At 31.0% G+C, this 72089-nt stretch overlaps 1 protein-coding gene and 1 pseudogene across 1 annotated transcript; both read left to right on the top strand.

Annotated features, from left to right (window-relative positions):
- Window positions 1-14486: 14486 nt before the first annotated feature.
- Window positions 14487-28192, top strand: LOC114754792 (60S ribosomal protein L9). Its single transcript, XM_028943622.1, has 3 exons — window positions 14487-14490; window positions 26740-27136; window positions 27664-28192. The coding sequence occupies exons 2-3, from the start codon at window positions 26765-26767 to the stop codon at window positions 27871-27873; spliced, it is 582 nt and encodes a 193-aa protein (XP_028799455.1). The 5' UTR covers window positions 14487-14490; window positions 26740-26764; the 3' UTR covers window positions 27874-28192.
- Window positions 28193-39620: 11428 nt separating this feature from the next.
- Window positions 39621-41620, top strand: LOC114754752 (60S ribosomal protein L9-like; annotated as a pseudogene).
- Window positions 41621-72089: the final 30469 nt, after the last annotated feature.

Below are 72089 nucleotides of genomic sequence, written 5' to 3'. Positions count from 1 at the left end.
CATTAAATATCATCTACAAATAGGAGACCCTTTTCACTAACCCCTATACCAAAAAAGTTAAAAAGGGTTCAAAAGTCATTCCATTTACACTAAAAAATTACCATATCTATTGACATCTAACTTCAACTTAGGTTTAGATTCTTGCATGTTCTTCTTGTGTGCCTAACTTGTTGGCATGTGCTACAATGGTATATCTTCCTATTTTGGAACTGTGACTCTCGTCTTTTTATTTTAGGCCTTCCCGGTGGTCGACTAGTCAAAGGTAGTGCTAAAAACACTTGACTTACTATATTTTCCACCCAATAGTTGTTAGGATTTGGCATATCTATTGTCACCACTGGAATCATAGTCCTCCCATAAATCTTTTGTTGTGATGTAATCTTGTAGCATTTGTCAACATTCATACACATTGCAATTGACAGCCTTAATAGCTGCACAAGTATGGGGACATGGAATGCTTGACATTTGCCAAGCTGCACAGGTGCATTCGCATGAACCAAGATCAACATGTACAACTTATTTTGCTGTATGGCCACATACCCTACCTCCTCCATAAGGTACACTCAACATGTGTGATGATCTAAAGACATTGTCTACTAATTTTACATCCATGTTTAGGCCTACACCATTTTTCTAATTACTCATTGCTATGCTTGTTGCATACATCTTCTTTGCCACTTTCTCATGATGCTCATGTATAAGTTGGGCAATATTATATCGTCTCTCTTTTAACATCCAAGCATTGAATGACTCAGTAAGGTTTGTTGTGATTTATCCCATCATTTAAACAGGAATTTACTTAAGGCCCACCTTTTAACATCATCATGATTAAGAAGCCACTCAAATAATTGTGGATTGAACTTTCTTATGTTATCCATTACACCATCAAACTCTGTGTCAAGCCTTGCATATGTAATGGTATCTAGGTATTGCAGTCCCTCCTTTCTTGCTTTCCTACTAGTCTTCCTCTTTTCTCTATTTAATTTAGTCATTTGTGCACTGAAGTTTTCCTTAACATGTCTGTAACAGTATGCATGTCTCTCACTACTAAATATTGCTTGCACAACACCTATTATTGTATTGTGTCAATCTGACACAATTGTCAATTCCATTGACCCAACTATCTCCTTAATCATATATAACAACCATGTCTAATCCTCAAGTGTCTCTCCTTTTACAATCGCAATTGCAAAAGGTAACAATTCATTGTCAGCATCATAAGTAGAGGCTAATGATAACGTCCCCTTATATAGTCCACTTAAATGACTTTCATTAATGTACAGTACATATCTAGCACCAACTATAAAGCTTTCTATGCAACACCCATATGCTATGAATACACGCTCAAATGTGTTATTAGCATTACCCACCTATTTGGCCACATTTTTGTTATTTGTTTTCTTCAACCGTTCACATATCCATGGAATAAGCATATAAGACTGGTCAGGCCCGCCATATAAGTCCTCTAACACTATTTGCTTTGCCCTATATGCTTGTTTATATGTCAACTTCATACTATAATCTCTTTCCAAACTCTTCCTTATATCATTTGGATTCCTATCTATGTGATCATTTACCTCATCAATTATGATTAATGATGTCAAGCTAGCTAAACCACCATGTTTCACACGAAGATTGTCTTGAGCATTATGAACATGCTTATTTATGAATGTTGACACATGTAAAAAGGGAGTGCTCTTTCTACCTATTCTTATACTTATCCTTCATGGACAACCTTTACCCTTACATTTCATATAAATATTTTTCCTACAATTTTTCACATACTTGTACTCAAACTTGTTTGCAATACTGAACTTATGTACTTTCTTCTTTAAATCTTCTGTATTTACAAAAGTCTGGTTCCATCCTAACAACAATTCCCTCCATTTCAAAGAATTCATCTCCGGCAAAGGTGTTAGTGCACTCACTACTCCATATGGCAAGCTTACATTAGGTCTTTCACTACCTCCATAATTGTATTTTCCAAAGCATTTTCCTCTAATGTAGGCTCATCATTCTGTTGTGATAGTCCCAACATTTTTGAGATCCTGCATGTATAATTGTCAGTGTTGTTAAGAGATTTACTATAATATTATAACAATTATCAAGATTTACTACAATATTATAATAATTATCAACTTTCATAACCACAAAAAAATTATCACTTACATATCTGGATGACCCATTTCTTCCTCCACATTGTCATTACCGTTATGTGCTATATAAACATGTGCATTACGGTCATTATATTCAAATAGATTATCAACTTCACCATCATCTATAAGATCTACTAATATCCTGTCATCAAAACTTAAAGTGCACTTAATATCACAGCCATGAGAATCAATGCTAGACCATTCTCCTATCATTGCCCTCAAATCTTCAAGTTTTGTACCCTCATTTATTACTATTGCTCTAACAATCCCACCACAGTATTTAACTTCACCATCACCATTTTCTACAAACTTCCCACCTACATGAAAATAACAAGCAAGTCTTTTTGAAGATGTTGATCCAATGTTGGAAGACATCACAACTTGCTAACTTGCAGCAAATAACATTAAATAAAAAAAAATTAAGTTCTCCACGAATCAGTTTCCATCAACGTACGTGACACCCAAAACACACACACAGAGAGAGAAACTTTCCTTTTATTTGCAACTTTATCATAGGGTTTCACAACTCCATTATTGATTTTAACAACATTCACCACCTAGACGCAAACTTAACGCCTACGTAATTTCCTGCCACCTTTTTTTATTTCCGCTACGTTGTTCCAAATACTCAATATAAAGTATAAACCCTAATCTCCAACATACCCGTCCCCACCACTGCACCATAAAGCAGCCACAAAAAAGACAACCGAAACCCCATCATCACGTAACACGACATGTTCACTCCTTCTCTTGCTACAAACCCTCTTGCCCATAATCAAAATCTACTAAATCAACAATCCCAACAAAATGGTGATGCAGAGTAAGATAATACCATTTCCAAAGACTAGCAACTTAAACTTACCTCTTTTCAACTTCAATGTGTTGCTCTAGCATTCCTCCTTCCTTCTTCACGTATTGCTCAACAACTTGTTTTGTTTATTTTCTTATCAGTTTCAGCTTCTTTGTACTTCACTCATCAGGGCAATTCAGTTTTTTGGCCAAATATCAAAATTCTAGATTGGTACCTGATACCTTGTTTGTCATTTTGCTTATTTGGATGCCTTCTTTATTTTTTTGAAATTCATATTGTATTTTATGGTCATTTTCCCTTAAAACTTTGCAATAATCATTTTATTTTATTTGTGTACTCTCATGTAGAACTTCGTTGTTGTTTAATAATATTTTTTGAAAATTTGTTTTTACTCAACCGCTTTGTTTTTATTCTCTCAACTTTTTTTTCTAATTTCAAAACTTTTATAATGTTATAAAAATGAGTATAATGCTGACAAAAATATAAAAATGAGTACAATACTCAATAAGATTTAAATTGTTATGGCACTTACGTATTATAGGATATGGAAAAATTATAACAGACTAACATAGCAATTATTTAAGATACGGTTGTTGGGTCCATGTTTATCTATTCTATTATCTAGAAAATAAATATATTTATTCATATATGCTTTCAAAGTTTCGATAACAAACAATACCAATATAAAATATAAAGTTTATAAAATTCTCAAATATTAAATTTGCAACTCACGAAAATCTATTTTTTTTAATTTTTTAATTCTGTTTTTGGATTTCTACCCATTTAATTTTTTTAATTTTCTCGACATTTCTCTATATATTTCCATAAGTGCAATTGTGTGAATATTAATGACATTAACAAATAATTTGTAGATATTAATAACGTTAGTTAATTCATTTATATAAGGAAAGCCAGGCTGTTTCATATTTATATAAGTGATATTATTTTAAGATTTCTTAAGATTTCAATTCTAATTAAGAAATTTGATAATTCAAATATTTTTTAGGAATATCATATTCTTTTAGTATTTAAACCAATCAATCACTTTAGGCTTAGTTTAGATTCACAATTGTAGGGCTTTTAAATAGTTTTTGAGGAACAAAACTGATTTTCATTTTATCTAACTTTTAAACAGTGTATTTAGAGAAGTCTATAAATAAATTGGTACAAAAGAAGTCACATCAGACCTAAAGCATAGAGAGAAGATTTATGGTGTGTTTAGATTAGTGATAGCAAAACTGACTTTTGCAAACTCAAGTTAGAATAAAAATCAATTACTATAATATGATTTATATTTGAATTTGTTTTTATAAAAAGTTAGTTGTAAAAACTGAAACTTATTTGGATTATTAATATAAAGTAAGTTTATATGTAAAATAATTAAAAAAGACATGAATTTTATTGAATATTAGTGTTTTATATTATATAATATTAAGATGATAACAGTTAAATTATAATTAAAATTAAAATTATAAAATAAAAATATTTGTTGGTGAGAAAAATTTTGAAAATACATTGTAGATAATTAAATATATATAACAGATAAACATGGATATGAATTAAGTAATTTATTTAACTTCCTTAATCTCTTAAAATTAGTAGATTACTACCTTATATTAAAAGGCAAACATAGCATATCATATGCATACAATTTGAAAAATTCAAGAAAAATAATAAATTAAAATAATTAGATTTTACTAGGTAATTTTTTTTCTTCTTAGGAAAAAAATCCAATTATTAGGTCAAGATATGACCCACTTAAATATCCTTATCTTTCTTCTCATTCTTGTTGTTTTCTCTCTCCACGTTGCTAATAGAAAAAGCTCAAATTTTAGGCTTTGTTTATAACTAACTTTTTCTCTAAAAGCTCATTTGAGGGGAGGAAATCCAAACAAGCATCATTGTAAAAATAATCTTGCAAAGTTGGTTACATACTATCCCATGCACGTTTGGAGTTGCAAAAAATATTCCAAACACACGGTTAGAGTTTAGACTTAGTGCGACTTTTGGTAATTTTTTTTCTGAAATGTATTATACAGTTCAACAACCCATAATTATAAACTATTTGAACCAACTAAACATATATACATATGGTCCATAAGATTGTTTGAAGTATTCATCACACCTGTAAGTTGTCCACCACCACTATTACTATTCCCAAACAAGGCATAACACTGCTTTTCCCAATTAATTCTATTGATCACTAATAGAGGATCTGCTGAGCTATCTTCATGCAGTTTCTTATTATGAACAAACCATATATATAGTACAAAGTCCAGCAAATAAGACGATCGATCTCTAGTGGTTCGGTATGCAAAACCCTGAAAAGCCATCCTTGGGTATCATCCTATAGAAGAGACTCTATTCTAAAACCAAGGCACTAAGATCCAAACCATATAGCTTGAGGCCATTGACAGTGGGGAAAAAAAAGAAGAGGAGCAATTGTTTCCTCCTCCTCATGATAGAACAAACAAGTTGCATCAATCTGCATGGGGTACCCAACAAGGATTGATTTATTTGGAAAAGCATCGGTCAACATTTTCCACATACAAGAACAATTGGATTGGAGTTGTAGTTTACTTATGTATTCCCAGAATTTCATGTCATTTCATTGCTATCTTCTAGGTTTTAAAAGCATTTGATGTCCAAATTTGGCTATAGAGGCTGACCTTTAAGCCATTCCCCAATTTCCATTATAAATGATCTTTTTACCTTAGGCAATACTAGACCATATAGTGGCTTGTAAATCCCTCTTGAGAATAACTCCCCCTTCTTGATTAGATAAATATTCACTGCCCAACAGCTATTGCAATAAAAAGTTAGTTGGGCTATTTACTAGTGTCTAAATATTCCTCATTCTTCCACTTTCTTAATTATTAACCCACCTACATGTTTTGGTAAGCAAATTTCGTCCCCGGATGCATACATTTGTGCTTGATCAAAACCTTAAAAGAAGTACACAAACTTCATATTAATTGTATATGCTATAAAAGATGAGATTTTGATGCATGAGAGAGAATATACCAAAATTGAAGACAAAACCGATTTGATCGATGTCAATCTTCCTGTTTGTGAAGAGACTTGAGCTTTTGCAATGTTACAATTTCCTATTAATCTTCTTAAGAAGCTCATTATACAATATGGATTTGTCTCTCCCCAAGTCCACGTAAGTACCCAAATACTTCCCGAGCTTACTCGTAAACAAAGCCTAACAACCTTGATAATTGTAATTTCCTTACATACCTTACATTCGAGCTAAATATCATCGTGGATTTTTTTTTATTAATTCTCTATCCTGTTGAGAAGCTATATTTATTCAAAATATCATTAACAATGGTAAGAGAAAATTCATCTGCAAGCACAAATAACATCATATCATCAGCCAAAAATATATGTATCAAAAGTAAAGCTTCTATTGAGACTTCAACCCCTTCCAAATTCCCACATCTAGTGTCTATAAAATCCAAGCAGATAGGACATTAGCACATAAAATATATAGATAAGGAATAATAGGGCCACCTTGTCTGATGCCATAACTTGGTTTTAAACCAACAAAGGGTGTTCCATTCATTTGATAGGAAGAGCGTAGCAAATTAAAACTTCCTAATAATGAGATCATATAAAGTCAATATAAGTAGAATATAAATAAGCAATAAAAATAATAAATATAGACATAACAATTTAAAATAGAAAAATCTTCCCCTCAATGTGAGTCATAGCAAACAACTTTGGCCTAAAACAAAAAAATTCCGCTACTATCAAAATGAATGCAACATTCATGTGCTCTAATATCAAGAACAACTATAGGATGACACCAAATCACCTCATCAACATGAACTTTTCCAAGGCATAATAGCTTATCTTCCAACACATCACATACCTAGTAGTAACATGTATTAATCTGCTTAGACCTTAAATGAAAAGAAGAATTTTTAGTAAGGTGAATTGCACCTTGGTTATCAGACAATTTTAATCCACAGTAATTCCTTACAAGCTTTAGTAGATGCAATAAATTTTTCCTCAATTGCTAAAAGAGCAATACACTTTTGTAATCTAGAGTGCCAAGACACAACTCCTCCTATAAAGTCAATCAAATATCCATATGTAAACTTTAAAAAAAAATCAACATCTCCAACTATGTCAATATCTGTATAGCCTTCTAAAGAAGGTTTATGATTAGTAAAAGATAATCTCAAGTCATATGTACCACACAAATATCCCATAATTCATTTCACAACTTTCTAATTCTCTTTACCAGGATTAGAGAGATAGTCAATTACTATACTAACTGCATGAGCAATATCAGGTCTAATACATACCATAGCACACATCAAATTCCCTATAATTGAAGCATAAGAGACTCTCCTCATTTCGTCCTCTTCATTAATAGTAGCACATTTTTTGTTACTTAAATTAAAGTGAAGAGCAAGAGGGCTACTTACTTTCTTGGCCTTATCCTTGTGAAATCTTTGAAGTACATTTTAGATGCACTTTTCCTATAACAAGTATAAGTCTCTTGCTTTTCTACCTTTGGGCAATTGAACCAACTCAAACGTGTGGTTATCATAGAGGGATTGCATTTCATCTCACATCACCTCAATCCACTTATCCTTGTGCTCACCTTCAACAGCTTTCTCATAATATTCTAGTTCCCTCGCATTAGTAAGTAAAACATACTCATGTAAAAAGTGCTTAGCAGAGCGTAAACAAGTCATACCAGACCTTCTTGATTTACCTTTTGGAGCCATTGCTTGAGCATTCTTAGGTTCTATTTGCTTAGTAGGAATATCAACACTAATATCACCTTGTTGATTGTTTTGGCCACCATCTGCATGTTGCTCCTATATTTCTATGAGTAATGATTTTTTTTCTTTATTAAGGTCTTGTATGAATTAATCTTCTAGGAAGACAACATCTTTGCTTCTAACAATCTTTTTATTAGCTGGATGATACAATTTATAACCAAATTCATCCACGCCATAACTAAGGAAGATGCATTTTTCAATCTTCATGTCAAGTTTTGTTCTCTTATCTTTAAGAACATGAACAAAAGCTTTACAACCAAACATACACAAGTGATTATATGTAACATCGTTATCATAGCAAATCTTATTCGGTACCTTAAGTTGCAAAGGAACACTTGGCCAAAGATTAACAATATGAGATATAATATTCAAAATTTTTGCTCAGAAAGATTTAGACAATCTAGCATATGAAAGTTAGAGCCGGGAAAACGGGCCGAGCCCGTCGGGCCGGCCCTTTTAGGCCCTGAAATTATGAGGGCCGAGCTTGATATTTTTCTTTTAAAATGAGAAATAAGCCCTGGAGGGCTGGCCCTGGAGGGCCGAGGGCTTAAAAGGGCCGGCCCTGGAGGGCCGCGGGCCGGCCCTTTTAAGCCCTTTTATAATTTTTTTTATTTTTTAAATTTTTTTATATAATATTAATGTTATTAATTTTTTACATTGTTAATAATATTTCAAATATTTAGTTATTATTATCATTTTAAAATTAAATTTAGTTTTAGACAATAATTTATCCAATTAAATTTTTAAAAAATGGGTTAATTTGGACTTTAATAATGATTTGATTTATATTATATGCGTTGATATTTTTAAACTATATATATATATTTGATAATAGAATATTTTTATACTTATATAACTTGTGATTCTATAATTTGAATTAGAAATTCATGAGTTTCAACAACAATGTTTCTCACATTAAAGTAAAATAATAGTTAGATTGCAAAATTTAAAAATAAAATTCTTATAAAGAAGAAAAACTTGATATTTTTGTTACGAAAGAAAAGCATACTTATGAAGAAAAATAATTAATTATAGTGATGATGAAGTTTCAAAAGATTAATGATAGTGTTTATTTATTGCATAATTGCATTATAGATAAAACTTTTAGATGTTGTTATCTTGTTAATGAATGTTTTAGATGTTCTTAGATGTTGATGAATATTTATATATGATAATATTTTATATTTGTGACTTAATTTTATTCATATTTATGTCTTTTATTAATAATTTCATTGGTTTATTTTTATATTTTTATAAAAAAATATGATAAATATAAGAAATAGTATTTTTTCTTAAACGGGCCAAAAGCACGCGGGCCGGCCCTGGCCCTGTAGCTTAAGGGCCGGGCTTAGCAAATTGGGGTATTTTTAAAATTTCAGCCCTGGAGGGCCGGCCCTTTTAAGCCCACTAGCCCTGAAGGGCCAGCCCTGGAGGGCCGGGCCGGCCCTGATTCCCGGCTCTAATGAAAGTATACATGTTCCTCTTTCAACCACTCTTCTCTTCATCCTCTTAGCTAAACCATTCAATTATGGTATTTTTGTAGGACTCTTTTTATGTCTAATTCCATATTCTTTATAATGGCCATTAAATAGACCTAGGTATTCTCCACCATTTTCAATCTGTATACATTTCAATTTCTTTCTAGTTTCTCTCAACTGAGGCTTGAAATTGCTTAAAAACATATAATACCTGATCTTTTAATTTCAAGGTATAGACCCATGCCTTTTTTAAATAATCACCAATAGGAGACATAGTCTTCATAGGACCGCAAAATGTCAGAGTGAACTAAATCTACTACTTCGTAGTTTCTTTTTGGGGAGTGACTCTCAAAAGACATTATTTTCTACTTCCCTGCTAAACAGTGATCGCGCTTCTTCAAATTTACTTCTTTCAAACCAAACAACAAATTCCTCTTAGCTAACACTACGACTCCCTTCTCACTCATATGACATAACCGGTTATGCCAAAGCTCAACGTCATTATCTAATTCAATTGTATTAACAGGCTCTCTACATATCTTAGCTTGAGTCAGATGTAAAGTAGAATACTTCTTGCCTCTAGCCTTAACCATGGAACCTTTAGAGAGATTCCAATTATCACGTGATAAAAGACTATCTAAATTATCATCACAGAGCTTGCCAATAGAAAGAAGGTTGAGTTGAATATTTGGGACATACTTAACACGCTTAAAAATTAACTTAGAACCGTTGGAAGTCTCCAAGCATACTTCTCCAATACTTGCACATCTAGTCCTACCTCCATCTATTGTTATGATGTCACTAAAGTCACCTTGTGTATAAGTAGAAAAGGTATCTCTTTTAGATGTAATATGAATTAAAGCACCCCTGTCAACCACCCAAGTAGTCATCTTGTGTAGAACTTATAGAATAATATTTTTGACCTATCAGGATATCTATTGAAGTTACATTTATCCTTTCCTCATTGATACTTGGATTTTTTTTGTATGCTTTTTCTTATTCTCTTCCTTCCATTTATAACAAAATTTCTTGATATGTCCTTTCTTTGCACAATAATGACACTCAATTTTTTATAATTTTTCCTTGATTTGCTCCTGTTTTTACCTCTATTTCTAGGGTCCTGACTTTTACTTCTCCCCCTAGATTCAATAATTAGAGCTTCTGATTGTAAAGAAGAGCCTTGAGATTTTCTTCTCATTTTCACATTTAAGATACCACTCTTAGTAATATCCATAGTTATACATCCATTAGGTCCAGCATTAATGAAAAACATTTTGAAAGTCTCCTAAGAGTCAAGTAAGGTGCCAAGAAAACATGAACCTTAAATTTCTTCATCAAACTTAATTCCCATGAAAAAAAGTTGATTAAGAATTCCCTGAAATATGTTATACGTTTAAGTGATTTCTCATTGAGTCTTGACATCATCTGCTTAATTAGAAATAATTTATTATTTCCTATCTTTCTAGCTAATTACTCTGGCATCTACCCATTGTCTAATGTAGCCACAAACTTATCAACATAATAAAGCCCATTCATCATCAAATTTATTTCCAAGCTTCTCCATTGCAAAGATAGAAAAATAATAATCCTTCACATAGGGCAAATCCTCTATCCTACTCTTCCACCTAGCATAATTAGCTCTATTCAAATTAACCATTCTACTTGTGCTGACTGTCACACCTCCTTTATTATCATATTATACATCAATTGGAACCATTAGGAACCATTATTCAAGTCTTAAGTGTGAGAAAATTTCAATTTCACAATTCCCATTTTCATATTTATGTACACTATTCAGAGCAATTTAGGCCAATTTTGAAAATTCATAACTAATTGTAGAAAAATCGAAATGGGATGGTTCCAAGTTCTATAAAAAGCTCCTGACATGCTCTTATAGAGGAAAAATACTCATTAATATCCAGATCTCATACATCATTCCCATATTTTGTTCAAAATGGTACTGTTCATTTAGTCATTTTTCAATTTTTCAAGATTTATGCCCAACTTTGGGAGGGCATAACTTTCTGTACAAAACTCTGAATTTAATAAATTACCACTTTTTTTAAAGTTAAAAATGAGATCTATAAGCATGCCAAGTTTTAGATTAAAATTCATCTAATTGCCCAAAATCATGTTGGTCAAACTTTACTCCCAAAAAGTCAACTTTTATCTCCTTTTCATACCATTCTTGCCTTTTCTTTTTCTTTTCCTTTCATCTAGCTTTTTCAATCATGCAACACATGCATAAACATAATTCATTAGTCAATTGTCCATAAATAGAGTATCCTTAATCATCGATACAATATTTCAACATTGTTTACAAGGATACATCACAAATCATAATAATTTACAAATCATAACTTTAATGACATTTAGCTTAAATTTCTTCCAATATGACGTCCAATCCTTTTCTCCTTGCCCTTAGCAACACTACTTGAGGTTTCTATTATTGTTTATACATTGAGGGGAGTGAAATTTCATAGAAATCTCAGTAGCGATCAATTACAATCGTCATGTAAATCAAGCAAATATAATGTGACATGTTATAAAACTTCAAGCATCCTCAAGTCACATAAAATCATATTTTGCATCATACCAAAAGAGGAACATCAACAATTTCACATTGGCATATTTCTATGCATTTGGCCAAAGCACAAACAAATATTATAAAGTCAACCATTATCACCACATAAATCCTTTAATTCAAGCAATCAACATAATCACATTAAACAAGCAAAATAAACAATCAAATTATAATTCAAAGCTACCTTTTATCACTTGATTAATTTGGCCTCATTAAGGGTTAATGATCCTCCTTAACTCCTCCTCACAAAGCCTATTAAATCAAGCATAAACATAGGCCACATCAATAACCAAACAACTTATACACAATTCTTAAATTTTAACTTAACAATTTCCCCCTTTTTCTTTGATTTTTAACAAAATGATTCCTCCTTTAGAATTAATAACCTCATGACTCATTCCTACACAATTTTTCATGAGGAATTCAAATATGGAATCATATTTTTGAAAATCAAACTTCTTCCCTATGAATTCACCTTGGCCGAATAGGGTATATAAACTTCCAAAAAATTTATTTTTAATTCCAATGATTTCAAACACTTTCTAACAACATATCTCTACATAAAAACATGTTTTAAACCCATTTGAATCATCAAATCAATGAAAAATAAATTCCTCCAGCAAAGACACCCCTTGGCCGAAATAAATATATAGAACCCTAGGTGTATTTTCTTCCAAAAAATCAATCCATACACCACTTATACATGCTTATTCCACTTGATATTTAAGGTTTTTATCCTTTTCTAACCATTACATACTTAAACCGAAAAGAGGCAGCATCACCACTTGAAATATTCAAGCCAAAACCCTTACTAAACAAGCTTGAAACTTAGAGATAACGAGGCTTAAGCATATCTTGATGTTTTTCTAGTAAAATTTGGATGATCCCTTGCTCAAAGTCCTCTAAATTTCGGTCTCCCTAGGTCTGGAATGAAAGTGGCAACACCTCCCCTCCTTTTTCCAATTTTTCCAACATTTTTTTGTATTTTAGGAGGGGGTATTTATAGAAAATTTAATCTGCTCTTCCTCCCCTTAGTTGGACATCCAAAATAGTAGAAAAGAGGGTCAGTTGGCAACCATCAAATGCCTTATACCTTTAGATTAACCCATGTGTCCCAACTCTAGAATTTTCCAACAATTATCTTTTAATTATGCATTTTATTTAATTAATTTTAGTGGGATCTGGAAGCTGCATGAATTTGGACCCTTATTTGGCTGAATGTGGGCCCCACAAATGGTCTAGGCTAACCCAAAAAGATGGGCCACAATTCAAATCAAAATCCCAGACCAATTTGAAACTTTATCAGTTACTATTCACTAGTAACATTCTATAATTTTTCCAGACCTCCAAAAATTCATTTATCTTCATGATAATTCACCTTTTAGTATGAGAACATGATCTGAAAATTTTCATAATTTTTTGTCACCTCTAGATATTTATTTTGAATTTTCTTTGATTAGGCATCTATCAGTAATTTTGAGGGAAAATAAATCCCCTAAAATTAATTTCTGAACTTTCAAGGCCTAAAACCAATTTTATAAATTTAAATAAATTTTTATATGATTTATCCATTATTTTTCCAAATTTATTGAGGCCTCTAACTAATTAAAATAATTATTCTCCTATGATTTTTTAATATTTTTCTGAAAAACCCCTGTTTACAGGAAATTCCGTAATAATTTATTTTCAAAGTAATTCCACCTTTTAGACCTCAACCAAGTTTCCAAAACTTCTAATTCACCAATTTTCTATTTTTAGGAAATTTTCTAGAATTTTTCTCAAAATTTTCCGTTTTGCCCTTCCTGGTCCGATAAATTTGAAAATGCCGGTGCAAACTTTTTTTGGGTTTCACACTATACTTAGTTTTCTTAGCCAATCTTCTTTCCGTAATGGCCCTCAACCAAAATTTTCACCCCTTCTATCAATGCTAAATTTGGCGGGATGTGACACTGACCTCCATTGAACCAAGTTCTAATACCACTTTAATAGGAAGAGCACAACAAAAATTAAAACTTCTTAATAAAAAAATCATATGGAGTCAATATAAGTAGAGTATAAATTAGCAAACATAATAATAAACATGGACACAATAATTTAACGTAGAAAAATCCCTCCCTCAATGTGAGTGAGAGCAAAAATCCACAGCCCAAAGTGAAAAATTCCATTTTCACGAAAATGAATACAATGTTCGAGTGTTCTAATGACAAGCTCAATTATAGGCTGACAACAGATCACCTTATTCACAAAAATCACTAATAATCAATAATAATAGAAAAGCAAATGAAGCTATAAAAATACGTATCTCTTGGGCAAAGATACAATATGTACTTTTAGAGATTACCAAATTTTAATCCCACTGTAGATGATAAATGTCGGATGCTATAGATCTCCCACTCAAAATTGCAACCAAAACGATGATCAAATCACCACTCATATTTCAACTAGATCACAAAATACATAAGTTGTAGTGCACATAACGCCTTCCAAAATTCATGTCAAGTTTGAGCAAGATAGAAAGCTTCAATTGAAAGCCCAATCATTTAGATTCAAGATTGGGATGTTCCAAAACAACCCATAAAATCTCAGCTCGATCAGAGCACGATTCACCTTTTGATCATTAACTTGCTCAAATTGCTTAGATTAGAATGCTGCAAACGTGAACCTCCATTCACAAAAATTTTGGGCAAATTTAAGAACTCTAACCGCAAATCTGACTATCCCAAGCAAAGATCAATATGTTGGGAACCTCCATAAAAAAATTCAGGTAGATCTGATAAGAAATTGCCTTCTAATTTTTACTCTAATCAAATGTTGTACATATTAAAAATAGAACCAATATGAATTCTCAAGAGCAAAAGTAATAACTCTTTCTTTCTCTCTGATTCATATATGTGGTAATCACACAACCCAACCCTTATTAGAATTTTTCTTTTTCTTTTCTTTTTTTCATAAATGAAAATATATGAAATAAAAATTGAGTAATTAAAGTAATAGGCTTTCACATGGGGGGGACTCCAATGGCCCGACATAATTAGAACTTAGAAGGACGCAGAAGAGATACAACTCACAATCAATTAAATCCAAGTTGCAGGAAAATGCCAACTTTTGCAACACAACATTAAGAAAAATCTAAGATAAATGATCATATGCTTTTTAATATATATCTTAATCAGACTTCATTGCTTCCTTAAAGACTTTAATAGAGTCATGACCTCAGCAGCCCTTAGAATATCATTAGTAATAGCTCTTCATTTAATAAAGGCATTCTAGAAAGGTGTAATAACTACTTGTAAAATTGGTTGCAACCTATTACACAAAATTTTAGTAATGACTTTGTAAAGAACATTATATAAACTCAGTACGAAAATCATTAAAAGATTAAACAACATTCTCATTTTGAATAAGAGAGATATATGTCTAATTAAATAGTCTGGGTACAATTTTATTTTGAAAAAGCTCTTTGACTATTGCAAACACCTCTTGTCTAAAGACAGACCAATAAGTTTGAAAGAATCACGGATTAAAACTATCAGGTACCGAAGCACCAAAGCTGGTAAAGCAGGTTGCAGATGCGAACGTGGGTTAGCCTGCAACAGTGCGTGTGAAAGCAACACAGATTGAAGTAGCCCCACCTTGGCAAGCTAGCAAAATGCCAACCCACGCCTACTGGCCTATATTATTATTTTTTTTAATGAGAACTATTACCATTAGTATGAATTAGGCTTAGTTTGAAACATTAAAATTAGACTTGAAGTTTTGAATTTGGGTAGTGGGTTGTAATAAAGTAATGTGAGAACTAATGTATAATTTAAGAAGATATTTTAGAAAAAATAATACATATTTTTAATAAATAATTAATTAACTAGTTTTCTTATCCAAATTAATTAAATAAATCTTCTATATATATATAAGTATGACATGTTTATTTAATCTTATAAAGGCACGAATAGTAAAGCAACAGATAGATGAAAAATAAAAGATGGATAATGCTTTTTATATAACCACATATATGTGTTTAAGTACATATGCAATTATATGAATGGGACAATCTGCATGTGAAACTTGAAGGTCAAAATCCTACCACTGTGTTATATAATATATTGGGACATGCATGAATTTTTTTTAGAAAAAAAAGCGGGCTAGCCCATCAACTCACTCGCTAGCCCATGACAAAGCAGGCTCAAAGTGGTGCAGGCTGGAATAGTGTGCACCTTGATGGGTTGGTATTTTGCCAAGCCATGGCGAGCTAGGCCCGTATTATCAACTCGACTGATCACCATCTAATTTTATATTTTTAATAGCAAAATTTATTTCAAAACTTGAACAAGGGCTAATAGGGTCGAAAACATGCATTTCTGTATGAGAAGGTAAATAAGCATATTGTAAATGATAGGATCATAGGAGTATAAATCTTATAGGTGTCTTATTTTATCCTTTATTTATTATAGTATAAATATTTTTTTTGAAAGGTGTACATATTAAATAGGGGTAAAGTTTGAAAATTATTATATTTTAATAGAGAGTTAATGCGGTTTAAGATTTTTCTTAATTTATATAAATATACTGAAAGTACCTTATAAATAGGATCATAGAATTATCAATTAAGAGTAGTGTATGACTATTTAGACATGTTGTAACAGTAGATATATACACATACATATTAATCTCTTCTTTTGCCGGCCATATGTACATATTAATCAAACATGCATTTATATTATTCAATTGCACATGTTTATATTATCAACTTTTTTTCATAAAAATAAAAAAATATAAATATTTTTAAGGATTAAGATGTGCCCAACATCCCAAACTATTTTCTCAGATATATCCAGTGTCTTAAAGTAATAAGTGGTGCCCCTGAAGTTATTAAAATGGTATAGTGTCATGCATACCTAACAGAACTGTTAGTTTGACTGTTAATATAACATCCAAAATATTATTTAAAAAATATGATTTCAAAAAAATTAATTAAATAATATAAAATAATATTTTATTATTAGAAAAGAATAATATTTTATTAAAAAAAAACCAACTTTCCACCGGTGGAAAAGGTAGGGAAGAAATAGGAGAGGATAGTTGAAGAAGGGAGGTAGGGGAGTAGGAGGAAATTTGAGAGGAAAATTTAATGTGAGGGTATTAAATACCCTCACAATCCCAGGAGAGGGAGACAAAGAAAAAGAGAGTGATAGGCGTAGAAAGAGAAATGGGAGAGAAGCCAAGAAGTATTGATATTTTAAAGGATAATACAAGCTTTAGAGATTATTTAGGCACATAAAATTACTTCTTTTTATCAAACATTTTTCATGAATATTTTCTATATATTTTAAGCTTTCTAGTGACAGTATTATTATAGTAATTAAAGAAAATTTTGAGACTTATATATGGGATAAGTTTTGAGTTTTGATAAGTGTTAATCATAGTATTATAGATCTATTATAGTAGATCATTTCTATCGGTTTAGATTTGCTCATTTGTTGGTTTTAATAGTTAAAAATTAATTTTTAGTTAAAAAAATATATTATTTATGAGATATATCATATTTGCACTGATTAAAATTATGTTAAATAATTTATTTAAGTTGTTTGACATATTATTGAGTTTTTAATCAGTTTAGCTTTATTTATTGGGTTACTGGAGGTTTTAAAATAATTATTTTAGCTGAAATTCTATTATTTGTGAAGAAAAAGAAATCTAATAGTTATACCATTAAAATTTTTATTAGATTATTTATTTATAAATATTTGAGATATTATTAAATTTGTGATGGTTTGGTTTTAAGATTTAAACTTTAAATGAGATTTTTAGAATTTAGAACATAATAATTCCATATTTGAAAATTTTGAAAAATTCTTTTTATCAAAGTAAATAATCTAGAGGATGTAAATGAATATTTTAGCCTATTAGAAAAATTTCTTAGTTAGTTCTAAAACACTTAATTTTGGGCTATGAGAGTTGTGAGATTTAGAATAAAAATTAAATTAAATTAGAAATTTAACTAATATATATACATATATAAGCTTAATTAATTAGCTTATATTAATATGTGATTGTATTAATTGTATAGATTAATTATTGGATTATTGGTTTGAGCACGGGGTTTATTTTATAGTAATTCTTTTTATAACCTTAGCGAAAGGTAACTACTTTCCACTTATTATGTATTCTTATATGATGTTTTGTGAGTGATTTCAAATTACATGAGATTCTTGAAATGCCACTGGGCTATAATTTGGGCAGTGAAATATATCATTATTGAAATTGCCTGGAGATACTTCATGTTATTACAAAATAATCATGGAATTATGAATTTATAAAGTTATCATGTGAGACATGAGTTTATTGAGAAATAGTTTTGAGAATTGATGTTGATTATTAAAATTTAGAAATCTTGATTTTGATAAATGGGAAAGTAATTATGTTATTAATAAATGATTGTTTTATAAATCTCATTAGTATAAATACGAGAGGGGATAGTGAACGTTGATTGGTGAGAGACATATTACACTAAGAATAAGGGGATGAATTTTGTATATATTATAGAGGTAGCAGGGTGGGGGGATGCCAAATATATATTGGTTGATCCTTTAGCACTTTATGTGTTGTAGAGCGTATGACACCCTGCTAGTAGACTATAGGGGAAACCCATGGTCTGATCTTTGTTCTCTGTGGATTTTAGCATGTTCACATCAATTGATTGGTGAGCTTGTTATGTTGAGTTACTAGTCACAGGGGTAAATACTAGCCCATGGGTTCAGTCAGAGAATATAAAATATGAAGAAATAAGTTGGAATTAAGAGTGAGATATTATATTTTGATATATATATATATATGTGTGTGTGTGTGTGTGTGTGTGTGTGTGTGTGTGTAATCATGTGACAATTGTGAATGTTATGATTTTTGTGATTGTTCCACTTGACACCTCCCAAGCACTTACTTGTATGCCTAATGAGTAGGATTGTTAGTGACTGAGGCTTTTGTCTTACCCTGTGGTTTAACATTTTCAGTTAATAGCTTTAGGGCTGGTCTATTAGGGAAGGCTGCAGAGGCTTAGCTATCAAGTTTATCTTGTATAGCCTCCTTTTTACCATGTGACGAGTATTGTATATTGCCACATATAGCTATTTTTGCATACTCTGACTTGTCTAAGACTGATGGTCTTGGTTACTTTTGTTGCTGGGTTGTTTGTGTTTGTGAGTTATCGGCTTAGAGTTAAATGTGATGTTCTGGACTTCATAGAGTCCAAGACCCAATGACTGTGAAAAACTATTAATTATGGTTAGTATTTTTTACTAATCAAATTTTTTTTTTATAACCATGATAGTTTTTTCAAAGATTATACTAAAATTCTTTTCTATCATGGTTAATATTATAATATTTTGGGTTTAAAAAGATTAGCAGCAAGTTGGAGATAACTGTTGTTACAGTTAAAATGCTGAGTCAGCAAAGTTTGACAAAAAAATCTTATTTGGCATATGAGGGGACATCTGACATAGAAAAAAAACCTTTAGTTGGCATAATTTTTCAAAATGGCCATCAACCATTAAAAAAAAAAAACCAAGGTTACCGTTCTTTGCAAACAAAAAGTAATAGGCGGCCAACTCATCCTTATTGGTCCACAAGCAAAATAAAGAATGTGTTCATCCTTGCCAACTTTTATTCAAGAACAAATGGCAAATTCTAATGCTCCTAATCAATTTTCTTTTCTTCTAGCAGAATCATATTTCAAGAAGCATAAATCGAAATATAGATACTAGGAACCATAAATCAATCAATAATCGAAAGATCCATACCATAAATCAGCTTCGCAAAGTTTAAATGAATTAAATAGGTAAACCTGCAAATCGAGGGACACCTCTTCGATCTATATTGATTTTAACTTCAATTTGTGATAACGTCAATCTCTTCCCATCCTCTGTTCAAGAAACGCACAATGTCATCTTCATTCTCCCTCCGTTTGTGGTACTACTGCCTTGCTTTCTGCTGCTTCTGCTTCTAGTTCTCATGCATCCGTTGCTCCATGCCTCACCAGATTTGATACCCATCAGCTGACTCGGACTAAAGGGATTATGGATGCCATGAAGAAGACTCAAATCTAGTAGCAATTATCGATTTCTATAGTGGCCGCAGTGAGCCCGCAAAAGAACGAATCCTAGAATCGCAACTCCTCCCTCTTGCCTTTTCCAGCCGTCCTTCAAATCTTCACTTTTTCTTCTTCAATCTTAGCCGAATGCAAGGGTGCGTATACAATTTCTGGAAGCCTGAAGAATTCTTTTTGCATTTTTTTAAGGTCAAAAACTCTTTTTAAAATATTACATAAACTCCATGTTATATGCCAAAAAGGATTTTTTATTTTGGTCAAACTATGCCACATTTTAACGGTCAAACTAATAGTTCTGTTAGGTATGGATGATATTGCATTATTTTAATAGCTTTAAGGATGAAATTGTACCATTTATTACTTTTGAAAATAATTCGAGGTGTTGGGCGTACCTTAACTCTATATTTAACGAAGACTTTAATTTAGAATAACAACCAAAGAGAGAATGACAAATAAAAAACTTAAAAATTACTAAATTTCAAATTAAGATTCATTGTCACACTTTAACAGATTTTAACAACACTTTATTTGCAAACATATTTTGGTAAGAATATCTAATTTGATACTCTGTAATTTTTTAAGGTCTTTTTTTGTCATTTTTCTTAACTTTCATAGTAATTTAAAGTTTTTCTTATATTTTGTTTATAAATTTTAAATAACTTATTTTATAGTATAAATTAGGGAAAATGACACTCAGGTCCCACAGAAGAGAAAATACTACAAAAAGGTCTCTGCAAATCTAATAACTACTTGGGAGTCCCAAAGGGACTTGGTTGCAATAAGGCAAATCATAAAAAGACTATGTTGTTCCTGCTGAAATGAAATATGATTTTGAACCCTATTCCTATTTGCAAATTACTATCTTGCTCTCCTCTAAAAAACTAATGCTAAATCAACCCTCATCGAAAGCAAGGAACCTCAAATCTGTTTACCTTCACCGTAATCATTGAAAATCGTCCAGGTATAGGGCATCATTGAAGCAATTTATAGTTGAAACAAAGCTGTTGTTGTTAGTATCTTTGTGTTCATCCATGTTCTTCATTTATGGCAATGTATTCTTGTTGTTTCTCTGCAAATTTTTTGAGTTTAAAATGCTATATTAAGACCTTTGAGTTTGTGATTTAAATTGGGGTTTCATTGTGGGTCGGTAGGATGATGAGGGGTGCTTTGTTTTTTGTTACATTGTAGGTGGCTTTGATTTGTTTTAGCATGGTTTAGTGTGAAAAGCTGAAGAAGATGAAAGTTGGGTGTGGGTAGAAACCTTTTCTACGAAATAGGATATTGTGTTGTTAATGTAGGCTATGAAAGTTGTCAATGGATACCGCAATAGTTGTCAGTAATGCTGCTTCACTTGTCAATAACAGCTGGATGATTGTTGATGCTTGTTTACATTAATAATGGCCAGTACATTTGGGAAGCATTTATTTTGCTTTATTCATATAGGGGTAAGTTTATAAATGATAAAGAAGATAACATGAGTTATATTGGAGGTAGTGCAAGAATAAAATTATACAAGTACAACATATCACAGAAGTTTTTGTACAAATTTATCAAGAATAATCAACAAAAGATCATTGTGAAGTTTAAGGTTGATAGTTGTCCATGGTATATGGATACATACTCGATGGAAACACATCAAGATATTGTGTTTTTAACCATCAAAGCACATAGAAGTGAACACATTCATCATGCATAGGACAACTTGCTTATTTCTTACTCGGGAAGGTCAAATTTAGCTTTTTCAATTATGATTGATGACTTGAAGTGCAATATTAACAAGAGTCCAAATCTCAGCAGAGAACATATTGAAATAAGCTATTTTTTATATATGGATGTGAAAGGAATATTTTGTAAATGGGTGTGAATGGATTTTTTTTGTAAATGGATACATACCAACAATTCGTTTAGTAATTACATGCAACCCATATGGTTTTTTTTAGAAGGGTTGTGAAATAGGTGTAGTTCCATATATATAAAGGTGTAAATAAAAGTTGGCTATAAATTGATGTGTTAGACTCTGTTGTCATTTGAGTTGTAATTATTACACCCTACATTGTTAATAGACCTGTTTTGACTTGTCACTGCTTGTATTATGACTTGTCAATTAATCTACTGATGTAAGTTATCTAAAACGTGAATTCAAATTATATAATGGGTTTTAGCATCGTGAGATGTTTTCAATTACTCTGACATATTACATTTTGGTTATAATATTGTATATAATCATTATTAAAAGTATATCATTACTGATATAAAATTACAAAATGAATTGTCAATAACTACACCATCACTTGTTAATAGTGATAATGTCACTTGTCATCCGTTACACTATCACTTGTCAATATAACTGTAGATATAAGTTTAAAAAAAATATGATTTCAAGTTATATAGTGTCATTTAATATTGACATATTCTCTAGACTAACGTGACATTTGTTAACTTACAAAAAAAATAAATAAATCGTAATTACCATTTGATTTGTTAACAGTAGCAATATGACTTGTCAATAATAGTACTGTGACTTGTCAATGGTCACATTGTGACTTGTTAACCATGAAATCAAGGGCATAGAATTTCATCCAGGTGTCGTGACGGATTCATCCAAGCACCGCTGATGATGCTTTTTGTCGTTAAAGCACTCAATTAAACTAGGTCCCAATTAATTTGTAGTTTAGGGTCGACCTAGGTCATTACTTCCAAGGAGCAAGTTAAGGGTTTCTTTAGGTAAACATTCAGGTGATAAAAAAAATGAAATAAATTAGACCTAAACTAAAATGCAAAATTCTAATTCTAAATGCAAGATGCAAATGCCCTAAAATATGTATGAAAATTAAATTAAACTAAATGAATGCAATGCAATTTTGGGGGGGTTTTGAAGGAAAATAAAAATAATGAATAAGGAAAATTAATCTGAAAGCAAAGAGAATTAGCAAGTAAAAATTCAGAAATTTTGCTTCAGGTACAGTAGAGGGGACAACTCAGGATTCGCATGAATTTAACTTTCATAACCTTAATCAGTTAATTAGACCAAAAGGAGATGATAAGAGAGTGGAATTAATAAACTTAACTACCTACTTGAAATAAAGGAAACCCTTAACTTCAAAAACCCTTAAACCATTAGAAAACTCATAACAGTATAAAGTTGGTTAATTAAGCCTATTAAAACCAATGAAGATAATTCAATTTAATTTTGGAAATTAAGCAATCAGATAATCAACCAACTTAATTAAACAATTAAGAGGTGAAAGAACCCAAATTTTGCAATTCAAACCACATTGATAATTAAACTCATAATGAAAACTCAATTATAAATTCAATTAACAATGCAAAGGTTCTAAACATAAATTCCAACAAGTGTCAACACACATAAAATCCAAATATCAATCCAATCCAAGAATAAAAGTGACAACCTAGAACTAAATTGTCTCACAAAATTACAACTTAAAATTATTTAAAACTAAATAATTTTAAGTCCTTGAATTAAAAAGATAAATGGAACATCACTCCCTTATGGTCTTCAAGTGCTAGCCCAAAGCTCTAGTCTCCTCCATGCTCCTCCCAAGTTGCCTTCCAAATAAGCTTAAGCTTCCATCAAATTGTCTTCTCTTCCAAGGTTGTTAGATGCCACAGCCATGAATTGATTGAAGGTGATGGTGAGTTGTACGTGGAGTAAGAAAGAAAAGGGTGTGAGTTGATGATGGAATATGGTGATAGTAGCTCGGAAGTCAAGGACGTGTTGCTCTCTTGTGACCGTCCAATGAATCCAATATATAAGGGATATATATATGATATATGGCGTTGAATTGTCCTCTCAAACAAGGAAAATATTTTAATAGGAGAAAAGAAAATTTTTATGAATATAAAGCTCAAGCCCATTAGTAATTAATTAGCCCACTTGATATTAGCCATTGGATTGTGCTTAAATCCCAAGAAACAATCTTGCACCATTGGATCTCCTATATGCTCTTTCTTGACCTACAAGAATTTAAGTGCATCCATTAATGTAGATTATATCCAAATATAATATAATCTCTATCAAAATTAAATATTAGATATGCACAAAAATTAGGCAAGAAATTGCAAAACTTTCTCAAAATAATCTTTCTAAAACTATGAGACTTGTTTCCAAAGAAATAAGAAAAATTAATTCCAAGTCAAAAATTGGAAATCACAAAATATCTATATTTTTAATTCAAAATCTCAATTTTTATGCAAAATCTAAAAATCAACCAATTTATCCAATTATGCATAAAAATCCAATTAAGCTCAAAATTATCATTTAAATCCTAAATTAATATGGGATAAAATGTATAAAAATTGGGCTTTATCAGCCGCGGTGCTTATTATAGAATGTCTCTTCTTTTTTCTACTTCAGAGGTTGCAGCGGATTGCTCCGGGCACTGCGACGAATTGAGAGTTATGGAACTTGTCAACAACTGCACTGTGACTTGTCAACGGTGGAATTATGACTTGTCAATGGTGACACTGTCACTTGTCAAATTTTGAAAAATTGTTATCCAATTATCATAAATTTTGGTTATACCTTTTGATTATTATTTTCATTTTAAGTTACAGATAACTTAATTGAACATTTTAAATAAATGACACCTTCTATTTGAAAGTTTTTAATATCAGTTGTTAATATCCACACGTTGACTTGTTAATAAGGTCATTGTAAATTGTTAAATTTTGTACTGTTTAATGTCATTTTCAAAGTTACTTTGTTAAACATAATTTAATTAAAAATTTTAAATAAATAACACTTAACATAATATGATAGGCTGCATGGAATTAGATTATCCATGAATTTAATACAAAACAATAATACTACTTGTTCACTAGTCCATAGGTATTAACTTCATAATTTACTTGTAAATTAGCTACATTAAATTGTCAACAGCGGCATTGTAAATTGTAAGCAAAGTCTCATCAACTATTTTTATCACACCCTTTAATGACTTCAATATAAAATGCCATTTTACAGGCACAATCGGTATACCCAGTTTCAATTACACTCTTCATAACTTGTCCCTTCTTTTATACTTGTTCTTGCACTACCTCCAATATATCTTATATTATTTTCTCTATCATTTATAAACTTATCCCCTATATGAATAAAGCAAAATAAATGCTTCCCAGACGTACTGGCTATCAGTAATGTAAACCTGCATCAACAATCATCCAGGTGTTATTGACAAGTGAAGCAGCCCTACTGACAACTATCACGACATCCATTGACAACTTTCGCAGCCTACATTGACAACACAATATCCCATTTCGCAGAAAAAGGTTTCTACCCACATCAACTTTCATCTTCTTCAACTTTTCATGCCAAACCATGCTAAAACAGGGTAAAACCACCCACAATGTCACCAAAAACAAAGCACCCATCATCATTCTATCCACCCATAATGAAACCCCAACTTAAATCACCAACCTAAAGGTTTTAATGTAACATTTTAAACTCAAAAAATTTGCAGAGAAACAAAAGGAATACATTGCCATAAATGAAGAACACGGATGAACACAGAGATGTTGACAACAACAGTTTTGTTTCGACCATAAACAGCTTCAATGATGGCCTATACCTGAATAATCTTCAATGATTACAGTGAAGGTAAACTAATTTGAGGTTTCTTGCTTCTAATAAGGGTTGATAGCTCTGGTTTTTGAGATGAGACTGAGATAGCAATGTGCAAATAGGAATAGGGTTAAAAATCAGACTTCATTTTAGTAGGGACAACATAGTCTTTTCACGATTTGTCTTATTGTAACCATGTCCTTTTGGGACTCCTAAGTAGTTATTAGATTTGAAGAGACCTTTTTACAGTATTTTCTTTTCTGTGGGACCTTAATGTCATTTTCCCTATAAATTATCCTGAACACTTAGAAGAGTATTAATTATATTTAAACAATAACTGCCCGATCCTTGAGAATATATAGTCTCATCTACGCCGTTGACTTAGTTATTATCTTGGCCGTCCATTAAACTGAGGGGGTGTTTGGGTGATGACCCAAACCATGGTTTGGGGAACAATCACCCAAACACCATAAAAAAAAAAAAACCAAAACCATGATTTTGGCATAAGCAAAAATTTTCTGCTTTTGGGAAAAAAAAGGAGAGTGTGAGAACCTATAGGATATATGCCTTGTTTTTTTTTTTGCCTAGATGAATATACCCTTTCCAATTATTTATTTCTTTCTCATTGTTTCACATGCAGTACGAGGGAGAGCCTGAGAGTAGATCTCAACAATAATATGACTTTAATACCCTTTAATTATTTTTTATAAGCATATTTAATCTTATATCTTATAAATATATATACACATATTAATTATTTATTAATTATATTATCTTACGTATTATTAATTATGTTGATAAAAAATTTATTATTAACAATTTTATTCCTTCAAATTAAAATATATCATAAAATCTATTTTTTTATGTAATTATCATATTAACTTATGCCTTTTTTTTTAGGTGAGAACTTATGCTTTTTTTTTTAGTAATTTGTATATATAAAAAGTGCTTCTGATAACAACTATCCAAACACTCTCACTTCTCAGAATCACTTTTTCACAAAATCTATTTTTTTCAGAATCTATTCTTCAAAAGTTATTCTTTAAACCATAGTTTGGTTTTATCCAAACACTCCTTGATTCGGGAGAGGATTATTTTTTATTATTATTATTTTTTATTTTTTATTTTTTATTTTTCACGCTTGCCCTGCCCGAAAAGGCATCCATATAACCAAAAGCTCTAGGGTTTTCGCCGAGCTCCCAGTGTGCAGCAGTCTGTTGAGCCAGTAGGGAAGAAAGAGGCCGCTGGAAGATGAAGACGATTTTGTCATCCGAATCTATGGATATCCCTGACGGCGTGACCGTGAAGATTCACGCCAAGGTCATCGAGGTAGAGGGGCCTCGCGGAAAGCTTGTCCGTGATTTCAAGCACCTGAATCTGGATTTTCAGCTGATCACCGACGAAGAAGGCAAGAAAAAGCTGAAGGTTGATGCCTGGTTCGGGTCTCGAAAGACTTCGGCCGCCATCAGAACTGCTCTCAGTCACGTTGCAAATCTCATCACCGGCGTCACGAAAGGCTACCGTTATAAGATGAGGTTCGTGTATGCACATTTCCCAATCAACGCATCCATAACTAACAGCAACAGGTCCATTGAGATCCGTAACTTCCTTGGCGAGAAGAAGGTACTCTTCACTTTCCCTCTTCTGATTTGACAATGAATTAACTATCTACTCTTAAATGTTATAGAGTAAAAAAGTAACCGTCAAAGAATGGGATTTTAGTATCTACGATTTGTTATGATCAATGTAATCGATCAATTTGCTTTTTCGTGTCTGATTCTTAGTTTGATTTCTGGTACATTTGAATTTAATTCTTGGTTTTGCATTGTTCCAGTTGTTCACTTTGTATAATTGTTATGAATCACCCCGTCTCTGAAGTATTCTCAAATGAAAATTCCTCTGCTTCACATCTGTTGTATTTTTCCTTAGTTTTCTTGACTCTGGCTCTGTAATGTTGCAGTCTGAACTTGTGGTTTAGGGCCCTAGTCCTGAGGAAAATTGCAGGTTTAGATATTAAGCCCAAATTAGTTATTTGTCTCTTATACTGAGGACGCGAGTGTGCATATATTATCTAGTGACTGTGATGTTGTCTTTGACTTTGGGATTACATGATTGTACCTGATGTTAGTGTTGGGTTTCCCTTTTGCTAGGTGAGGAAAGTGGACATGCTTGAGGGAGTCTCTATTGTACGATCAGAAAAGGTGAAGGACGAGCTTGTACTGGATGGAAATGATGTGGAGCTGGTCTCTCGCTCCGCGGCTCTGATTAACCAAAAGTGCCATGTCAAGAATAAGGATATCCGCAAGTTTCTTGATGGAATCTATGTGAGTGAGAGAGGCACTGTACTGCAAGAAGATTAGAGGAGTATTTGAATGGTTTTCCTCCGATGAATTATGAGTATAGCGCACTATATTTGGTGTTAGTGATAGGTGAAGAATGAACATTAGTTTTCTGGGGTTTGTTCATGCCTATTTAGGTTAATATTTGATAAAAAGGCACAAAGCATTCACTGCACTTGTTAATTTGAATTTGATGAGGAATTTGAGTAGTTTCTTTTTAGTTTTTGAAAATTCTTACATCCGCGTGATAGTGCTCTGTATTGGGAAGGAAATGTGTTCAGTTAACGCGTGCATATTTGTTGAGTTATGGTTGAGAAGTGAATTGACATGGGTTTATTTATTTTTTGTTGTTCAATATAGTTATTTTGGTGAAAGGACTTGTTACAACAAGTGAAGGGTTATTATCGGATAGTTAGATTTTGTTACTACCTCCGGAGATAGTATTATAACAATACTATCTCTGGAGATAGTATTTTCAAGGCATCTTATATGTGAGACAGGAAGAAACTTGTCCTCACAGCAAGTGAGCTGTTTGCTGGATTTTGTCTCAAAATAGACGAATTAAGAGTGAATGTGCATGGTTTGTTGGCTTCTGCTTGGTAACACTATAAAGTTGTTGAGGCTATGGGTGGAGGTTTTTAAATGAAGTGTGAGCTATTCTAAGTCATCATCCTAGTAGGGCAGCTAATAGAATTTAGCAAAGGGCTGATGCAAAGAGTTCAGGTAAGGATTGCGAAGTTTGGCAGTGGGTATTCCTGAAGTTACAGTCTTATAGGTACAAAAACTTATTCCCAGCTATTTTGGGCCTTACAGAGTCAAGGAAACTTTGTTCAATAGCAAACAAGCTAGAGCTTCCTTGACTTCCATGTGTCGTCCAGATTCTACAATTAAGTAAAGATACCTATACTTTGACAACGTGAAACTATGTCGAATAAAAGAGTGAGGATGCGAAAAGGAAGGATAATAACAGAGGTTTTGGTCTAATGGAACGGGTTGCCAGATGAAGAAGCCACCTGGGTATGTTTAGGATAAAATAAATTGCTTATATGTAACAAATGTAATAAATAGAGACATTTTGTAAAAAGCTAAAGTACACATTGGTCATTTAAATTTACATCTGTGCTTTTAGCCCCTTAGAGTTAACACTGTTAACCTAACTAACAAAAAATTCTGACTTATTTTCAAAATAATGACTCAAAATTTAAATGGTTACATATTAATTTTTAATTAAACATGTGTGTGCCAAAAGTATTTGTTAGTGGCAGTCTCACTCAAGAGGGGGTGAATTGGGTAAGTTGTAAAAATTTTACGAAATTAAAACAATGTTCTAATAGAAACAGAGAGTGTGAGTTAGAGAGATTTCACCATAGAAAAGTACGTCCAGTCCTCAGAACACCTCTGAGTATTCTACTATGTTCCAAGATTGATCGGGCTTTTGGTGCCTCAGTACACTAATTGATACTCTTAATCACTCCCCCTTACTTTCCGTAAGGTTACAAACCCACTCAAGAGTCCACACTCTTGAGTATCACACAAGACGTGATTAATGATGAAATGTAAACTCTCTTATAGAGTGAATAAATGATAATCAGTGAAGCTCGGTGTATGGAAGAACAGAGTATTGAATGCAATAGTAAATAATCAACAGAGGGTAGCTCGCATATTCAATCTGTTCATTTAATGCTTCTTCGCGCCTTTTATAGTTGAGGTAGTTTAGTAACCGTTAGACGGAAGAACTTCTAGCCGTTGAGAGTCAGGTTGCGTGTTTTCTCGGTTGCAACGGTTTCTGCCATTAATGTTTCTAACAAGGTAGGTTACAAGCTACTTGGACAACCGTTGGAGAGCCGTTGGGTTTTTCTTCGTAATCTGCAATAATACATTGATTCAATAAGGTTTTTTCTTTGCAGAGTAATATCAAAAGTAGAACCGAACAAATGATAAAATGAACATTCATAGTTTACGGTTAGAATCAATCAGTTGTTAAATGTGCTGAGTAATAACTGATCGTGCTTGATCGAAGTGATGATCGATTACTGCTTGATCGATCAGGTTATCGATTATTCAGAGTAAGAGCTTTTGAAACAGATAACTAAGTTTATCGATCAAGTGATCGATAAAAGAAAATAGTGACATCATAATGGTATGCATAGAAGAAGAAGATCAAGGTCACTTTTGATTTTGAAACTCCTTAAATAGAGAATTAAGACAATCATGAAGGCTGAGAAAAGCTCGAATGAAATAGATGATAAGTTTTGAGAAACATCGTGACTATTTAAAGTTTAAACTGAAATCGCCTCATGATCGAACACTTGTTGATCTATCAAGTTATCGATAAACAAAGTGTTATAGAAATAGATTTTGAAGCACTAATTTTCGAACACATTATTGATAAATAGATGATGGATAACCTTATCGATAAACAATAAGCAAAAGTATATTCAGTGAAAACACAGGTTATGTAGGTTGATCAAATAGGTGATCGATTAATGGATGATCGATCATGTTATCGATAAAGAGGTTTATTCTTATAAAATCAAAGAACTGATTTATCGATCACGTTATGTGAAAACAAGGTAAACATGAAATGCGGTGATTGATCATATTATTGATAATGAGATTATCGATCCCGTGATCGAAGAATCATGATTTTAAAACAATGTGCTAATTATCGATCATGTGATCGATAATTTACTGATCCATTAGGTGATCGATAAGCTACTGAAATAATTACTTGTATGCAGAGTTATGAAGCAATGTTCGATCATATTATCGATAAATGACTTATCGATAAACTGATCGATAAATGGTGACTAAAGAAAAACATAGAGTGAGTAGAACGTATTACCATTTATCTGTCTTCTCATCGATAATCAGTTTATCGATCATGTTATCGATAAATGCCTATGAGATTTGTATCCCTTTATCCGATAGATGTTCGATCATCCTGATTATCGATCAAGTGATCAATAATTTACTCCAGATTCTTATACTTAACACAAATTATAAATTGATGAATATTTGTTCTAAATTATCAAATTTTACTTTTTTATTTATACCTGAACTTTGGGGTTGTGAATTTCTTCATGTTTTTTGAGAATCGCCGAATTTGGGTTGTGTATCACTGAATTTTTGTTGTAAATCTCTGAATTTCACTTGCTCTTTCACATCTAAACATTTACATTTGGAGTTGTGAATTTCCTTATATTTCTTACAAATTATTGAATTTTTGTTGTAAATTTTTGAATTTTACTTGTTCATTCATATCTAAATATTTGCAGTTGGAGTTGTGAATTCCATTATATTACTTATAGATCGCCAAAGTTTTGTTGTAAATTGCTAAATTTTACTTGAAATTATTGAATTTCACTTGTTTATTTATACTTGGACACTTGCGTTTGTTTTGTTGTATACTACCTCCAATCCTTAATATAGACCTAGAAGACTAACTTGGAAAGATTAAGAAAATTAGTTAAGTTAGTTATTTGTAAAAAATAGGTTTTGTCTTTTCCTAGAATATCTTTGCTAATTATGTGCATTAACTAAAATTATTATTTAATAGAATATTTAACATGCGTAACAAGGACTGCTTTAAAAAAATAGATAATATGAAAGACAAAGTAGATTGGGGTCTTATATTGAAGACTAAATTAAAAGTCAAATTAGTTCTTATATTAAGGACTGAAGGTAATATATTTTTCTTTACATCATATGACTATGTGGTTTGATTGGTTTGGTGGTTGATAAACCTTGTCACTAGGCAATTAAAAAATAAACTAGGAGAAATCCAGAGAGCGATGCACTACCTAGGTAATTTTTCTCTAAGGAGCCTTTGGTTAAATTTAGATTTCTAACAATTCACTTTAATTGCCAATTTATCAATGCTAAACAGTGAGTTTTCCTGTGTTTAAAAGTAGAACTAGAATTGGAAAGGCTACCATGACTATAAAAAAGAAATTTTGATTTGTAAAAAATGTTAACCATGATAGAAAAAACTTGAACTAATTACTAATAGTATTTCACAATAACTAGGCCTTGGCCTTTACAAAGTCCAGAATATCACATTTAACTCTAAATCCATAACATGATATTTTCTAAATAAAATTCTTCTAAACCAACAAAAATAGTTAAGACCATCATTCTTAGATAAATCAAAGTATACAAAAAGAGTTATATATGAAAATATACAAATACTCGTTACATGACAAAAAGGAAGCCATACAAGATAAACTTGATAGCTAAACCTCTATCGCCTTCCCTGACGGATCAGTTTTAGAGCTATTACCTAAAAATGTTAAACCACGGGGTGAGACAAAAGCCTTAGTAACCAACTATCCTACTCATTAGGCATACAAGTAAGTGTTTGGGAGGTGTCAAGTGGAACAACTACAAAAATCATAACATTCACAACTGTCACATGGTTATATATATATATATATATATATCAAAATATAATATTTCACTCTCAATTCCACCTTATTTCCCCATATTCTATATTCTCTGACTGAACCCATGAGCTAATACTAACCCATGTGACTAGTAGCTCAACATAATAAGCTCACCAATCAAGTGATGTGAACAGGCCAAAATCCATAGAGTATAAGACCGGACCATAGGTTCCCCCTCTAGTCCATTAGCGAGATGTCATATGCCCTCCAACACATGAAAGGGCTGAAGGATCAACCAGTGTACATTCTAGCATCCTCCTACCTATGTATAAAATTCACCCCCTTATTCTCCCCGTAATATGTGTCCCACCAATCAACGCTCACCATCCCCTCTCGTATTTATACTCATGAGATTTATAAAATAATCATTTACCAATAACATAATAAGTTCCACATTTACTAAAATTGAGATTTCAAAATTTCAATAACCGATATCAATCCTCAAAACTATTTCTCAATAAACTCTTGTCCCAAATGACAACTTTATAAATTCATAATTTCACAACTATTTTTCAATAACATGAAGTATCTCTAGGCAATTTCAACAATGATACGTTTCACTGCTCAAATTGTAGCCCAATAGCATTTCAAGAATCTTATGTAATTCGAAATCACTCACAAACATTATACAAGTATACATAATAACTAAAAAGTAGTTACCTTTCACCAAGGCTATAAAAAGAATTACCATAAAGTCAACCCCGTGCTCAAACAAATAATCCAATAATTAATGTACATAATTAATATAATCACATATTAATATAAGCTAATTAATTAAGCTTATATATATTAGCTAAATTTCTAATTTAATTTTTATTCTAAATTCCCACAACTCTCATAACCCAAAATTAGGTATTTTAGAAATAAGTTATAAATTTTCTAACAAGCCAAAATATTTATTTACAATCTTTGGATTATTTACTTTAATAAAAAGAATTATCCACAATTTTCAAATATGAAATTATTATATTTTAAATTCTAAAAATCTCATTTCAAGTTTAAACCTCAAAACCAAATCGTCAAAAATTAAATAGTACCTCAAATATTTATAAACAAATAATCTAATCAAAATTTTAATGGTGTAACTATCATATTTCGTTTTCTTCACAGATAATGAACTCTTTGAGCTAAAATAATTATTTTAAAACATCGAGTCATCTAATAAATAAAACTAAACTGATTAAAATTTTAATAATATATCAAACAATCCAAATAAATTATTTAACATAATTTTGATTAGTACAAATATGATATATCTCATAAATAATAGGTTTTTTAACTAAAAATTAATTTTTAAATACTAAAATGAACAATAGGACAAATCTAAACTAACTAAAATTTTAATAATATATTAAATAACTCAAATAAATTATTTAACTTAAATTTAATTGGTAAAAACATTCTATATCTTTGAATACAAATTTTTCAACTAAAATCTTAATTTAAAATTCTCAAAACAATCATTGAACAAATATAAACTGATTAAAATTCCTTAATAACGTATCTTTAAATTTCTACAGTTATATATTATCAAAACTCTATTTACTTCATACCCAAACCGTAAAATCTTCTCAAAACACTATAATAAGACTAATAATATAACGCTCTAAATATATAAGAAATATTTATAAAGAAAATATGATAAAAAGAAGTATTTTTGTATACCTAAATAATCCCCAAATGCTTGTCTTTCTCTTCAAATAACATGTAGTTGTAAAATTCCTCACTCACTCTTGTTTTTTTTCCCTCGCTCTCCCTTTCTGTATTCTTTTTTCCGCCCTCTCTTCCTTTCTTATTAACCATTGCTCCCTCCTATTTCAACCGTCTTCCACAATTTTTCCTTCTTTCATTTATTATCCTCCCTGTTCTTTTTCTTCTTAAATGACATCCTACTTTTCCACCGAATGAATTCAGTGGAAAAGCAAAGGTTTTTTTAATATTAAAATATTACTCTTTCGATTTTAAATATAAGACTCCTTTTGTAGTGTAAATTACACTACAAAAGGGTCTTTTATTTAGGACCGGAGGAGTACTATTTTATTATAATAAAAAAATTTTGAATTTTTTTACTAATATATATTTTTTGGCACAAATCCTAAAACAAAATTTAGGATATTACAGTTCTCCCCACCTAATTGGAATTTTGTTCTCAAAATTCAAACAATCATACACAATTAAAAATAGAAGCAACTCAAGGTGCTTGTTAAGAAAATAAGTATGGGTACTTGTAACGCATCCGCTCCTCAGTCTCCGAAGTTGCATCACCAAGATTTATGCCCTTCCAAAAGATCTTAACAAGATAGATGGTCTTGTTCCACAATTGTTTGTTGTTAACGTCTAAAATCTGTTGCGGTTTCACTTGATAGGTTAAATTTGCTCACAACATCACCTCTTCGGGCTTAATAACATGAGATGGATTCGAATGATACTTCTTCAACCGTGACACGCGGAACATGTTGTGTAAACTAGATAGATGTGGTGGCAGTGCAATCTGATATACAACATGTAATGTCCCCAAGTCCCGGAGTACAGCCGTAGCCATCCCAAGATGTTGCTCATAGATATTATCCGTTTTGGTTCAGCCGTAGCCACCTCATGGTTTTGTTTTCCTGGGTGCAGCCATAGCCACCCAAAAAACGCATATACGAAAGAGAGGTATCCATACCCTTTTAAGGCATGCTTTCCTTCCTTCTCCATTTAATCTGGGGCTTCACACAACAGGTCCAATCCACTCTAAAATCTTATAAGGGTTCATGAATCGGGGTATAACCTTTTTGGATTTGATGGATCCACGACACCTGTAATAGGGAAAGCCTTCAGAAACACAAGATCACCCACTTCAAACTCTAAAAGTCTTTTCCGATGACCCGCATAACTCTTTGTTGATTTTGGGCCATTAACAACTTCTGCTTGATAAACTCAATCTTTCTGGTAGTGATGTCCACTAGATCTGGGTCAATAACTATTCTTTCACTTAATTAAGTCCAGTACAATGAAGATCTACATTTTTTCCTATATAAAGTCTCCTTCAAAAATGGTCTTCTTAATCTCATCATCATTAGGGATGTAGATTCTCTTTTTGTAATTTAAAATTCCTTCTTTTCCACTATTATAGTTTTGGCACATCCCCATTTTCCAATGCCTCTCAAATACTCAATAATCAGTCATTTTCATTTGTGATGCCTTCAAATCCTCAAAGAATTTATTGTCGCCCAAAATTGACTGCAGAGTAAGTAATGTCTCAGGCACCACCTAGAGATCTCTCAATCCCTCTAAATAGTAGTACTCCTCCAAGCTCACATGGAACACATGCACTTTCTTCCTACTTAATGCATCAGTGACTGGGAGATACTTAAGTTTAAAGTCGTAGTCTTTAAAGAATTCCATTTATCTATACAAGATAAACTTGATAACTAAACTTCTACCGCCTTCCCTGACGGATCAGCTTTAGAGCTATTACCTAAAAATGTTAAACTACGGGGTGAGACAAAAGCCTTAGTAACCAACTATTCTACTCATCAAGCATACAAGTAAGTGCTTGGAAGGTATCAAGTGGAACAGCTACAAAAATCATAACATTCACAACTGTCACATGGTTATATATATATATATATATATATATCTATCAAAATATAACATTTCACTCTCAATTCCACCTTATTTCCCCACACTTTATATCCTCTGACTGAACCCATAGGCTAGTACTAATCCATGTGACTAGTAGCTTAACATAATAAACTTACCAATCAAGTGATGTGAATAGGCCAAAATCCATAGAGTACAAGACCGGATCATGGGTTTCCCCTCTAGTCTACTAGCAGGATGTCATATTCCCTCCAACACATGAAAGGACCAAAGGATCAACCAGTGTACATCTGGCGTCCTCCCACCTATGTATAAAATTCACCCCCTTATTCTCCCTGTAATATGTCTCTCACCAATCAACGTTCACCATCTCTTCTCGTATTTAGACTCATGAGTTTATAAAATAATCATTTACTAATAACATAATAAGTTTCACATTTACCACAACCAAGATTTCAAAATTTCAATAATCAACATCAATCCTCAAAACCATTTCTCAATAAATTCTTGTCACACATGATAACTTTATAAATTCATAATTTCACAACCATTTTTTAATGACATGAAATATCTCTAGACAATTTCAACAATAATACATTTCACTGCTCAAATTATAGCCCAATGGCATTTCAAGAATCTCATGTAACTCGAAATTACTCACAAACATCATACAAGTATACATAATGAGTGGAAAGTGGTTACTTTTTACCAAAGCTACAAAAATAATTACCACAAAGTCAACCCGTACTCAAACAAATAATCTAATAATTAATCTACACAATTAATATAATTACATATTAATATAAGCTAATTAATTAAGCTTATATATATTAGCTAAATTTCTAATTTAATTTAATTTAATTTAATTTTTATTCTAAATTTTCACAACTCTCATAACTCAAAATTAAGTATTTTAGAAATAAGTTATAAATTTTCTAACAAGCCAAAATATTTATTTACATTCTTTGGATTATTTACTTTAATAAAAACAATTATCCAAAATTTTCAAATGTGAAATCATTATATTTTAAATTCTACAAATTCATTTCAAGTTTAAACCTCAAAGCCAAACCATCAAAAATTAAATAGTAGCTCAAATATTTATAAATAAATAATCTAATCAAAATTCTAATGGTATAACTATCATATTTGTTTTTCTTCACAAATAATAAACTCTTGTAGGTAAAATAATTATTTTAAAACCTCCAGTCATCCAATAAATAAAACTAAACCGATTAAAATTTTAATAATATGTCAAAAAATCCAAATAAATTATTTAACATAATTTTGATTGGTACAAATATGATATATCTCAAAAATAATAGATTTTTCACCTAAAAATTAATTTTTAAATACTAAAATAAACAAATGGGCAAATCTAAACAGATTAAAATTTTAATAATATATTAAATAACTCAAATAAATTATTTAACTTAAATTTAATTGGTAAAAACATTCTATATCTTTGAATAACAAAATTTTCAACTAAAATCTTAATTTAAAATTCTCAAAACAATCATTGAACAAATATAAACAATTAACATTCCTTAATAATGTATCTTTAAATTTCTACAGTCATATATTATCAAAGCTTTATATTTACTTCATATCCAAGCCGTAAAATTTTCTTTAAACATTATAATAATACTAATAATATAACACTCTAAATATATAGAAAACATTTATAAAAAATATGATAAAATGAAGTATTTTTCTATACCTAAATAATCTCCAAATGCTTGTCTTCCTCTTTAGACAATATGTAGTTGTAAAACTCCTCACTCACTCTCTCGTTCTTTCTCTTCCTCTCGCCCTCCCTTTCTCTACTCTCTTTCTCTCCCTCTCTTCCCTTCTTACTAATCACTACTCCCTCCTATTTCAACCGTCTTCCACAATTTTTCCTTCTTTCATTTATTATCCTCCCTGTTCTTCTTCTTCTTCTTCTTAATTGACACCCTACTTTTCCGTCGAATTCTGTGGAAAAGCAGGGTTTTTCTTAATATTAAAATAATACTATTTTATTATAATAATAAAATACTATTTTCATTTTTTTTTTGAATTTTTTTTACTAATATATTTTTTTTGACATAAATCCTAAAATAAAATTTAGGATATTACATTTATAAATTGAAATAAGTACCATTGAAGTTACTCAAATACCCTTAGAGTTTATTAAAAAGAACATCTTTGCTTAAGATTGATTGGAAGTATTATTGATGGATTTTGGGTTATTAGGGAATTGAGGAGTGGAATTATCTGAAAGCTTTATAAATTGAAATAAGTGATAAGTTGGGAGGTACGATAGGTGAGTGAATAGCGTCCTATTGTTATATTTTTAAAATTAAGCTTTTACTATTTGTTATTAATTTAGTTAACTATTAGCTTCTTTGTTGAATAGTTTATCAAGCTGATTTAATTTAAACTTTACTATTCTTCAATTTTACTTATTTAAGGTTTCAATGTTTTATTACTGGGATAAATATTTTTGCCTCTTAAGTTGAATAAAAGTTCTACTTACAATTTGTTAATCTATATTTTGTTTTTAATAAATATTTATACTTGGAACTTGGAAAGGAGTTTTGAAAATATTATTTGAAAATCTTCATTTGTTATAAAGTATTCTTTAAAGAATTCCATTAGCAGAAATAATATATATATATACACACACATTCCTCTGTTTGTTAGTAATAAATTGATCCCAGCATGCGTGCGCATTTTTTAGAGGAGTGGATACAGAATGCTGGTAACTATCAGTAGTACTATTAGTCCTTGACGCACCATGGTAATTTCAAGCTCATTTAATATTCGTGGGTATTATTCCCAATCTTGTTTCTTGGCTTCAGTTGCACTTGCCTCGTGGCTTCGACCTCACTTGATTGGTGACTTACCCTCATAGACTATGTATCTGTGCTTGTATTCGTGGCTTTGAGCCATGCTTGCTATTTTGTTATGTTGAGGCCTTACGAAAGGATAAGATTGAAAAATATTGTTTTATATTATTTTTGTCTAACAAGCTCTTCTATTACAAATTTGGATTTAATTGTTTAATGAGCTTGAGCATATATATTTATCTTTTTAATTTAAAATTGTATATTGTAGAAATTTTTAATTCTTTGCCATATGGTCATTCAAAACTAAATTTAATTTAATTTCATTCATTTGTTAGTATTTTATTAAATATTATCAATGGAACGTTATTCACTAGTAGATTCTTTTGTTGACTTTGAGAGAGCAGCACTGAACCTGCATCCCTAGTTGAGCAGTAAAGAGCCTTATTGAAGATCTAGAACTAGTAAAAGTAACTGTCACCTAATGTAAACACAAAAGTACATTTATGTTTTTATTTTTATAATTAGATGCTCCACGTAATATATGGTTAGGTCCTAGTCTTTTGGCTTATTTTGGAATGTAGTTATATATACTGGTGCTAGGAAGCAGAGCTCTAACTATTGTTTGAAAATTGTAGGCTATTGTAGAATTTTTTAGAAGTCTAATTTACAGTGAAGACTTTGCCAAAATTTCTACAAATGGCTTTATATTTTGAATTATAACAACATGTGTAGGTACATGAATGTTTTGTCCAATGAGATTCTTCTATTTGTGATTACCTTAAAAATGCTTGCTAAACAATTCTCTGTATATGTTTAGGCTTAAGAATGTGAGATCTCTCATATTCTGTATTGGTCACCTCCAAAGTTGGGGCATGACAAGAGAAGTAGAGGAAGTGAGAGCGGAAGAATGAAGACTATATTGTCCTCCTAATCAATAGCCATCCCTGACAGCGTGATGATGATGATTCACTCCAAGTTCATCAAGGTAAAGGGGCCTCGCGGCAAGCTTGTTCGTGATTTCAAGCACCTGAATATGGGTTTCCAGCTAATCACCACGAAGATGGCAAGAGGAAGCCGAAGGCTGATGCCTAGTTCGAGTGTAGGAATGACCTCAGCTGTTATCAAAACTGCCCTCAGTCACATAGCAAATCTCATTATCGACATCATAAAAAGCTATCATTATAAGATGAGGTTCATGTATGCCCATTTCCCAATCAACGCGTCCATTACTAACAACAACAGGTCCATTGAGATCCGTAACTTCCTTGGGGAGAAGAAGGTACTCTTCACTTTCCCTCTTCTGATTAGATAATAGGAATGAATTGAGTATCTAGTCTTAAATATTATTTGTCAAAGAATGGTTTTTTAGTATTTACAGTTTATTATAGTCAATAGAATTGATTGATTTGCCTTTTCGTGTTTAGATTCTAAGTTTGACTACTGGTACATTTGAATTTCATTCTTGGTTTTAGATTGTTACTATTGTTATTCACTTTGTATTTTATCATTTTGTTTCAACACATTGTTTTAGCTAATTTCTTTGATTTGTTTGGTTAATCAACCAAGCCGAACCCTTTTCTTTTTCTTTTGTTGTTTATTATGATAATTCTTGGTGTTCTTAATCTAGGCTATGTAAATATTGAAGTTTGAACTTGTGGTTTAAAGGCTGTGATTAAGTTTAGAGTCTAGTAGTTGTATTCGTGTTATTGCCTGGACAATTTCTCATATTGTTTTGTTAAGAAATATTTATAAAAGTGCAATAATTATGAGAGAAATTGGTATTTCCATATTATTCTCTGTGAGCGTCCTGTTGTGCTTTTGCATTATTTTTTTGTTGGAAAGCCAATGCAATTGTCTCATGTTATTCTTAAGCTCAATTGTTTGATCATATTCATTAATCAACTAAGTAGAACCACTTCTCTTCTTTGTTGTTCATCACCATAATTCTTGGTCTCAATTCAGGCTATGTAAATGTTGCAGTCTATACTCATGGTTTGGTGGCTGTAATGTAGAGTCTAGTAGTTGCATTTTGTTGGGAATGTTTTGTTGAGGCAGATTTATAAATTATATCAGTGCAATAATCCTGAGAAAAATTGTAGTTTCTATATTATTCTCTACTATCAATTTACTTTTCTATATTATTGTGTTGTAAGAAGGCACTTGCAATTGCATCATTGTATTTTTAGATACACGCTCTTAAACCCATTTATGTGATCTAATTCATCATTTGACTAACAAGAACCTTTTTCCCCTTTTGTTTTTCATCCATCATAATTTGCCCTACTAATGTGTGCATAACTGTGTTATAGCTTTCTGCTTGTTATTACTACTTAGTCCTAAACATAAAAGCTAGATAAATGTTTTATTTTGGTCTTAAATATAATACCTCAATTTACTTTGTCTCCTAAATTTATGATTTTCTTTCAAAGTATTCCTATTAATTGGATGTAATGTGAGAGTTTTCACTAGGGGTTACAATGCACATGATAGAAAAGATATTCTAAGGAAACCATCGCACGTTTGTTACAAATCAGTAACATAGCTAATTTTATTAATATATGTAAATTAGTTATCTAACTTTTATATTAAGAATCAGAAAGTATATATATTTATCTAGTACATATTATGTTGTATTTGATTCTAGAATTGCATGATTGTATTTGATGTTATGTTGTATTGGCTTTACCCTTTTCTTAGGTGAGGAAAGTGGACATGCTTTAGGGAGTCTCTATTAGATCTGAAAAGGTGAAGGATAAAGCTTGTACTTGATGGAAATGATGTGGAGCTGGTCTCTCGTTCTACAGTTGTAATTAATCGAAAGTGCCATGTCAAAAATAAGGACATCGGCAAGTTTCTTGATGAAATCTATATGTGAGCGAGAGAGGCACTATACTACAAAAAGATTAGAAAGAGTATTTGAATGAATGGTTTCCTTCGAAGGGATTATGAGTATAGGCATTATGTTTTGTATTACTAATAGATGAAGAATGAACATTAGCTGTTTGGGATTTATTCATGGGAATTTAGTTCACATTTGATAACGACACAAAATGTATTCACTGTAATTGCCACCTCCGTGAAATGGCATCGTGCATTGGGAAGGAAGTTTTTTTTTTTGGTAAGAGACGAGGCCTAAGGCCCAAAAAAAAAACAGAAAGAGAGACAAAATCAAGGGGGCGTATGCCCAGATACTTCCATCCTCCGTCGTGAAACCGTATCAGCTCCAGGCTTGTCTTCTTCGACTAGATTCATCAAGGCCGGATGAACCTCTTCCCAAATATGACATCCTAGCTTAAGTCCAAACCCCAGTTTCGCTAAGGTATCGGCACGTGCGCATTTTTATTCTCATTAGTACAATATAGTTCCTTTGGATGGAATAATAACTAGATTCAGTGACATGACATATAATGATAGTACAAGATATAATTAATGTGGGTGAAAATAGTAAAAGGGTGGTTAAAATTTCATGTTTCTTTTTGATAGAACGGAAGGAAAAAACCTCATATGTTTGAGTACTTTATAAATATAGCAGCCCATTCCCAAAACTGTATTATATACACACACATATGTATGATCTTAATGAGTTTTTTATTGGGAAAATTTCAAAAAAAAATGATTCTTGAATTTCAAAATTCCAAATAAGGAATTATTACGAAAATGTGTTGCTATTTGCTTTTTAAGTGTAGTCAATTTTTTTATGAATTTAGTGATCAATACTGATTTGAAATTTTAAAATTCAATAATCATTTTTTTGGTATTTTTTTCTTTTTTATTAACAGGTTAACAGGTGCTCTTGTTAAATAAACAACTTGATAGAACTCAACTATTGACAATTAACCAACAATAAGCATTCAACAAATTGTTATAGAAAATTAATAAATATCATTCTAAAGTTAACATGTCTTTAAGAAGGAAAGAACATGCATTATTAAAAATTTGAAAAAGGTACTGAACATATATATTCATTAATAGTTAACCCATCAAAATTGACAACATTTAATTTTTCCAATGAATTAAAAAGCACTTTTTACAAATTAACAAGTCCTCAACAAAACATTGTAACATCTTAGATTCTTTTTTTCCCCCTTTTTTGAGCTGAAATCTTATATTCTTTTTCTTTTCTTAATATATGATGCAAAATTAATTCTATGTTGGGAAACATTGTCGATTTCTAAATAGTACTTGTTAACTTTTTATCAGAATGTTGTAAATTCTTGCGGGTCAGCCGTTAATGATTGTGTTCTATCAAGAAGTATTTAACATGATGAGGGCAATTGCTAATCCTATATGGCCAAAAAATACCAATAAATATTTGATTAAAAATTGGGGAGAAACATTTTCTTCTTTGGAAACTTATTGGATGTTCCAACGACCTCAGAAAAGAAAACATCAGTCAGCTCTATATCATATCAAACCATGCTTCAGGTGGCTTATTTGGTTCGGTTGGCAAAGGTGATGAATGTGAGAGCGTCTTTCACCATTAAAACTCTCTCTCTCTCTCTCTCTCTCTCTCTCTCTCTCTCTCTCTCTCTCTCTCTCTCTCTCTCTCTCTTTATAAAGAAAAGAGAAAATATTTTTCTTAATCCCATTTATAAGTCACTTCACAAAGGGCATGTTTGTTTTTTTGTTTTTCAAAACAATTTTATAAGATTGATTTTTTTTAAAACCAGTTTGAAAACAAAAAGCAAAATATATCTTTTTGGATAATTATTCTAAATAATTATACTTGAAAATGAACATACTACGACCAAAGGGTGAAGTTTCGATTAGAACTTTAGTTCTTAAATGGAGAAAAAGTTACCGAGCAGAGAAAAAAAGTGTCCCAATTTTCTCAAACAAAAAATAAGAAATGCAAAAACAAAAACAATAAAACAACTGAAAATTGTTTTATTTTTTAATTTTTAAAAACAGATTATTATTTTTTCGTTTTAAAAAACCCATAACCAAAAACAAATTACCAAATAAGTTTTTTATTTTTTTGGTTTTTAAAAACAAAAAACTGTTTTCAAAATAAGAAACCAAACAAAGCCTTATATTTTGTGAAATTTTTTTCCTCAACAAATTCATTTCTATTCTCTCAACTTTTTTTTCCAGATTTCAAAATTTTCATAATGTTATGTTTTTTAATGAAACTTTCATAATGTTATGAAAATGAGTATAATACTCGAGAAGATTTAAGTTGCCGTATCATATGAGAAAGTTATCGCGGATTAATGTAGCAATTATTTAAACTATTATTGTTGGGCCCATATTTAATCTACGATATTATATTATCTAGATAAAATGTATATAGTTATATATGCTTTTACTAATAAACAATATCAATATAAGCATAAAGTTTATAAAATTATGCATTATTAAATTTAAAACTCACCAACGTCTATTTTTTAAGGGAACATTTGAGAAAAGGACCTGCAAAAAATAATATTTATTGAACAAGGACAAAAATTGCAATAATTTAAAATGACTAAATATTAAAATGTAAATTTAAAAATATTAAATTTTTCCTAACCGCACCTCCGATATTTCCTTCCACATTCCCTGTGGGCTGTGGCTTTATGTTTTTAAAATTAATACAAATATCTAATTTTACTAAAATTAAACAGAATTTCTCTTAAATTTTACAGCATGCCTAAATATTTATTGTAACAAATATAATGTTGAAATAAATATTAGAGAAAATTACATTAAAGCCCCACCCAAGAAAAATAAATATAAAAAAATTCATTGAAATGATCAAATTAATTTAAAATTCTAACTGATTTTATTGTAAGAGATTTCATTTGTTAAGTTAAAAAAAATACTCTTATATTCTTTTTTAAGCATGCATTGAAAACTTAAAGGGTTAAAACATGCATTGTTAATACTCATCATCGTGATAGTTGTTAGTTGTTACACTTAAGAATATATTTGGATTAGCAGTGGTAAAAGTAACTTCTATTTCATCTGAATTTTACTAATGTAAGTTAGGATAAAAGTCAATTAGTATAATATGATTTATGTTTGGATTGATTTTTATTAAATTAGATTTGAAAAATTGTAACTTGTTTGGATAAGTAATGAAACAGGACATGAGTTCAGGTGAAAAGTGACTAAAAAGGAAATGAGTTTTATAATATATATAATTAAATAAATTTAAGAAAATAATAAAATAAAATAAAAATTATAAAAATAAAAAGAGTTAATATATTATTAAGAAATTTGTAATTATAAAAGACCATTTAATGAGATGCCTTGAATAAATAAAAATAAAAATATAAACATATGTAAATATATTTTTATTTTAAAATATTAAAATTTAATAGCATTTAATTATAAACTTGCATAAAAAAATGGGACACATGTCAAAGTTTAATTGGAAATTTTTTTTGACAATATTTAATTAGAGAATTTGACATAATGGACATAAGAAACTTAACCTAATTATTTTCCATATGAAGTTGTTGTTGAAAAAAAAATTTAAGTACTAAAAAATAATTAATTAAGATTAATTGGGTTTAGAGTAAACTCTCATAATTAAATTTTATTAGTTAACGTTTTCTTCTTAGAATGTGTTTATAAAGCTTAAATCATTACGTAAAAAAAAAATCAAATTATTGAATCAAGATAGGACCTACTTGAATACCATTCCTTTTTTTTTTTCCTCTCTCATCCCCATTTATTTTCTCTCTTCACATTGAAAATTAGAAAAGCTCAAATTTTTACCTTTTGACTGCACTGAGCTTTTGTTTTTACAAAAGCTGCCAATCTAAACAAGCACGAGTGTCAAAGCAACCCTCTGCCTCATTTTGTCTAGGGCACGTTTTGTGGTTTCAATAATAATCCAAACACATGCTAAGTTGTTAATAAATGTCCTTCTAGTGGTCGATGCATACTATTAGGTGTTGAGAAAATATGTTATTAATATATACTACAATAATTATTAACTGTTATACTTTAAGCTATTTACAACTGATCTTTTAGTTGTTGATACGTACTTAAAAAAGAATATGAGGACAATTTACTAATTAGACAAGTGGAATATTTTATGATAAAGTCCTTTGAAACTTAAGATAAATTTGATAATTTTAAAAGATTGTTTTTTATTTCTTTTGGGTGGAACCTTAACGTAATTTCCTAAAAAATTTTACATCAAGTACGTGATGTACAAAAGAAGGCAATATTCAAAATAAAAAATTTATTATTTTTTTAAAGTTGCATTATATGTTCTTTTCTTTAATTATCTAATTTCTTTATCATATTGTTGATTTACTCATGCCTATATAAAAGTTCGTGTTTTTTCCGGACAAATTAATATTTTTCGCACAGTAATCATCATGCTTCCAAATCGAAATTGAGCACATGACATCCATTCAAGAAGCCGCTGATGAAGATTATTTTAACATAAATTTTAGAGCTAATTCTTTTGTGATTTAGCATGAGATGGGATTTATTGAATCAACGTCATCATTTATAGTTTCTGGGTGGCCCAAGAGGCACTGTCATAATTAGAATAGTCGTTGTTTCTGCTGCCACCTTGCCTTTTATAACCTGAACCAGGGTGAAAAGACTTGTCATATTTGTAAAAACAATCTTCAATAATGTGCCCTTTCCAATTACAAAGTTGAAATTTAGGAGGATTATCATTGCTGTTACTATAGATGTTATAGTTACCACAACCTCCTCTACCACTTTTTCCTTTACCTTGGTGTCCCCTACCATTTTTGTTGCCATGCCAGTTACAACCTCTATAGTTTGGTCCGCCATCAGTGAGAGTGAAATGAGCATAATTATTATTTAGTGAGGGATGAACTAGTTGGTTCAACTAATCAAGCCTGCTTTCAAAGGTGAGTAGTTCTTTTGAAATTCAATCCAAGTTGAATCCTCTACTTGTTTGGAAAGTTGAACAACCATTGGGTTGTAATCAGCGTCTAACCCAACGAGTGCCTGGATGATTAGGTCAAGCAGTGGCATAGGACTTACTGCTAGCTTGGGTTGATCAGCTAGGTTCTTCATCTTGACTAGATATTTAGACATCTTTTGACTTCCCTTTCGTGTACCCTGAAGCCCTGCACTGAGCATAAGGAGGTGTGACTTCATTTGTGCTCTTGCAAGTTGCTTGGTAGCACTACAAAGACCAGCAGAAGTGGACACACCGGTCATTTTTGACGAGATCTCTATAGTCATAATGTTAAGCAGCCAATCGTATAGTAGTTAATCGGCTGACTCCCAGTCCTCAAAAGCTGGATTGAGCTTGGAAACTCCATTTTCAGTGATAAGTTGCAGTGGGCATGGTCTTGTCCCATTAATAAACCCCTCGAGCTTAGAGCCCTTAATTGACTCTGTCCAGCTTGACAGATTAACTCTGGGAGAGTGTGCTACTCTTCTCAGTTAACTTAGCAAGCAGTGATGCCGAAACAAATGAGTTGGGGTTGTCGCTGCTTGCTCCAGAGGTAGTGATGCTTGGATTGTTATTTGGAGGGGTTTGGTTTTCATTGTTCGATTCAGACATGGCGGCTAGCCTTTCGAGCTCTGATACCAAGAAAGTTTTTCTAGGGAATCTGAAATTATATTCAATTACCTTATTCTGTGTAGTGTACATGATACAATAAATAGAGGGCTATGAAACCCTAGAAAGAATAGAATTAATAAATTAAATGTGTAAAATGAGCAAAGAATAAACCCTAGAGAGAAGAATTATCTAGAATAGTTAAGTCTGGCCTTGGTTTCCTTATTGGGCCCAGAGTGGTTAGACCCAATCTTCTTAACAATTTTATCCTTTGTTATTACATAGGATATAGTTCTTTTAAAAAATATATATTAAATAGGGATAAAATTGAAAAATTGTTATATTTTAAGTGAGAATTAATGTAATTTAAGATTTTTTTATCTATACTGCATGTAAAAAATGTCCTCTAAATAGGATCAAACTATAGCTAATGCACTGTTTTTGGAGGAGACTTCCCTCCTTTTGTTTGGATAAAACAATTTTTTGAAAAGAGGAGAGAAATAAATGAGATTTTAATCCTTAGTTAAATTTTTAATATTAGTTTTTTTTATGGAAAAAAATTAGCTTTTTGGTTTTCAAATCTGCATGCTTTGAACGCAATATTAACTTTAGGGATGCAGTATAGTTTCTAATAAAACAACTATAATAAATTAAAAATTAAGTAAACATAAAAACAACATCAAGAACAATTCATCAATAAATATATGAATAATGAAGTTTACAATAAATATATGAATAATGGAGTTCTATGTAATAAGAATATTCACAGTAGAATACAATATGTATAAGCCAAAATTATTCTGTAGGCATTTCAAAGCGACACAAGGGACATGTATGATTTGTTTTTAGCCATGTTACGATACAACTATGATGATAAAAATGGTCGCACGGCATTGCTGAAACATCTTCGCTATCTTCTTCAAAATTTTCTAAGCAAATGCTACACACGCTTGACCTTATTTCAGCATCGAAAATTTTCAATTGTTTGAGTGATGCCATCGCCTTCTCTGAAGTTGGAATTAGAGATAACTGTTGCATTGATTGCTCTATGGCTTCATAGATTTCTGACAGCACAGGATCATTGTCACTAATCTCAATCATATTTTGATTTTCTTCTATGAGAGAGATTAATGGCGGTAAAACCAATTGTAAAGGTATTATGCGAGAACCAGTGGCTTCAAAAGGTGCATGAAGTGCCTCTTGATAATAAGATATGATTTCAGAGGCGAGTAGCTGAAAGTCATGCTCATTCACATAGTTGGATAAATTTCTCCGAAGGAATCCTAAAACATCTTGGAGCAATTCTTCACAAAGGATAAAATAAGGAGGTTCAAACACAAGAAAAGATGCCCATTCCAAAAGTCCCGTCTCAGGCGAAATCACCAAAGAATTAACTCTAAAATTTATGCTAAAATAATCTTGATCATCAGCAGCTTCGTAAATGGATGTCATCTCTTCAAATTTTGATTTTGAATTAGGGTGATTGTCGTGAGAAAAATATTAGGTCCTCCTGCAAAGCCAAAAATTTAGATATAGGAATGAATAAATCAATAATGTAATCAAGAAATTAATTAGATAATTAAAAAACAGAATCTATAATGATCTAATTCATAAAATTACAAGCGTCACCCAAATGATCGAGCATGAACTATTTTTATTAAACCTTGAATATAGCCTTCTTTCACTCTACCATATTTGCACGTAAAAATTACATGATGTATTTATCAATTTGTTTTTAAAAAATATTTCAAATTACAAGTGATTCAAGTTAAGCAACGTGCATAAGATTGATTAAAAACTTACCAGAGATTGCACTAAGTCTAAATCTTCTCTCTATGCTTTAGGTACGATGTGACTTCTCCAATATGAACTTCTTATTTATAGAGACTTCTTTAGACCAAAATTGGTATGATAGCCCAAAATTCTAAAAGAATATGATATTCCTAAAATATTTTTAAATTATATCATTTCTTTTTTTTAAGATAAAGTGAATCTTATTTCTTAGAATTGAAATCTTAGTAAATCTTGAAGTAATATCAATTACTTAAAAATAAAACAGCATGGTTTTTCTCATATGAATGAATTGAGTATTTTTGCTCCCAAAAAAAAAAAGAATGAATTGAGTATTGGAGTAAATTATTCGAAATTTTCACTCAATTCAATAATTTTTTCCTGGCCAAAATTAATTCAATATGCTGATTGAATATAATCTTCAGGGGACCCTTCATCTTATAAAAATAATTAGCATTAAATAATTAATATGGAATCATATTGCATTAAAATCTTTATTCCTTATAGATTAAATGCTACACACAAATTACCTGCTTAACTCATTTTATACAGATTAGTACTACCTCATATCCTAAATATTAGAGCTAGAAAAAGAGTTTTTTTTTTAAATTTTGATATTAAATATAAGACCTTAATTCATATTGTTTTCTAGAGAATATTTTAAAAAATCCACACACATTTGTTATAAATAACTAATTTAATTAATTTTACACAATTGCACTGGAGGAAACATCTAGAGAAATGTTGATAAAATTTTAAAAAATTGATTATAATCCAATTAAATGGGTTGAAATCTAGAAACAGAATTAAAGAATAAAAAAAAGATGTCTATGAGTTATCAATTTAATAATGCAGAATTTTATGAAATTTATATGTTATTTTGATATGTCGTTTATTATTAAAAGCTTATATAATTAAATATTTTCTGTATAGATAATATAATAGATAAATATGGGTCAACAATAATATTTTAGCTAGTTACTATATAACTTTCCCATATCCTACAATACATAAAAACATAATAACTTAAATAAAAAAAAAAAAGCCCTTGACTTTTCTTGATATTATTCTCATTTCTTTTTCTTTTTTTTTTGCAAGCATTATACTCATTTTATAATGTTATAAAAGTTTTGAAATGGGAGAAAAAATTGAGATAATAAAAGCAAAATTGTTGATAAAAAATTAAAATTTCACAAAATATCACTTAATGACAACGAATTATTTTTTAAAAAATTGAATTTATTATAATCTTCCCTCAGTCTTCTTTTATTCTCTTCAAAGTACCGTATCTCGCATATCGTGTAAAATTAAATTAAAGGGAAAAAAGATAATAACATACCTTGAAAATTATTAAAGGACAAATCAGTGTTGGTGAATTTTAAAATCCCACTTTAGACCCCTTATTACTGTTTTAGAATTTTTAAATCTTGCAAAATTACATAAATGCCATTCACTATTTTTTTCTAAGATATTGCCATCTTAGCACCCTTAACCAATTTCTAGCCATCAGAGCTCTGGCATCGGCAACCCAGCCAGTGGCTTGCTATCGGAGCTCTAGCTATATGTCACTAGAACTCTGGTAACTGGCCACCAGAACTCTAGTGACTACTCTTTTTTATGTATTGACTACTTTTTTTAAACTGTTGACTACATTTGTTTTCAGAACTCCAATAACTACTCTTATTTAGCTATTGACTATTCTAATATTGTGATTGACTACTTTCATTTTTAAAAGTTTAGTAGCTACTCTTGTTTAGCTATTTACTACACTAGTTTCAAAAATTAAAAAAATACATTAAATGGTGTTGGAGATCTAATGACTACTTTTTGTTTAGTTATTTACTATTTTTGTGTAGTCAATAGTTATACAAAAGTAGTCAGTAATACTTTAAAAACAAAAGTAGTCAATAATTAAAATAGAGTATTTAATAGCTATGTGAAAGTAGTCACTGGAAGTATGTGTAATGTTGTCGTTTTATAATATTTCAAAATTTCAAAATGATACAAGGGATCTCATTTGAAATTTTGAAATTCATCCACCCTAATTTGTCCTTTAACATTTTTAGGGTATTTTAGTCTCTTTTTTCCTAAATTAAATATAGTTAATATTGAAAAAATTGAAATTATGGTTGAGAAAACTACATCTTAATAACTATAATTTTGCAAACCCACTAAAAATTTATAAAAGAATCTTAAAATTTTTGAAATTTTACGAAGGACCATAATCCTAGACGGGCACGGAAAAAAAGAAGCATATGTATAGCTATGAATAGTATATTATAGAAAGAATTTAAATTAAACCTAACTGAAATACAAAATTAAAATATGGGTTTACACTTTTGAAAAACTCCTAATTAGGTATTTGCTTGATATGGGTCTTGATAGTTTTAGCTGGATTGGATTAAAAAAATTCTCTTTGTTTTATGTTTTTATTTTTGTTCATAAAACAGCAAAAAAAATAAATTTCGGAAAAATTAATGGCGATAAATTCATTTGTAGAGGTATTATGCGGGAACCAGTACTTTCAAAAGGAGCACGATGGAGTGCCTCTTAATAGTAAGATATGATTTCAGAGGCGAGTGGCCGAAAGTCATGCTTATTGACATACTCAGATAAATTTCTCTGAAGGAATCCTGAAACATGCTGCAGTAATTCTTCACACAGGATAAAATAAGGAGGTTCAAACACAAGAAAAGATGTCCATTCAAAAAGTCCCGTCTCAGGCGAAATCACCAAAGAATTAACTCTAAACTTTATATCAAAATAATCTTGATCATCGGCAGCTTCACAAATGAATGCCATCTCTTCAATTGCCATCTTGAATTAGGATGATTGTTTTGAGAAAAATATTAGTTTATCCTGCAAAACATGAATTTATATATAGAAAGGATCAAAAATTACATAATTAAATAATAGAACATCCAATGATCCAATTCATAGAAACAAATGCGTAACTTGAAAAAAATTATAAATTTTTTATGTTGAAAAATTTTAGTATAACCGTTTTTTATACATCACGTACTTGATGTACATTTTTTTTAAAAAAAATATTTCAACCTAAATATGATTCAATTTTACTTCTTCACAACACTTACATAGGTGAATCTAATTTTCTTGAGATACAATATGATGAAATTTTTTGATAAAAAGACAGAAAAATGACAGATTAACTTCATAATGTCCAAATAGTCTGCTGAATTTGAGAAATCCCAATTTGGTCTCAAAATTGGGATTATCATGTTAAAAGAAAAGATCAAATTGCCCTTCATTTTATTTATTGGTTTTAAAATACCAAAGTCTCTACTGGCTGGCCGGTTGCCAGAGCTCCGGCGACGGCAGTCACTGGAGCTCCGGTGATCAGCCGACAATCGGTCACCGGAACTCCGGTGGTCGGAAACAGTTCTTTTTAAAAAAATTTACAACTTTAGTATAACGGTTAATAACTTTTGTAACACTATTAACAATTTCAGTATAGCAGTTAACAATAGGTTTTCTGGAAATTTAACAAGCTTACATGGCCAGAAACAATTTTTTAAAATTTTTGTACAACTTTAGTATAATAGTTAACAATTTTTGTGACGCTATTAACAATTTCAGTATAGCAGTTAACAACAGGTTTTTCAGGAAATTCAACAATTGGTTGTTGGAGCTCCAGCGGCGGAAAACAATTTTTTTGAAAATTTTCACAACTTCAGTATAAAGGTTAACAACTTTTGTAACCCTATTAACAACTTCAATATAGCGGTTAACAATAGGTTTTTGAGTTTGTTAACGGCATTACTGAAGTTGTAAAAATGCTACTTTTTGAATTTTCCGAAAAACCTGTTATCAACTGTTATATTGAAGTTGTTAATAGAGTTACAAAAGTTGTTAAATGTTATATTGAAGTTGTAAAAATTTTCAAAAAAAAGTAGCTGTTAAAGTTATAAAAATGCCATTTTTTTAATTTTTAAGAAAACCCACTGTTAAATGCTCTAATAAAATTATTAATAGAGTTACAGAACTTGTTAACGACATTATTGAAGTTGTAAAAAAGCTACTTTTTGAATTTTTTGAAAAACTTGTTGTTAACTGCTATACTAAAATTGTTAATAAGATTACAAAAATTGTTCACGGTTATACTGAAGTTGTAAAAAAAATTTTTTTTTAAAAAAAGATAGTTGCTAAAGTTGTAAAAATGCCATTTTTTTAATTTTTCAGAAAACATGTTGTTAAATGTTATATTAAAATTGTTAATAGAGTTACAGAACTTGTTAACGACATTATTGAAGTTCTAAAAATGCTACTTTTTGAATTTCTTGAAAAACCTATTGTTAATAACGTTACAAAAGTTGTTAACCGTTATACTGACATTGTAAAAATTTTCAAACAAATTGTTTTCGACCACTGGAGCTCTGGCAACCAATTGTTGAATTTCTTGAAAAACTTGTTATTAACTGCTATACTGAAGTTGTTAATAGCATCACAAAAGTTGTTAACTGTTATACTGAAGTTGTAAAAATTTAAAACAAAAATTGTTTCCGGTTGCCAGAGCTTGTTGAATTTCCCAGAAAACTTGTTATTAACTATTATACTAAAGTTGTTAATAGCGTTACAAAAGTTATTAACCATTATATTGAAGTTGTAAAAATTTCCAAAAAAATTTTTTCCAACTGACGGAGCTCCAAGTGACCGATTGTCGGTCAGTTACCGAAGCTCTGGTGACTGCCGCTGACGGAGCTCCGCCGACCAGCCGGCTAGTAGGAGCTTTGATATTTTAAAAAAAATAAATAAAATGAAGGGCAATTTGGTCTTTTCTTTTAACATGATAATCCCAATTTGGTCTCTTGAGACCAAAATGGGATTTCTCAAATTCAGCAGACCATTTGGGCATTATAAAGTTTAAGCGTCATTTTTCTATCTTTTTCTCAAATTTTTTGGGGTTTGTTGGAAAGTGTAATTTTGGGGTCTTCATTCAGTGCTCATCATAGCGATGAGCATCATGTGCTCATCATTGTAATGCAATCTAAACCATCCAAAACTAATATGGATGGTTTAGATTTAAAATTTTTAATATATAGTTTGTTCAATGATAAATTTATTTTTTTACAGATATGTTAGTTATAATATTATATTGATTTTGAATTTCATATCTATTAAAATAAAAAATTGATTAAACTATATAAAAGATTTAAATTCAATCTGAACCATCTAAAATGGATCTGAATGGTCCAAATTGCGATGAGTACTTCATGCTCAGCATTGTGATGAGCATGGAATGTGCTCCTGTAATTTTGTTCTCTTTTAAAAATGACTCTGATTAGATTATTAGAGTAAGAACTAAGTAAGCCTAAAAGATCAGAGTTTGTGTAAATGAACATTTAGTGCCTGTTTGGTTCACAGAATGAAGGGGATTGTAATGGAATGTAATGATTGGAAATGTAATGTAATGCAATCATAATTAAATGTATTTGTTTGGTACATGTTAGGATGAATATATTTTTTAATCATAAAAACATGAAAAAGAATTATGAAATGACCATTGTAGCCCTGGTCATAAGAGGGGGAAAAAATAAAACCTTGCTCATCCTCCTCTTTCTTTGATGCTTCCCAACCACATTACCGTTGATGATTATCATCTACCAAAATACACAGCAACATAATCAGAGCCGACCAAACAATGGGAATAGCAAAATGCATTGGGATTACAAGGAATCCCTTTACATGCAATCGAACCAAATGGGCTATTAAGAAATGAGCACAAGGTTTAACTTACTAGAGGTTGTCTTAAGTTTAAATCTTCTCCATATGCTGTAGGTACCATTTCACTTTTCTCCTATGGACTTCTTATTTATAGACTTACCTAAATCAATTAAAATGATACGATTGGTTAAAATATTAAAATAATATGATATTCTGAAAGGATATTTGAATTGTCCCATTTCTTAGAATTGAAATCTTACTAAATCTTAAAGTAATATCAATCATATAAAAATAAAACGACATGGTTTTCTCATATAAATGATTTAACTAATTTTATTAATATTTATAAATTTTTTATTGTTAATATTTGCACAATTGCACTTAAGGAAATATCGATTTGGAGGAATGTTGAGAAAATAAAAATAGTTTGCATAATCCAATTAAATGGGTAGAAACTAGAAACAGAATTAAAGAATCGTAACAAAAAGACATTCGTGGGTTGTAAACTTAATAATGCAGAATTTCATAAAATTTATATTTTATATTCATATTGTTTGTTATTAAAAGCATGTATAATTAAATATGTTTTATCTAGATAATATAATAGATAAATACAGCATAATACTTGCATCAAATTGCTTATACTTGTTTAAGTTTTTCAATTGCACATTGTCATGTGTCATGTTTTTGAAATATTTCATTATAAATTCACATAAATAAAATAAGACATATGGCCATGTGATTGATAAACTTGACATAATATAAAGAACTTAAATATTTTTTTTTTATAAATATGAGCAATAAGCCCAACAATACTGTTCTCTCTCTCTCTATATATATATATATATATTAGTTTGTTATAACTTCTTTAGTGTGAATAAGGATAATACTTACATCAAGTTGCTAGTAGCAGTATGTAATCCTCTTTGTCAGAGACCATGCACTTAAAAGTAAACGGCTAGTCACTGGATGCTTATCATGTCCAACGGTGCGATTTGAACCCACAAAACTTGGTTAAGGAACCAAGTGAAGTAACCACTAAGCCACAGCCATGTGTTTTATTTGGTTATAACTTTCCCATATCCTATAATACTTAACAGGCATAACAACTTAAATCTTATTGAGTATTATACTCATTTTTATCTTTTGGCTAGCGTTATACTCATTTTCATAACATTATAAAGTTTTGGAATCTTGAAAAAAAGGGTGAGACAATAAAGACAAAATTATTGAGAAAAAACAAAATTTCATTAAACAAGAATAAAATTCCTTACAAGATTACACAAAATAGGATGAATGGGCAAATTTACCCATTATAATATTGAAAAGGAGTATTGGGTACCATAATAAAATGTCGGGGGACAAAAATGCACATAAACTTTGAAAAGGAAGCAAAAATACTCATGCTATTAGTTGATTTAATGTTGACTGTTTGGAGAAATATTTTCACTAGAAAAATGCTAATGCAAGTACATTCATCACATAATAATATCTTCTCTCCCTCTACTGTATGATGTCGTTTACTACTTATAAGGATAAGAGCCACCTGCATCCTTGCTTTTGCCTCCTCTTCCTTCTACTCCACGCTCGCCATCTCAAAGTTTCTTCTTTCTCTTCTGCCTTTTCGATTCTATCAATTTTATTTCTTTTGATTTTTCACTATTAGTCATTTTATTTCTCACTATAATAATAGCCGCAATCTGGGGTAGATTCCTAACTTCTAAAATGAAGTGGCTATATAAAAATTGGAGTTGACCGCATGGAGTGGAGTTGAGTTAGCTCAGAGCTCAAAACAGCCTCAAGCATTGGAGAATGTTGCAATCCTCAAATGCTGTGGTCAATTTCCCAATCTTCAAATAGTGTGGTCTTCATCGAATAACGCAAGAAGAGAAGGGAAGATACTTGTCATCTTTGACAGCAAGGTTAGGCAAAGAGAGAAGAGCATATTCATGTAGGGTGACAGAACGATGGAAATTTAATTTTAAAACTCAGGAGAAGAAAGAGAGAGGAAGAGAGCTAGAGATACAACTCAACGTGCTCTAACTATATACTCCACATTATCTTTTATAGGCAAATAATGTGACTGTGGGGCTACCATGCTAGTAATTAAAGATGGTTTTAATGACAGTTAGAGGGTGATTTTTAAACAATTGAGTAAGGTGAATTAAAACATTGCAAGGCCATTAAATATGGTTTATAAAAGAATAAAACTGATTAATTAAGACACATAAATGCTTTAACAGTCATCTCTAACGGTATGTTCTAAAGAGTTCTCTTCTTAGCCATTTTATTAGCTCAAGCTCACATCTAAGTATACATTAAGATTTTTTTTAATCTTGAGTAATATAGAACTTCTTTTGACACAATTACACACTAAAACTCCAACAATGCCTTTTATGTGTTAAAAAGAGCATTATCATCTAAGACATGTGCATAAGTATAACTATTTTCAAATCTGGTGTCTTTCAGACTATGAACTAGACCTAGACCAATAACACTTAATACACAGGAATGTCAGTGAAGCCTGCTTCTATGAACCAACAACTCTTGAGTATGTACTAGAGGCATTAAGAGTCAAATTATATCCCCACAATATATGCGTGCCTTATTCTTAACAAATGCTCGAAAGATTTCTCCATGATCTCATGGGAGTGGCTCTACCTCACATTTGTAAAGGTGATTTCATTAAGTGTATTTGTAATGAGTACATCATCCTGTAGCATTATAAAATCATTAAGAGCTTTTGCTCAACTTCGCCAAGAAATGCATTCTAACACTTTTCACATCATAGGAAGGGACTATAAATTTACAATAATACTAGCAGAACTAACAAAAGACTTTTTTTTTCCCATTTAAACTTTCCTCATGGGGTCTCCAATCACAAAGTTTGGGTTTCTATTATTATTAATTTTATGTTGGCTTAAGTCCTATTCCTCTCAATGTTGCTATAATCTATTTCTTCCCTAAGGCTTTCGTTAACGAATCCATTAGGTCCATTTTTGACCTCACAAAATTGATTAAAATAACTTCACAATTCTTAAGTTAGCTTATTCACATAGCAACTTAAATGATGTGTACTTGCACCATTGTTTTCCTACAATGGTTATTTCCATTTGGCAACCACAACTTATCAACACTAAGTGTTGGTTTTACACCAAAATATTTGTTAAGAAGTTTTCAATAACTTAGCCTCCAATCACCACTAAAGGATTCGATCACCAGTGGAATTTATCATATAACTTGCAATTCACTTAACATTCATATATTTCAATATGCTAGGAATCCATTACAAAGGATACCAACATTTATGGTAGCCCTCAAATATTTTATTTTCCTTGTAGGACTTCATTTAAATATATGCTCAACCTTACAACACAAGTTTTATCACTGGAACTAATTTAATTTACTGCAACAAATTCTGAAAAATATGTGCCTATACAGATTGAGCCATACAACTATCTCAAATACAGTATCATAGAAATATTCACACATTGGTTCTTAGGAACTAAACTCTAAAAATACTTCTCAAGTTAATAGATTTTGTTGCCACCTTATGATTTCAACACTTAAAAACATGTTTGTTTCACCTATGCTTCCATTTAAATTTTGAAGCTTAAAAACATAACATTTCATATCCATATTAAAATTCAATATTCACAATGGTTGTACATACTCATGCATATTTATGTCAAGAAAAATTATTTATCCACGAATAATTATATTATGAAAATTAAAGCCTATTTATCTCTACTTTAGATAAATGACTAAATTCTCACACTCATAATGCTTGTTCCAAGAAATACATAAAATTTGATAAATCAAAAAATATGTGCCTCCACTTAATTGATTTTTTTAATACAAGATGAGACTAACACAATTTTGTTTGAAACCTATTTTTCTATGATATCTTTTTTTTTTTGGTAAGGTACCTTATATCTTATGTACCCTCACACTTTTAAATATCTTATTTATATAGGAAACTTTATTTTCATATCTCATCAATAATAATTTTGATTAGAGTAGAATCTCACACCACTATCTCCTCCCATTCTAAATAAATTAGAATTTTTCTCTTAATATTTTTTTAGTAAGCATATACACCAAATCATATTTTTAAATACTAATTTATTTTGAAAAAGCCAAATATCAATCATGATTTTTGCTCAAAACTTATAAAACCAACTTATTAAAATATATTTGCACCCATATATAATTGTATATATCTACTATGGTGCCCTCTTAAAATAGGCAGTTGCGATATTAACAATTATGGAAACCAATTTATATACTAGGTTGTTCCATCTTTATATAATTGATATTATTTTAAGATTTATTAAGATTTCAATTCTAATTAAGAAATCAGATAATTCAAATATCTTTTAGGAATACTATATTCTTTTATTATTTAAACCAATCATATTACTTTAGGCTCAGTTTGAATTTACAAATGGAGAGCTTTTAAGTAGTTTTTAAAGGGCAAAACCAACTTTTAAGTAGTTTATTTAGAGAAGTCTATAATTAAAAAGTTGATAAAAGAGAAGTCACATTGAACCTAAAGCATATAGAGAAGATTTATAGTGTGTTTGGATTAGTGGGAGCAAAACTGACTTTTATTTCAACTAACTTTTATAAACTTAAATTAAAATAAAAATTAGTTAATGCAATGTGATTTATATTTGGATTAGTGTTTATAAAAAGTCAGTTGAAAAAGTTAAAACTCGTTTGAATGATTAATAGAAAAACAAATTTAGATGTAAAATGACTAAAAAGCACATGAGCTTTATTGAATAGTAATATTTTATATTATATGATATTAATATGATAACTGTTAAATTATAATTATAATTATAATTATAAAATAAAAATATCATTGGTGAGAAAATTTTGAAAATACATTGTAGATAATTAAATATATATAACGGATAAACATGGATATGAATTAAGTAATTTATTTAACTTAATCCCTTCAAATTAGTCTATTACGGCCTTATATTAAAGAGTAAAAGTAGTGTATAATATGTATACAATTTGATAAATTCAAGAAAATAATAAATTAAAATAATTAAATTTCATTAGGTAATTTTTTTTATTCTTAGGAAAAAATATCAAATTATTTTCTTAAGATAGGACCCACTTAAATACACTTATCTTTTTTCTCATTCTTGTTGTTTTTTCTCTCCACTTTGTCAATAAAAAAAGCTCAAATTTTGAGCTTTGCTTGTAACTGGCTTTTTCTCCAAAAGCTCATTTGAGGGGAAAAAAACTAATCCAAACAAGCATCATTACAAAAATAATCCACAAAAACTAGTTACACATTGTTCCATGCATGTTTGGAGTTGCAAACGGCATTCCAAACACACATTTAGAGTTTAGACTTGGTGCAAATTTTAGTAATTTTTTGTGAAATATATTATAAAGTTCAACAGCCCATAATTATAAATTGTTTAAACCAACTAAACATTACACATCTAGTCCATAAGATGGTTTGAAGCATTCATATGTAACTCACCCAGCATCATTATCACTATGCCCAAACAAGGCATAATGCTAGCTTTCCTAATTAATATTGTTGATTACTAATAGAGGATCCACTAAACCATCTTCATGTAATTTCTCACTATGAAAAAAACCATATATAGTACAAAGTTTAGCAAAAAAGACGACTGATCTCTAGTGGTTTGGTATGCAGAACCTTAAAGAGCCATCCTTGGATATTATCATATTGAAAAGACTCTATTCTAAGACCAAGAGAAGGTCAAACCATATAGCTCGAGGCCAGTGACATTGGGGAAAAAAGAAGAGTGTTTGTTTCCTCCTCCTTATGATAGAACAAACAAGTTGCTTCAATCTACATGTGGTATCGAAATAGGTTTGATTTATTTAAAAGAGCATTGGCCAACATTTTCCACATAAGAACAATTGGGTTGGAGTTGTAGTTTACTTACACATTTTTAGAATTTCAAATCAGTTCATTGCTATCGCTTAGGTTTTAAAAGCATTTGATATCTAAATTTAGCAATAGAGGTTGACCTTTGGGCCATTCCCTAATCTCCATTGTAAATGATTTAAAATCGTATCTTTACCTTAGGCAATACTGGACCATATAGTGAATTGTAAATCCCTCTTGAGTATAACCCTCTCTTTTTACTTAGATAAATATTCATTGGCTAACACCTATTATAATAAAGAGCTAGTTGAGCTTTTTACTAGTGTCTAAATAGTCCTTATTGACAGTGTTTGATTAAACTCTTCCACTTTCTTAATTCCAACTCACCAGCACGTTTTGGTAAGCAAATTTTGTGTCGAGCAAACAAATGCATACATTTGTGCTCTTGATTAAAACCCTAGAAGAAGTCTACAAACTTCATATTATATATGCTATAAAAGGTGAGATTTTGGTGCATGACAGAGAATATACAAAATTGAAGACAAAATTGATTTGATTAATGTCAATCTTCCTGCTTGTGAAAAGATATGAACTTTTGGAATGTCGTAATTTCTTATCCATCTTCTCAAAAAGCTCATTATGCAATATGGATTTGTCTTTCTCCAAGTTCACATAAGTACCCAAATACCTCCCAAGCTTACTTGTAAACTTAAAGCTTAACAACAACCTTGATAATTATAATTTCCTTACATGCCTCACATTCAGGCTAAGGGTCATAATGGATTTGTTTTTATTAATTCTATGTCCTACCAAGAAGCTATATTTATTTAAAATATCATTAATAACGATCAGAGAAGATTCATTTGCAAGCATAAATAAGACCGTATCATCAGCCAAAAATAAATGTGTTAGAGGTAAAGCTTTTGTTGAGACCTCTAACCCCTTCCAAATTCCCACATCGTATGTCTATAAAATCCAAGCAGATAGGACATTAGCACATCAAATATATAGATAAGGGAAAATAGTGTTGCCTTGTCTAATGCCACAACTTGGTTTGAAACGAACAAAAAGTGTACCATTCATTTGATTGGAATAGTGCAACAAAGATTAAAACTTCCTAATAGCAAGATCATATAAAGTCAATATAAGTAGAATGTAAATGAACAATAAAAATAATAAATATAGACGCAGCAATTTAATGTAAAAAAATTGCCCCTCAATGTGAGTGAGAGCAAACAACTACAGTCCAAAATGTAAAATTCCACTACTACCAAAATGAGTACAATGTTCATGTGCTCTAATAACAAGAACAACTATAGAATGATACCAAATCACTGTATCAACATGAACATTTTCAAGGTATAACAGCTTATCTTCCAACATATCACATGTCTAGTTGCAACTTGTATCAATATACTTAGACCTTGAATGAAAAGAAGAATTTTTAGCAAGGTGGGTTACACTCTAGTTATCATATAATTTTAACCCACGGTAATTCTTTACAAGTTTCAATAAATGCAATAAATTTTGCCTCGATTATTGAGAGATCAATACACTTTTGTAATCTAGAGTGCTAAGACATAGCTCCCCTTGCAAAGTCAATCAAACATTTACAAGTAGACATACAAAAATCAACATCTCTAGCCATGTCAACATCTATATAGCCTTCTGAAGTAGGTTTATGATTACTAAAGGATAATCTCAAGTCATATGTACCACACAAATATCTTATAATTCATTTAATAGCTTTCCAATTCTCTTTATCAAAATTAGAGAGATAGTGACTCACTATCAAGGAAACAAAAACTAGACCGAATTGGCTGGTTCAACGGGAAAACCTATGAATCGGTCCAAAGTCCGGTTTGGTTTAACAAGAAAACCGGTCACCTAAAGAACCAGTAAGTAACAAGCCAAACCAGTTTTTAACCAGTCAACCGCCTGGTTTGGGGGGTTGACAAATTATATATTCCCCCCCAACTGCCCAAAATGAAGTTGTCTTCTTTTAGGGAAAAAAAATATCAAACGTTACTGTTCAATCCATTCCCTCGGTCCCCTACTCCCTCCTTCCTCTTAGTCAGATTGATAGATTCCCTTCCCCCATTCCCATCTTCCTTTATTTCGCTGAGTTTGAGTGTGCGACCGTTCTCCCTTGTAGCACTGTCAAGTTGCCATAGAGAGTGGAGACAGTAGTGGGTTGGTCGACTTGTGGTGGAGGTGGAGGCACAGTGGTCTGGTGTTCGTATTCCCTTCTTTATTGAGTTCGGTCTGGTGTTCGATCTTGTCCCTGGGCCAGATCCCTTGCTGTTCACCTTACCTAAAACTAAAAGGCATCATTCAATCCCTAGTTTAATCAATCATTCCGACTTTGATGCATTGGGTAAGCTTGAAAGACATTCACTTCCCTTTAAGCTAAGTTGTGATTTTAGGAATAAATTGATAAATATCTCTATTTTTTCTCCACTAGCCGAGAGGTTTGGGAAATAGGAAGTGTGGGGAGATGAAAATCTCTAGCTAAGTCCAACTTTACTTTTTGCCTTTCACTACATTCACGGATTGCTCTACTATGTGTTCGAGTTTTGAGTTTCTCCACTGGCCAAGAGGTTTGATTTTGCCTTTCATCAGATTTCTTTAAAACTAAAACAAATAAACAATGTTAGAAGTATTAGAATAATGAATATGATTGATTGTTTTCTGCTTTCTCCACTAAAGCTTTATTACTGTGTAGCTAATAATTGGATGTGTTGGAAATTAGAATCATTATTCATTGATTTCTGCTCTCTATTACTATTTAGCTAATAATTAGAAGTATTAGAAATTGGAATGATGATTGATTGATTTCTGAGTTGATTGATTGAGAATGTCACACCATCAAATTCCAGCATGCGTGATACACTTGTATATATTCTTGTTGATGCTTCTGCTATTGATTGGAATTATATGTTTGCGCAAACCACAAATGGCTATCAATGATTAAAAGACATAAATCTCTTGTAGAAGAATTGGACACAGCTAGTTACACCAAACCCAGTTTGATTATTGAAAATCGATACTATGATGTCCAAATTTGTGTTCTGAACTGGTTCTTGAAAGGCTAAAACTTATAGCTCTACTATTTGTGTTTATCTGATATCTAAGATCATTTTTATTAATTTTTGATTTGTTATTTTATAGCAGTACTGCTAGAAAAAAGGCTTTTAACAATGGTTATTAAGGGTTTTTCTCGGCGGTTTTAGAGGCGAAATGAATACAGTCAATGTTGAAAGGTAAATAAAACACAGTGATTAAAAATTGTTGTGGGAAATTGAGTTTCCATGGCAGTTCTGTAAAAAACTACTGTGGAAAATTGAATTTCCACGGCGGTTATTAATAAAACTACTATGGAAAGTTAAACTTTCCATGACAGTTTTTTACATAACTACCGTGGAAACTCAATTTTCCACGGCTATTTAGTTAATAACCATCGTGGTAAATTATTTTAACGATGGTTATTTGAATGACCGCCGTTAAATTTTTTTTTTATAATACTGCGTGAATTTTTAAACCTACCTGTAATTTACAGTTCTAAATAAATCTAGACAGCACAGAATATGTAAAACAATTTTAAGATGACCATATGAACAAATAATCAACTAGCTAGTTAATATATACATATAGCAAGAGTTGAAATTTCTTTTAATATAGACAAAAAGCTTAAAGTAGAGAAGCAAAGTATGTACAAGGGAATTTGTATCTTCAAAGAATAGTAACAAGTGAATTATGTCTGCATAATAGAACTAAGGAACATGTATGGGGGGAAACTAAGAGAAAATGTCTAATAATGAATTTTTTGAGGAATGACCTAACTATATAAAATTTTCAAAATTCTATAGCAATATTGTTGACAAAGTGTCCCTCATCAAGTTGATGTCATCCATGTGATATGGCGTAGCATTTTGAAGTACTTGTAAATCAAAAATAACATAGTGAACTTAATCAAAAAAGTGAAATGAATTGAAGAATCACATGCAATATAACTTATCTTTACCTCGTCTAATTTCTCAGTCACTCCTATCTTAATTATGTCATTCATGTAGCGGATGACATAATATCCACATTCAACACTCCCTTGTTGACAATGGTACTACAAAATAAAATATAAAATTGAATATCAGACTTTGATTATAAACATTAACTTTAATTATTGAAAAAGATTTAAAAGTATATATTTAGCTTAAAACAACATATTTTTAGGAGAATCCACATTGGTGGTTGTCTCTTTTGGTTCTTTGCCACAACATTGAAACTATAAAAAAGCCCTATCAACAATTAAAAAAAATGATATTAGAGCATGTTTTTATAAACTTCACACGTAATAAATATATAAACATAAAGTAACGTGTCAATGACATCTCCGGTTTCTTCGGATGGACTTCTACTGAGGGGATCGAACTAGTAGACTTTATTATCAAAAGGAGCACAAACAATTAGAGTCCAATGATAACTATAAAATGCGAACCATGTTAATTATAATGTTATACATACAACTTGTATATCTCAAATACAATAATATACTTATTCTTCCATGTAAGGTGCAAAATATATTTGCTTTCTCATCTGAGTCATTGTGGTCATCATGTAGATCGACCTCGCTTTCACAATATTAAACTCTTTCTGCACTCGTTGAGGACACATAAAGCCATATATTCCTTCAAGTCTTCCTTGCTGACAGATTTGAGTAAAATGCCTGTTGTTTAGATAAGAAACATTAGGACATGCATAAAGTATAATATGAAATAAGAAAATGATATTGTAACTTACAAAATAGCCAGCTACATGAAGACTATATTCAGCTCCTCAAAGTTGAGGAACTGAACAAGGTCCTTCTTGTCAATGGTGAAGTCGTATGTTACATATGAACCCATAATCCCCAGCGGCATCTTGAAAGGAACGGGTTTATCCATGTTTGTCACTAAGGAATGAAGAACCTCCAAACTAGAATACATAGGCACAACATCACTAGAAAGAGGCAAGAGCACAACATTTGATGATGTGCTCTTTGTGGCCTTCTTCGCTGTCGCCTTCTTCGTTAATGGCTTTGCAACAAGTCTCTTTGGCCATAAAATGAAATATCCTTTAGCCTGAGCTAATAGTCGAACCTCATCAGTAGGGTTGGGCACTAGTGTACTGCCGTGACCACGAAGAATCTTATCCACCGTCACCCTCGTTTGATCGCCTAAAACTTTCTTGTCATGAATTGTTATGCCCAAGAATTCTCGACTATTAGTGACATAAACAACTAAATTTTCATAGTCCATATAGAGAGCACACGGCATTTTATTGTCTTTGATAGGGTCAGAGCTAAGGTCAGGGTCAGACACTATCAATTGCTACGTCTGATTATTATTACCTTTCCCACTTTTCATCATAGGTGAACCCTGAAACATAATATGAAAATAGTTAAGGCACATTAAATAAGTTTAAATAGATCAAATGAACCTTTAGAAGATTTGAAAAGATGAGTGATTATTACCTGAGAAGGTTCAGACACTTGGGGTATCTGGAATCCGATCGTGCCCATCATCATCATAGCCTATTGAAACTTGGCATCAAACTCCTCATATATCTTTTGCATCTCTGCCTTGTGTTGTTCACTGAGTTTAGCTCAAACTCTCTCTGTTTATTCCTGCAATCGCTGGTTGAGCTCCTCTTTAGATGCTATATTAGCGAAGGATGATCCAATGCTCTTTTGTGAACTAGAGCCAAAAAATTGTTTAATACCAATCCCTTTAGGAGCCCCTCTGACTCTAACGGAATGGTCAGCCTTTCCAATGGTAGTGGCCAAGATATCCATTCGTCCTTGAGAGACGAATGTACCTTGAGATAATTGCTCCTCAAGTATATCCTGTAACATTAAAGCAACAAATTCAATTTAGGATAATTGAAAAAAGCAATTAATGAAGCATAATATATAAATATTACTTACAATCCTCTCAGCAACAACAGTAAACTCTGGAGTAATGTATTGACTTTTTTTATATCCTCGCCGCCTTTCATTTTTCCTGGCGAGAAGGACACTCAATGGGTGGAATATAGCTAGTTAGATCTAAGGCAGCAGCCATCTGTGCATCCTTTATCTGCTCCTCCATTATACTTCTTTCCAACCAACTATACCCTGCATGAGACATGGTATGTGAGTATATATTCTGCTCAAATATTTGCTTGTTCCTTTGACTCAATGCTTGTGACAATGAAACAAATTCAACAAAGTTAGTTTAGTTAAATAAAATATGAAGTGATTAAAAACTAATTTTGAAGAAACCAAACATGAAATACAGGGTCTTCATGTTGCTTCACAAAACTCTCCCATGCCTCGTCACTAATGAACTGATATCGTTCCTTAGGATGCTCACCCTTTCTTTTTCCACAAATATAGTGCTTTGTAAGCATGGATTTAAAACCCTTCCACCATTTATCAAGTTGCTTAAACAGGCAGTCTCTCATTTGCTTAGTGGCGGGAATGTCAAATGTCAGCTACAATACAATAGCATCGAGTTATAAGTAAATAAACAATTATAATTAAACAAATAGAGAAAATAATTCATAATGTCCCAAAATATCCTCTCAGATGTTTTGTTTCAAATCTTTGTCCACCTCCTTCCAGCTGGGAATGTTAATCCCAATCTTACTACGTACGACATAACCTACATAACCAGTAAATTGAGCCCCAGTCTTTCCTACAGGCTTCAAATCATCATCAAACTCCACTGTAATCTTCATGGGCTGTGTGGTCTCATCGCGTAAAGCCAAATGCCTCATACGAGTTGGCTCTTTACCCTTTCTTTAACTAGTAAAGGAGTTGTCGTTGCCAGAACACTATTGACCAGATCTGTCCATTTTTTGTTTAAAGAACAACCAATTAATAAATGTAAGAATAAAAAATACCAAGTTAATATAAAATATTAAATATATTTAACAAAAAACATCATTTTAGGAAGAATAATAATAAATATGAAATGAATTTAATAAGAAACACCTTTTGGCCATACAACGATTATCCTCCCAAATTCCTTCACAATGATTATCTCTAATAGCATAATCATCATCTACCAAATCTAATTCAACTGTTTTAGGTCAAGTAGCTGTGAAAGTCGGAGTTTTATCAAGATTAAACTCTGAGTCACCATCATCTCGACCAACTCCTTACCTCTTACCTTAAAGCACGATAGACAATTTCTTCTTTGCTAGATCGGGAACATAAAACACTTGTTTTACCTGACTTGCTAAAATGAATGGCTCATCTCCATATCCAAACCTCTCAAAATTGACTAAAACAAATCCAAATTCTTCATCTACTTACACAGCATTACTATTAATCCACTTGTATTTGAAGACGAGAACTTTAAACTTGGTATAACTAACCTCCCATATCTCTTCTATTATTCCATAATAGGACATTGTTGCCAACATTGGGTTTCTATCTTTAGAACTAGCAAAATGCATAGCTTCAGTTACTACCATCACCCTACTATTCTGTATGGTACTCTTATCGTCTTAGGTTTTTGTGTAAAATAAATAACCATTTATGTCATATCTGTCCCAACATAAAACCTCAAAACAAGGCCCTGCAGCTAGCCTCTGTATTGTCTCAGAAGGATTGCCATCTTTTAATACTTCTTGTTTAAACCACTATGCAAATGACTTATTATGTTCATTAGCTAGTTGCATATCATTCTTTATTGGATCTAAGTTCTTCAGCATATTCTTGTGAGCATTCAAGTAAGGCAAAACTTCATCCATGTTGTTTAAAATGTATAGATGTGCCTGCATTACAACTTCTGTTGATATAGACCTCAATATGACACCTCGTGTTCCCTTACTTCTCTCCTCATTATGTCAAGATTCAGGAAGTTCAACTGCTTTTACCCTATCAAGATATGCGTTACAAAACTCAACTACCTCCTCAGCTACGTACATATCTCTCAACAATTGATGCCTAAGACCGATAAGGATTCTCAAAGTACCCTTTTAGGATTTTCATATATCTCTAAAACGGGTACGTCCACCTTAAATACACAGGGTCACAAAGTTTTATCTCTCGCACAAAATGAGCTATCAAGTGGACCATAATGTCAAAAAATTATGAAGGAAAGTGCATTTCCAATTATGAGAGGATCATATAACCTTCATTTTCTAATTCATCTAACTTAGCAAAATCAATGACTTAGCAACAGATGGCACTTAAAAAACATACAAGTCTTGTAATAGTACTTCTCATATCAGTTTTCATAATGCCTCAAATAGCAAGTGGAAGTAATTGTTATATCAACACATAACAATCATAGGACTTCATCCCCGTTATCTTCAAATCTTACACTAAAACAAGTTTGCTCAAATTAGAAGAATAACCTTATGGCACCTTAATGCTATTGACAAAACCATAGAAACTTCTTTTCTCTTCTTTTGATAATGTGTGCACAGCTAGATATAAATAAGCCCTCTTATTACCTCTTTCTTGTGGGTGGAGGACTTTTCTTATTCCAATTTCAACTAAGTCTTGTCTTGCATTGATTCCATCCTTAGTCTTTCCACTTATATGTAAAAGTATACCAACAAGGCTCTCACATACATTCTTCTTCACATGCATCACATCTAGACTATGCCTCACATCAAGACTTTGCGAATATGAAAGATCGAAAAGGATAGATCATTTTTTCCATATATTCCTCTTACCGGCAGTCTTGTTCTTCTTTTTACTGAAGACCACATTAATTCCCTCTACCCGTTGATAAACTTCTTCTCCACTTAATGGTATTGGAGCCATTTGATGTTCTAGTAAGCCGTTAAATGCCTTCTTCAACCTACGATAACTGTGGTATTGACTAAAAACCTTCTGTGACTAAGGTATGCCGTCTTCCTGCCATGTTTAAGTTGCATGTAGTGGGTGCTTTCTTCGCATATCGGACATGCTGTATGCCCCTTAACACTGTATCCTGACAAATTTCCATATACCAGAAAGTCATTTATCATGGTGAAGATCATGGCACGTAAATTGAAGGTTTCTTGTTTTTGTGCATCAAACACATCAACACCTTCTTCCCATAATTTCTTCAGATCCTCAAAGGTACCAAATGCACATTAATATCGTTTCCCGGCTGTTTTGGCCCGAGATGATCAAAGATAGCATGATATACTTTCTTTTCATACATAACCAAGGAGGTAAGTTGTAAATTATGAGGAGCACCAGCCAAGTACTGTGCGTGCTACTAAGATTACCATATGGATTAATTCCGTCCATACAAAGCCCTAGCTAGAGGTTTCTTGGCTCGCTACTAAATTGAGAAAATTTTTGATCTATTGTTTTCCATTAAGGAGAATTTGCTGGGTGACAAAGCTTTCCATCACATATTTTCTCATCAAAATGCCATCTCAAGTTCTTTGCTTCTGTGGCATTAGCAAATAGATGCTTAAATGGTGGTATTATTGGAAAATACCACAGAACCTTCAAAGGAGAACCTTTGGTCATCTCATTATAATTACCATCATCTTTCTTAACTTTGTATCTTGAAGTCTCACATTTAAGGCACTTATTTAACCCTTCACACTCATTTCTGAATAATATACAGTCATTAGGACATGCACGTATCTTCTCATATTCCAAACCCTTCAAACACAAAATTTTGTTTGCCTCATACATTCGTTTTGGAAGTGAATTTTCCTTTGGAAGAATATCACTTAGCAGTTCAAGCAATTCCATGAAATGAGCATCGGTCCAACCATTTCTTGCCTTCAAGTTCATCAATTTTAACACGGTTGTCAACCTTATGTAATCATCTTTACACCCTGGGTATAAAGGCATCTCTGCATCGCTACACAAAGTTTCAAAAGTGGGAGAGAACTGTGTGGAGAATTCAGACCTTATGTCACAAAACATATCCGAAATTCTATCACCAAAGTCTTCACTCACAGCCTTCTCCTTTCCAAACAGTGTAATCTTTCTAATTTCTTCATGCCATATCCAATTTGTATACCTCAAATTTATTCCATCACAAATAGGATGCTATTTTATTTTAGAAATACTCCGTGACTATTGTTTAAGCATTTGACACAAGGACAATAGTACAATCTATCTCTTTTACTAGAGGCATTTCTCTGAGCAAACTCAAGAAACCTTTCAACTTCATCCTCATATTCTTTACTAATTCTCTTAGCTTTTATTCAACTACAATCCATTGTTCTACAGAGTCAATGAACATAGTTGTCAAGCTCAATTCTAACTCCTTAATTCAAATATTGAAATAATAAAATAATTAAATGTTAGTCAATAAATTAAAATTGACTAACACTTAATTACAAATTAAAAGGAATGATGTCTCTTTTTTAAAAATAAAAAATTTGATAGAATTTTCCCTTAAATATATAACAAAGGAAAAATTAGAGTGAATGACCAAGAAAAAGTTATACTTATTATAAAGAATCTTAAAAATTGTAATTATTTAAAAGGATCATAAATAAACAATTAAATATATAATTTTTGTAAAATAGTTAAATAAAAATTATTTTAATCAATATTAAAACTATTCTTCATAACATATTTTAACATGCATAAAGTTTTATAAAAATATTAAATTAATTTAATATAATTTCTTTTCAAACACTTGTTTCTAATTTAAATTATAGAAAAAAATAAAAATAGATTTGTATATAAAATTTAGCTTTTTGTAAAAATAAATTAAAACACAAATATGCTTAAAAAGTAAATTTTTGTGAAAATATTATTCTCTTTAGGTCCTCCATTCTAATTTTTCCTATAACAAATCCCAAATTATTTAAAAAATAAACAAATCAATCAATCAACCAAATCAACTTAACAATGTAATAAATAAATTAAAGACAGGATAAATTTGAAGAAATATAACAAATAAAATAAAAATAAAAATTCAATTTCAAATCAATTCAATGGATAAAAATTCTTAAAACTAAAACTTCTGAATCCAAAACGAGAACACAAATGATATATATTTGTAATGAAATTTTAAACAATGCTTTATTATCAATCAAAGTTCATAACGGAAAAAAAAATTCACAAAAAACTGAACATATTATTTATTACTAAATTCTCAAGTTTATTACAAAAAAATTACCAAAAATTCGAAATAAATATCAAAAAATAAAAAAAAAATCAAAAACTTCAAAACTAAGCAACTTTAAACATTTAAACATGTTTCTAATACCGTATATAGGAAGGAATTGAGGTTTTCTCACACCAAATGCCACCTATCAACACTTCAAGCACATAAAAAACGCAAAATCAACAATGCAAGCCAACCACAATGTAAAACTAACAAACCCATTTGAAATACAACAGATTTTTATGGTTAAAACATTCAAAAAAAACCAAGAAAAATTGAAAAGAAAGAAAAAAGAGGATACTTACTCAGTAGAGACGATTTGAATACGAGTGATTCGCAACCTGCTCTAGACCTTGGAGGTTAAATCAAAATTTTATCCAAGGATTACATTATAGGGTGCAACCCTGGGTCGTTTCACCT

This window comes from Neltuma alba, unplaced genomic scaffold, assembly GCF_004799145.2.
Source record: "Neltuma alba isolate B1F8T4 unplaced genomic scaffold, ASM479914v2 tig00010189_pilon, whole genome shotgun sequence".
NCBI lineage: Eukaryota > Viridiplantae > Streptophyta > Magnoliopsida > Fabales > Fabaceae > Neltuma > Neltuma alba.
Note: the sequence above shows the minus strand (reverse complement) of the source record. Positions and strands in the feature narration are given on the sequence as shown.

Coding starts and splice junctions, on each gene's coding strand:
- LOC114754792 (XM_028943622.1), top strand. CDS start 26,765: ATGAAGACGATTTTGTCATCCGAATCTATGGATATCCCTGACGGCGTG. Junction 27,137..27,663: donor ACTTCCTTGGCGAGAAGAAG/GTACTCTTCACT, acceptor CCCTTTTGCTAG/GTGAGGAAAGTGGACATGCT.